The following is a 65,913-nucleotide window of genomic DNA, read 5'->3' as shown; positions in this document are numbered from 1 at the left end:
GTAGAATATGGAACAAAAATTAAAGAAAAAAAAAACAACATTGGTAATTGACAACTATTCAATCCAACACGCTTTTTTGCGTTATCCAGGCACCGGAAGTTTGATATTTTGCATCCTTCTCTTTTTTTTTTCCATGAGGAAAACAAACCCTTAATACATAATTGGATTGAGTGAATGCGGCAGTAGTTGTACAACCCATCATTGAAGTTTGAAGAAAATCTGATTATCTGTTTAAAAATCATAGAATATGTATAATATACATAAAAATATAAAGAGAATTCAACATATTTTCATTTATAGAGCATAACGGAAGAGCATTGACTTATCTCTTTCAAAAAAAGAGAGGGCGATTATGTAATCATCACCCTTTAACCCCTAAACATAATATGTCTGTATCAGGAGCAGGGAATGTGTACTTCTCATAAAGAATGAAATATTGTGGAATTCTCTTCTTTTCTCGTAACATTATTTAAATCCCCTTTTTGGAATCAGTTATCAATTTATCAATCTCGAGGCTCTGGATGATTCTCCAATTGACATAAAGCAATGGTATTTGAAAAGGGGCTCATCTAAAAAAATATATATTTTCCTTCATGAAGTACAACCTAAAATGAATTATACTTATTGTAATGATACGAATGTACCATGGAAGTATACATGCAAATGTGTGTTTGTTTGTCGTTGTTGTTGTTAATTGATGTGTCGAACTTGACACCCATTACATGCATCTATGAAAGGGGTGTAAGGCTGAATTGCCGTGTGCATCCATTTCAACCGACTCACTCCGCCATACAGACAGGACGAATGGCATAGTATACCGCTGATGATACGTCTTCCTTTCTGGCGCCACCGTTAGCATGGTAAGTTGTGTATCCCGTGTGAAGGTGTGCTGTGCTGTTATCACGGTATAAAAAAAAAGTGTATCTGGACGTTTAGGAGTGCGTTGTGACGAGAACCATATGAGAGTACACAAAGTTAGCTTTGTTGTTGTTGTTGTTGTGGTTTTGTTGTTGTTGCTGATGCTGTTGTTGTTGTTGCTACAGTGATATTTTGACTCGGTGTGACAACTCTTGTATCTTTTTTTTGAAATTTGAATATTCAGTTATTTCACTTATATTTATTGTAATAGTAATGCCTAGAATGAATAATTTCCCAAATTGCCAGGATTTCGATCCTATGCAGTTTGTGACTGATCCTCTTTTGATCATACCCAAATTTACAAGCGAAGTGTCAATTTCATTGGAGTATAATATACGTATGGATACATGAAACGAACAAAATAACTATATATACATAGTTAAAAGTGGTAAAAAGATAAATGAGTAAGTATACAGATGAATAAAACTAATAGCCGTTTCAGCTGAAGCTTGCACAATATCAAAGTTTGTAGGTCGCAACAATATGCATGAAATCGGACGGTATATTTTCCCTGTCTGTCGCTTCGTACAGCTAATTGCGTGCTAATGAATATGTCCATCAATTCAATAGAACGCGATAGCGCAAAGCTTTAAGACGAAGAGAGACAAGATGCTTCACCACTTCTTCTTTTTCTCTTTCTTCATTTTCTTGAATATTGTGTAGTTCGAACATTATTTGTCAACAAAAGTTATTGCTTATAAGCGTTGAAATACAAACACTTTGGAAATCCTTATGGGATGCATGTTTTTTCTTTATGAATTGCAGCTTGTTTGTTCGTTTTCGTCATGAAAAGACCCCATATAATCAACATTCCATAGAAAGCTAGGTTTAACCCGTAATTCTAAAGTTTCTAGGAGATTATCTGGCTTGCAGAGCGTTACATCAATTTGTAATTCTCAGCCTTCCTTCATTAATCTGCTGACGGTGTACTCGGGTCAGTTTCTACACTGTCCGCTCCGCCGCGCCGCTTCGCCGCTGCGGTCGGGCTGCCGCGTGCTGCGACAAGTAAAGCTGATTTGGTGCGGTCACGCTAAACGAGCCACGACGCTCGAATTCGGTCAAATCTGGTTTCCCCGCCCGAGGCGCGAGTTGCGATCGAGATGTGACAGAGATTATAGGGTTCCTTTGAATACGGCGTGGTATTCTCGCTTCTGTAGCTCCGTCTTCAGAAAATAGGCTGCGAAGATTGACGGAACTCAGATTTCCTTATCAAAGTGGGTTTTGTGATTGTTGCACTTAAATCATCATTTTCATCAGTTCCTCCTGGCAGTCTCCTTTCAGCCGCTTCTTTTCATATATCACTTTTTTTCTTCACCCATTGGGGTATTTTACAACCGCCAAATGTATGATGCACATAACAGTATTATCAAATACGGACCTATTCATTTCTATTGTCTTCATAAAGGAAATACGATTCCAAATAATTCATGTAAAGCCGGTTCATTGATCGTTATAGGCTTGACGTTACTATTATTATCTTATTTTATTTTATGATAATTTTTATAACATTTTCAGTGACTTTATTTCCTTTCTCACATGCGTGAATTAAACACTTCGTCACCGAGTAGATCTGTTTATGACGCTCATTGGCTTTTCTTTAAAAGTTGTTCGCACTAAAATTAGTAAGATCAATCTACCTAATTCCACAGACACTTTAGTTTCTGTGTCTTTCACCCGCATTATTATGTCATTATGTTGAATCTTCGGCCAAACTTCTATAACTTCAGATTGCATCTACCAGGTTCTATGGGTATTTATTTACTTTGAACTGTGAAAGCTACTTGGAATTGTCTCGCTTACAACGTTCTTAAGGTGTTATGTTATTCATTGCCATTAATATTCAAAAGTAAATGTATTCAGTTTGTATAATTTCCAACTGTGACGGTACATTCGTGCATATGTTGTGTTTCATACTTTATGACTTGTCATTTTTACAATTTGTTATGCGATACTGATATTGCTGCTTTCACTAATTCCACATTTTTCTTTGGGTGTTTGTTTCCTTTAAGAGAACGGAGTAAGAGCTGTATAGAGATAAATGGCGGTAATGATAGTCTGCTACGTTACGAAAGTTACCATAATGATGATTATTGTTTAATTAGACTTAATTGTTAATAGACGAAGGGAACATGGAGGGACGTACAGTAGCTGCAGCAGGAGTATAGACAAAAATGCACCTGCCGTAAATAAAATTTTGTTTTCTTTCGAAAAAAAAAGAATTAAGATAATTTATCTATTTAGTCATTCCGTTTTCCTTTAGCAGGGTAGCCCTTTCAGTTCACTTGGAACTGCACAACGAAGGGGCCTAGCAACACATGCAAAATAAAATTTGAGTAAAAAGCACAAACTTACAGACATGTTAACAACGAGGAAACACAAACACAAAATTATGCAAACGCAAAACAGGACATCGGAAAAGAAAAGAAAAGAAAAATCAAGTCCGGGAAAGACAGAATACACATTCACTTCCACATCAGTACACACAGACCCACCAGGACCAACAAACACACACATACACACACAAACGCACACATACTCATGCACACACACGCACAGACATATACAAACAAACACATCCATGCTTACGAATAATATCTAAAGTCTATCCATAATTATTAAACAAAGCATTTTTAGTTTACTTGTCTCATCCATTATCGGCATCGTTTCATTCTCATCTTTCATAGTAAATTGTATACATTCAAGGACTAAACACCAAAACATTTTCTCTTTCATAGATAGGAACTACACGTTTATTTACACATGCTAATAATGCATTATAAGGAATATATCCTTTCCATTCACATTTGAAAAGAAAACAAAAGAGAAATCTACATGGTTAAAAAAATCTTATCTACACAACAACGTATTTGCATTCACATTTTCAAGAATCATTACAGTCAGAATCTTTAAAATACATTCATTCAACATGATATTCTTTTTTTTTCAACCAGCAGTGATTAGCCTGTACATGGAATATCTTGACCTCCTGATTTCAGCTGATTGTGACGTCATTTCCGTCAAAAGTTATCCACTTACCGCTTCAGGGTTTAAAGGTTCAGAGTCCGTTATAATACTTCATAAACCATAAATACAATTTATGACAAGCATGACATTCTCTGAATAAATAACATTTCAGTTTTTCAGACATCCACACGGAAATGATTCCTACAAAACTGTAAGCCTTTTTTTTTTATGGCGACAAGAAGTGTTGTCAAAGGAACTCTGACCAGAGCTAATTCAGCATACCCAGTGCCATGCTATCTGTGCGTTCATAATATTGTATTGTATTGTATCGTATTGTGTTGTATTGTATTGTATTGTATTTTAGTGTATAATATTGTTTTGTATTGTTGTGTATTGTATTCATTACAGTTATTGTTTACCTCTTTCTTCCACAACGGGCCTAACTCTTACCTTCATTAGTTTTTTTTGTTTTTTTTTGTTTTTTTTTTTTACATCTTCATTAGCTACAAACTTTGTTAGCTGTACCCTAACCATCCCTGACGCGAGTGACATGATTATCTAATTTGCATTTTGATACTGCGATGTTAAAATGCATCCAAAGTTCTGTTAATCTTACAATAATTAAATGAAATAAGAACTGCTAAAAATTTCATTTGTGGTAATAAGATCTTATTACCTCCCTCGAACAATTTGGTTCCCTCTTTCTAAACCCATGCTGTGACGACTCTGCATATAGCTAGCCATATTGCAGCCTATACTACTAAACCTGCCGCAGCGCGTCAATTAATATGAAAAAAAAAACCAACAACATTGTTTGGGTGGCATTCCTCCCAAGAAAAATAGATGTTATTAAACAGATCCATATTCATGTTGTAATAAAGATTAGGAAAAAACAAGTGTCGGCGTAATCCGACAAACATTTATAAAGTTATTAGCAATAAGGTATTCAATATGGGGTCGACTTGGGACCTCGAAATGTGTAAGTTGTGGTGTTCGTTATGATACCTTGACGGCACTTGCGTATAATGTGGTATCTCTGTGTGTACACACGCTACCGCAGACAGGCACACATCATAATTACTCACACTCAAATGCACCCGATACTGTTTCGAAAAACTGTGAAACAACCGCCTTTCACTGTCTGGAAAGATTTAATATGATATATCACATGTATCATCATTGGTAATCTCCGGAGCACAGTCCCTGGGAAAACACATCCTTCGAGATAATATCCAGTGTGCCTTGAAAAACACATACACAAGCACATGCACACAAACTCGTATAACAATGAGGAGCATTCATGCGCAAGTGACGTCACAATCACGTGATCAAAACGACTGTCTCCATTTCAAGTGTCTAGTCTGGGCCAGGGTTGATGACTCATCGAAGTTGAAATGGTGATGATGTTCTTGCAGTCAATCACAGTCATCTTCTTCCCACATGGGTTCGAGTTATAAGGATTTCTTCCATTACTTCGATCAACAATATCAATTTTTGTCTGCCGGAAATTGTTTGTGCGGCAGAAAAGGGTTTCTTTCTCAAACTAAATCAGTAAAAACCTCATCATCGTTAGGAATTAATTCCTAACCTCTACCATCAGTGACATCTGAAGAAGTTTTCATCGTCAGTTTACCAAAATGCCTCTGCTTACGAAATTCTAAAGATCAAATTGTTTTGATAAACCGAATTCATTTTGTTGGTCGATGATTCCATGACCCATGAATCGAATGGTATTAAATGTTACACAGAACTATCCAATATTCCATTTAGCTCAGTATATAATAATAGGGGCTTTTGGGAGCTGCATATCTGGTAATGTTGTATTAGTTAAGCAGTGAAATAATCGGAAGCATAATTTATGATGACTGTAGACATATAAGTTTCTGTGTAAAAAGATAAACAGCCTGAGACTCAAATCTTTACTCTTTTGTGATGAGTAGAAAAATCCTTCTTTTTTATAAAACAAATATACCCTCTCACAATCGAAGCTCATATTCCTTATCAACATGTTGAATATCCAGAGCTGCTGGCATAGAGAGTCTAGCAGTAAATCTTTCAAGATGACTGCAATGAAATGGGTACAAAAGTATCGGAGCATGCGCAATCAGCCATTTCAACATTATCATCTTTTTTTTTTTCTGACATTGTTTCACTAACAAATTTTCATGCATCATAACTTTGTAAACAACATTGTTGTTTTGGAGTATTTCTTTTTAAAATTGAATGGCATCAAAGTGAAAATACGGTGTGACATTATTGCACAAAAGACGTCTGGGATCGTGTAGGGCAAAGGGATTCATCAATTTCACTATTGTTTATCATCATCAGTGTTGTACATTTTTATGTCCATTTATCTACTTGTCAATTATCACATGTACTGACTTATGCAGCTAAAAAGCAATTCATGTTGACAGACGAATGGTAACCATTACACGGAGATTAATATAGATGAGCACGCTCATTCCTTACCGAACAAATATTCATGAATTTCTAGGTTACAGATTAAATCATTTTGACAATGATAATAATCATTAGAATGATAATCAGAAGACTAGAAAAAAAAATCAGAAATTTGCCAACCAGGTTGGAAACGGGCATGACCTTCAGTCGCCTCTTTTTCCAATGGACTGAGAAACTCGTGATCTGCCTTAATGATTTTGTGTAAGAATTCCTTCGACAATAACCATTATTACCAAGTCATCAACTGCCTTGTTGGTGCGATTTCATTATTTTTTTTTCTTTTCTGTGCTCGAGCTCAAATAGACAACAATGTTTAAACACCGAATCTTGTTTCTTGTAGACATCGTCAAGATAACTATTCAGATAACAAATTTGATTTAAGAAAACGTGAAAAAAATGATTTTTGAAAGAGCGCTTATGAACAGAAGCTTTAATAGTAGGAAACATCCCAACAATGGCGATGGTTTCATGATTATGATATGAATGCTATACATAAGCTACCTTTCAAATCACGAAGCATTTTCTCCGTGAAATACAACACATTACAATTGCAAAAGCTCTTAAGAAACATTTGTGCATTGGACTATAGTAGCAACATAACGAATACATTACTTTCAACAAGGAAGGGACTGTTACATTAAGTTTCAAAAAAGTCCAATAACTACCTGATTTTCAGTGAAATATCTGCAATTTTCTTTTAACGAAAATATGATTATAATTATCAACATAGCCCTGAGAGGTTAGAGAGACCTTACCCATTATGAACTATAAAATGCAACCATCTTCTAGGTGCAGTTATGGTCTGCAAAGGACTGTCACCAGATCAGATACCATAGAGAACATGTTTTTAAATATTGGGAGAACATTACCTTTCTCTCATTTGTGGTAAATATAGACATTCCATGAACTGTGAAGTTTTGATAACCACTCATATTTTCAATGCACGTCTGCGATAGATTATAGGGGTGAAGTTCGTTTGTAAGTAAAAAAAGGAAATGGCCTTCTCTTATGAATATGAGTACATGTAGTATATTGTGTGTGTTTTTATATCTTTTTGACAATGAATTGTCATTTTCCACTAACCAATTCAACTCATTAACAATTCTTGTATAAGTGGCATCTTAAGAAGGAAAAGGCCTATGATAGCTTTATCTTTTCGAGTACGCATACCTTTACTACACCGTAAAAAATGCGCTTTTGACGTTTCACAATAGAAAGATATAGCATCAAAGATATGTTTTCAAGTATGTACGCCAAAATGGGTCTCCCAATTAAAAGTGTTATACGCACGTCTCTGCGTATCACACTGCTATTTGTCATAGTAAATGTTTCCCATTCCAACTCTGCAATAACGCTGAATGCTGAATGCCAAATGCCGGAATTAGAAGTTATAATACTCATTCTTAAATTTCTGGACAAGAATGCACAACTCCATACATATCAAGATCGTACATCACCACTCCGTCACCACAGCGAGCCAGACAACGCCGAAGACATGCACGCTTTGAGGCAATGTGGTACATAATTTGTGTGTTTCTGAAATGTGTGTAAACAGTGTTGAAAAAAAAAATACACACACCTCTTGCATCAGAAATTTGATTATAACGCAACTCCGTTACATAGGCGCATTGCTTTATGTAATCAGCAGTACACGTTCGAGCTTTTGCTGCTTATATCCGAGCATTTGATGTTTATATTGCAAGCATTAGAACAGGATGTAAATTAGGATATGAAAAAAAATAACAGTTGAAGAACTCTTTCCAGTGTGGCTGTCATTGACTGAGACTTCTGATATTTTTTTTTTTGGTGTCACATTGACAAGACGAAGTCCCGAATCTTTCTGTCATGAACACAAATCTCTCCTGCTACTTCATGCTTGTCTTTATCCCCTGAATACGAAAGCTTGATTGGTCCACAAAATGCGCTGTTACTCAGATTTCCTGGGTCCTTATAGAATGACTATACGCTTTTTCAAACAAACACATGAAGGTTCTTCATTTTGCATCCAGTGTGACGTCATAAATGTTGCCATTGATACTGCTGCAGTCCTAGATGAGTGGAATTTGTTGCATGCTGTATTCTCTCGCCTTTAATCTTAGATTCGCCCAGCTCGAGCTGAGTCCGCCGGCATTTTCCAGGGCGTTCATGTTCATCATGGACATGTGACCAGCCGCGGCCTGGGACATTACCCCGGCGAGTCGGCCGTATGAGGCGGCGGCGGCTGCGGCTGAGTTCCACGAGGCGCCGAGCTCGGCGGTGGTGGTGCAAGGCCGTGGCGCCACAGGCTGTTCCACATTCACTCCGTTGTACGGACGGCGCCGGGCCGCTGCGGCCTTAGCTGCCTGAAGACTTCGCTCGTTGCGGCGGAACTTGGCTCGTCTGTTCTGGAACCAGACCTACCGAATGAAAACAGAAAAATTGCTTTGGAGAATAAAAAACACGTTTCGCAGTTGCTTTCGGTGTACACAATGTACCAAAAAAAAAAAATTAATTAATATTATTTCATGCATTGATAACTTAATAAAGATTTGATAACTTAATAAAGTTTGAAAAAAAACCCCACCTTAATAAAGATTTGTTTAAAGAGTGAAGATTTCAATTCAATTCAAGATACTGTGTGTAATAGTCTGTGTGTTTCCCCCTTTCATTTCGGAAGTGACCCTTTTTGTATATCCTGTAAGACACTATCATCATGGTAATTGTTATTGTGATCGTGTAATAGATGATTTGCTCAGCCGACCTCTTATAAAGGCTCAATTGTTCATGAAAATACCTCAAATCAAAGCTGTAGGTCCCTCATTATTACTGTCAAACAGATTATGCCACTTATTATATTGTTGAAGATTGAGGTATAGAGTTAAAAAAGACGATAATGGTCTCAGTTCAGTAACTATGCAAAATATTGATATTGCCTTCATTGGTCTAAGCCATTTAGTCACACGTCCCTGGGAAATCCTAATCCCTCATCTCTCGTTACGTCGAGCACGATTACTTTTTGAAGTGGAAATTAATTAAATGTGCCACTTATTTCTGACAAAGTGCATTTCACAGCCTGACCCTCAGCTATGGAACGGATTTCATTTTGCGCGGTTATTCAGAGCGGCTAGCTTTGAGAGCTCATGTAGTATGGAATTAAGTCTGTGTGTTCTCATATAAGAGTAATCGATTATCCTTAACGACCAAAACGGTCAATTTGGCAAGACAAAATTCTGTTTTTTACTTAACACTTTTAGTAATTAAGTTTATTGTGATTAATGTAATGATTATCAATGCACAGGCAGACTGCTGAGTTAAGTGTGTGTATCCTTTTTTTCTTCAGCAGGAAACAGTGATGAAAAATTCTTTTCCCCATCTTTCTGCTTGTCGTTATTGCAGTCGCCATGGCATTAAGCCTTTCTGTTAACCACATATAGAATGTCCTAGGAAAAGCTTTGGTGTGAACGTCACACCAATTAGCTACATGTACAAGAAGAAGTGAATATGTTTCGTTCCATACACTGGGCGTGAAAGTAAACGATTTGTCTGTTCCAACAATTCAGTTAGTCACTCCTTGCGTCAATGCAAAACCGGCGACTTGTCCAATATATATATAAATGTATATATATTAAGAATAGCCCTGGTGCTAACTTCGGATGACATAAGTCTGTCTTCAAAAGGACACAATGGTATCAGAAATTCCCCGTTTCGGTGGAAAAGAATCGGAAAAAAAAATGTTCGCGGATACGACCGGGTCATCGTAAATGAAAAACGGAAGTATCGTCTGCCACACTGTATTCAGTAGAAGCTCACTGTCAAGGACGCTCGCACATTCACCCAATTGGCACTTCACGTATCGCATGTGTCAAAAGGCGTGCAGCGGGAAGAAAGTGTTAGTCAGAACACCTAATAGCATCTGACATTATTTCTGCGCAAGGCGTCTTCGCTGGTAGCATAAGGAGTGAGCCAAGAGATATGATGGGAAAAGAATCGAAGAGAGAGCGCGGGGAAAAAGAAATTGATTTTTATGACGCCTTCGTCCATATGCATGCATTTTCTGAATGATGATAAAATGTATCATTAATAGCACCCATCTGAATGGAATGTTTTTCTTGAGAGAAATGAATGTTGTCATTGTTCCATCAAACGCGTGAACGGTTGAACGTCACACAAGCGACTTCGTCCATTTAAAATGTTGAACAATAACGAAAGCAACAGGTGACGAAGTTTTCGTCATAGTTCAAAGCGGAACGATGACAAACCCTCGAGTACTGGATTTGACAGTTTAAGTCATATTCTTGGCAATGCTTAACGGCCTTTTCGCCCTGACAATCTTCTTCATTGCAGTGTTCTATAATGTTTCTCTCCCCGCCCTGTATACCTCTCTTCTCTGATTAAAGATGAAGGGGCAGTCTGTCACGACACAACATGGAAACTAATTTCGCACAAGTTGAGATGAAGACAACTGCTCTTGGCTGTTAGCTCCAGACCTACTACATAATCATCACCTGTGTACAAACAATGAGGTACTATAAGTCTCGCCTAGTACCTCCTAGTGGTTGCCTGAATGTGTGACAATGTTCTCCTGTGTTGCTCGGCAACAGAGGGGGAAACTAAAAAATCCAGCCCTGCGACACCAGATTAATCTTACAGCAAGAGTTCCGTGGAAGAGGGGACTGTTATCAGAAGTATCAACCAACCTTTTCAGACTATTCATCCCGAAGGATTCCTGTGAGGCTTTGAAGAGTCACATCACACGCAACACTCTCCTGGGTTGCTTATGGGGTAAACACTTATTGCCAAAATACGTCATTGTCATACTGGAAAACAACAACAACAACATCAACAACAACAATAACAACAACCTATACCATGACCAACTTTGGTAACAACAATCACTCTTTGAATTCATTATTATTGCATCTTCTAAAGAAAAACTCATTAATCTTAGGGGAGAAGTATCTGCTGGCAGATTGTACGGTACTCATTCATTTTTCCTGCGTTATTGGCACACTGATCTGTATCATGCTGTATAGAGAATATTTCCTATAGAGATCAGTGTATTAGCATTATAGATCAAGGCAAAAGCTTAGAGCTAAAGAGCCGATAGATGGCGGGATACCAGAACGGATACAGTATGAGAGGGGAAACTTGTCTGAACAGTACTGTCGATTGTTGAATTGAGGTGCTAATTGTACGACTAGTATTACAGGGAAGCACCACAGAACTTTAGTGAACTACCATTACCTATAAATACAGACGCAGATAGACATTCGAATATTCTTCAGCATATTCCTCTTCATTGCTCATGTCATAAGGACGAGTATTATTCCACAAATCTTGTTGAGATTGTGCTTCAAACCGATTTCTTGTCCTTAATCCTCTGCATGCCACGTCAATTTCCAGTCCATAGGTTTATGCGTGAAATTTATGCACATTTTGACTCCCTGGCACAGAAAGTGTTAATAGGCGTTGTCTCACCTTCCAGCGAGAGAATTGAAACTGTGTTATATTTTGCGTTGTTTTCCCAACGCTTTTGAATGTCCCTGAAGGCCGATTGTTACAGCCGATTCCCTTCAGGTATAACGATCACATTTTTTTTTTCGCTGCTCATCCTTCACCGCAAGGGAACACTCGACTTTATACTCGATTCCATCTTAAATAAACTATTCTCTTCTCGGCGGTTTTGCCACGATCAAAGGCCACGCGTCCGTGAACTATCACGGTCTTATAACCGAAAGTTACAACGACACTACGCAACGCATGCGGCGAAACTAAAAAACGCGCTGATCAGTAAATCATAGTTCGCAAGAGATGCGTCATTCTCCAAATATTTGTGTTGGAGCGAACAGGTCCTAAGGTGATCTTCACGGTTCTTTTTTTTTTTTGTGCACCATTTTCACGACTACATCTCAACGAGGAAAACTGTTGGAGAGCTCAAGATAACCAGTAGCGTTGTAAATGCGGCGTTAAAAACAAACTTATTGTTAGGAGTTTTTCTTGTATAATAACGCGGTTACGATACTTCATCTCGCTAGATATGAAAAAGAAGTAACCAGGATATGAAAACGTAAATTTTAATACCAGCAGCACCAACAACAAACAGAAAACTTTATTGGAGATCATTATGACCACATAAAATATTTTTCCAGATATGACCACTTCGAGTGTTACAACTGTCTTAAGAAAATGTTATTTATATCAAATTTCCTAACTGCAGTACTCTTGCGTGTTTTTTTTTTTCTGGTACATTTGTTACATCGCGGAGGTTTTATTTATTCATTCTCTTTTTTTTTTGGGGGGGAGGGGGAGGGAGCTGATCACTTACTTCAAAAAATTGCAGAACTTTTTTATTCTACTTTCGTATGAACGTTAAAGTGCAGATAGCCTTACACATCCTTTGCTGTTTTGCCCAAAAGTTATGACATCTTTAAATCACCTGGTTTTCTGTTCGTGTTGAAGCGCAGATATCCTCTCACATCTTTCCTTTTCTCCCTTAAGTTTAGACACATTTAGATCATGGAATGAGCGCAAAAGTAATCGAAACTTTCTCGAAGTAACCACGTGCTCACTTGATCATTCGTTTTTCTTACAGGACTCTAATATGTTAGCTTACATGATACATTCATTTAGAATGTACGAGACAGAGAGAGAGAGAGAGGGGGGGGGGGGAGGGGAGAGAAAGAAAGAAAGAAAGAAAGAGGGCGGAAGAGATTTAAAATGGATGTGGTATACCTGACACGAGAGAGGCGTAAGTTAACAAGACCTCATATGAACAATTATTTTCCAACTCTTAGAATTTGATCATGGATACAGGATTCGTTAATCTCCTGTCTACTCTGAGGTCATCGTTCAGTAAATGCGCAACGTCTTTGGCAGTGGAAGAAAAATATCATCAAAAACCAGCACACTTTTTCTACTTATCAATATCATCACCCGGAGGTATGATGGCGTAAAGCTGAGTTAGGTAACAGGTGTTCCCCTCCCCCGCCCCCCCCCCCCCAATACACAAACTCCAATCCACATCGGATTGTCCAACAATAAACTGTTTTCGTTACCAAGCGGCTGGCACGCTAAAGGCGTTCACTTGACCTGACCCGTAACGGCCATTTCACCTCCCAGCCACTCGCTCGCTTCGTCGGTGCAAATTTACGACACTTGTTAAAAAGTGTACTTGCTCTGTTCCTCTTCTCTCCCCCCCCCCCCTCTTTTCTGCATTTCTTTAGGAGGTTTTGTCAAGACCTGCGAAGTTGCGATATGTCTCTCTCGTCGAAACGTGGGCTGGTATTCAAACCTTGCCTCTAACATGTACTCGGAGACTGACCATCAGGTTTGACCGCTATACCTTCTCCGCAGGTTCGCTCGGTTGTCCACAGGGGCCCCGTAATTTCTAACCCAATCCACTGCTACGCAGTAATTTCCTTTAGTCATATCAAAGGTATTGTTTACCACTGGGAGCAGTGATTTAAAAAAAAAAAATCCAGTTATCACATTTGATGCATGTGTGTAGGTTAGTTGTATCACAAAACGTCCTGTAGAACCATATAGAAAATTCACAATAAAGCCTAAAATACAAGGAGATATGGTACCTCTTTTTCTCAATAAACGGTTTATTCCAGAAACAATTTTATATCAATCATTGTTCACATTTTGTATATTCAACAATACTTAACATTGATTATGTTGATATGCATTTTAACATTGGTTGTTTCTATCGCTAACTCATATCTTAAAACTACTTTGAAGCACTAAAGCTGGGTTTTTGTTTCATCTGCAAATGGTAAATACACTAGCAATCCTCGCAGTCAAAGTTAGTGGTTATTGAACATCACAACGTATCATCGGCACATCGAAAGTAATTCTCGCCTCCTTCTTCTTCAGATACTAGTAACTGTTCTTGCCGATCATTTGTATAGGCTTCCCTGATACTTTAAATTAGTTATGATTCAATCTATTTTATCATCACTCCACATTGATTCTGAATCCTTCTTATAATATCGTAAGTTTTTCTTTAGATAAGAGTTGATTCGTGTTACTTGTTTACCAATCTGTTTGTCTCTTTTATTTTGATTATATTGTCATGTCCAGTTGAATATATTCCTATAGAAACTGCGCAATATGAATTCCCAATCACGATAATAATGATAATAATAATAATAATAATAATAATAATAATTATTATTATTATTATTATTATTATTATTATCATTATTATTATTATTATCATTATTATTATTATTATTATTATCATTATTATTATTATTATCATTACTATTATTATTATCATTATTACTATTCTTGTTCTTATTATCATTACTACTACTACTACTACTACTACTACTACTATCATCATCATCATCATCATCGTCATCATCATTATTACTATTATTATGATTATTATTCATGTCATGTTTCCTTGGCCAATGCTCTCTTGACTCTTCGTATTGTTTCTCTTAAACTGGCATGAGCAGTAGGAGAGGATTCGCCGAAGGACGATTGGCAATAATAAAAAAAAAAGAAACCATATTTTTCATTTTCAAAGTGGTACTGCGAAACACAAGTGACTGATGATTGATACAAAGCCTCTGGGATTCGGACGTAAAATCAACAGACATCAAACAATGAAATCAAACATCTCAAACTTACATGTATGCTCTCACCTTGCTTTCTTAAAAAAGACACACATTACGATAATTATATTCCATATTGATTCGATTCAATTCAGTCCAATTCAATTTAATTCAGTTCAATTCAGTTCAGTTCAATTCGATTCAATTCAATGAGAGTGCAAGATATACTTATCAAAATAAAGAGCTACTAGTAAATAATGACATAATAGGAGACAAAAATTTGGATGACACTTGCTGCTACGAATAGCTTATTGTTTTTCATGATGTCATGTGGAAATATTTCTCCTAATCAGTATCTAACAAGCTTGATGTTGGAGGTACACACATCGTGATCCACGTTTATACATGTGATTTACATTTATGAAACACTTCATCTAGCATTGATGATACACATCTTCGCCTAATTTGTGTGTTCGTGGGAGATTTCGTAACCTGTCTGCTTATTTTTTCCCCCTTGTCTCTTCTTTGCTCGCCCAAGAAAGACTCTGCTATATGTCACCATCTTCATGGAGCATCGATACTGCGCCTAAATTATGGCCCGTTTCAACCGTTTTAATTTATCCCCAAAGTACACTTCAGCCCGCTTTAATTGTGGCTCAATGCCCCCTCGCTCGGGTGAGCCACACGTATATCTTTCACTCGGGCCCAAGATGAACGGGAGTCGGTATCGTTGTGACACTGAACACGCACGGGTGCAAATAAACACCGCAGAAAAACTATGTGCTCATGTCTCATAATTTCAGCGGGGATTTCTTCTTTGTTTTTGTCGTCCTTTTTTTTTCGGCAGTATCTTCTTTGATGGTGAGGAGGTCGATGCTATCGAAAGATCGCACGAACTGATGTCTGCCTTTCGTCGCTTTTCACGCCAAAAGTGCAGAGTACGCCTTGCCCCCTGCGCTATAGCTTCTGGGGAATATTTTATTTCGGTAATGAGGGAAGGAGGAATTCTAGATGTTTAGACCCGCGACACTATTCCCGATGTGAAGTTATCATTGTATAACAACGCATCTGCACGTTTCTTGCCCACAGTACGCTTGCTAGCCAAGAATCGAAGAATGTTCTCTTCTGATCCGCCCCCCCCCCCTCCGTAAGTCTCCCTCTCTTTCTATCTATGAATCTTTTTCTTTAATGTTTGGAAGGTTTAAGCCTAATATACGTGACATTCTGGAAGTATTATCTCTCCCCCCCCCCCCCCCCCCCCGTAAGGTACATAGGCCCACTTTCCCATTTAGCAACAATGAAATACAATCGACCATACGCTCGTCTGGTGGCAATGTCGCAGTATGCGAGAAAATGACACAAGCCACTCACATGGTTTCTTCATATATCTCAGTAACTGCAAGCTCGCAAAGGCATATGAGTGAGCTTCTCATCTTTACGCCTTGATAAAAGGCAAGTCGCGACAAAAAAATTAAATGAAGCCGTGCGAAATAAAGAAAAAAACAACAACAACAGGAGCATTCGAAAAGAAAAATGTGTTCATACTTTGTCCGAGGTCATTTCTGTTGTGTCACAAAAGAAAAAAAATGACACAAACAGGTTGTTGTTACATTTTTCCCATTGTTGTTGTTTGTTTGGTTTTTGTTTTCCATGAGACACTCCCTTCCCAGATTACAACGCTGTTGTGGAGGAGAGTGATAGACAGAGAGGTGGTCACCATGGCAACCGACTAATGTTGATCGCGGACTTAATTTTTGCCAGGCCTGGCTTTCCACTCTGTGCAAGGTTAGTAAGGTATCATGCATCGTGATCATTTTTTTTTTTTTTTTTTGGAGGGAGGACGGTCGTAACAAACCACATTTTTAAGGGGAGATCGACATTGGTTCTATTAAGTCTGTATATACCACAGTTTCAATCTGAATAGATTTTAGTATGCCGTCGTACGACTTTATTCTATCTGGGTGGATTTATCATTTTGATGATACATGATGATATTGTATAGATTTGTGACTCTAAAATGATTTTTCTTCATTTTCTGTTGATAAAGATGATAATTGTAACAATATTTGCACGTGCCACGAGGAGTATGTAAAGGCGTCACCTCTCGTTTTTTGAACGAAAAGAGCATATTTCTTAACTTTGCATTTGTTCTGTTTTGTTTCTGCTTTTCATACGTGAACACTGTTTTTTCAGGCCTTCAGGTTTCCCGGTCAACCACGTGCTAGTCCAAATATTGGACACAATTTACATCGAATAGACGATGTTTGTGTCCGATGTCCGAGCAGTTCGCCGACGACCTCGAATTGCTGGGTGGCCGAGGGGGAAAAAGACGCGGAGCTTCTTCGTGCGCGGCTTTAATTCACTTTAATTATTCTCCTGAGAAACGTTGGATCCGGGCAGTGTTTTCTTGTGTAGAAAGAAAAACAAATCCCACTAAGTCAGACTATTCCCACGTCATAATTTCGTTATGGTGGGTAGATTGCGAGTGGAGTAAATTTCACGTAACATTGAACCTTCCAGCGCAAGGTGTTTTCCTCGCGTGAATGTGCCTTTTTATGCCGACATTCAAGGCAAACCAGGAAGTGGGCGCTGTTTTGCTGACAGCTCAAGTAAATAAAGTGTAAAGAGCTTTGGGTACCATGAAGGAAAGAAAAAAAAAATCTTTTGTAGATGATTTGCAATGTTATGATGGATCAGTTGTTGAAGGCCTAAAGTTCTGACTCACCCAGGTAACATTCAATCAAGACACAAAATCAAAACTATCAGTTCAGACGAGAAGCATCAATGGACAGGACGTGAAACAGTTCTCCGAATTAAATAGTGAAAGTCGAGATGCAGTGATTTAATTTTGTGTCTTCGTGTAATATAAGAAAATATCAAAGCTTCCTCAGGGCATGCAGACATTAACAATGACGTCATCACAGTACTTTCATTATTGATTCATACGCTTTTTTTTTCAAATTTTATTTGAAATTACACCGTCTCGTTAAGTAAATGTTTTAGACAAATTTCGGCCACAGATTACATGAATCAGAGAAAACACCGTAATACTAGTATTGGGATTCGGAATCTAAGATCTATTTTCTCATGCCTACCGCCTTATACTGCAAAGATTAATTATTGCACGTTGTTTTTGAGCTGGAAGGATTTTTTTTCTTCTAATGATATCAAATGCATTGCCAAATCAACTACTGTATACCAAGACAAGCGGAGAATCAGAACAAACTGATCCACGTGATTTTCATCTCTCCCTCTCTCTCTCTCTCTCTCTCTCTCTCTCTCTGCCTTAAACACATACTCACACCAATTTTATGTACAGCCATCCGGACATAAAGCTTTATAGTCCCAAGTTGATTTTTTTTTTCTAAAGGAAACCAAAGCCAAATAGATTTAAATGTGGATTGAATAAAAACAGCATTACAAGTAAAACACATCAGCTAATATTTGAGGAAAATCGGACGATCGGTTCAAAAGTTGTGAATTGTAAAAGTTTCGGTGCTGTTGTTGCTGGGTGAAAAGACTACTACGGTTCATGACATCATTTTGGACAATCAAATTTAGAAAATATAAGGAGAATTTCACCAAATTTTGCTTTCATGAAAAGTAATAATTCCATCAGTTTGGTACTGACATATGTTGCGGGTTACATCATTCCCTCTGCGCTTTGAAAGAGATAAGTCACGTGCTCTATCCAGCTATCTTAAGAAAAGTGAAAATATGAGTGATATGATTTATCGAATTCCTCTTTTCCGTGTAGAGTTTTAAACTAAGATTGTATTGCTTACTTGTTTATTTGTCCAAACCAGAGCTGATATCATTATAAAAAATTGTATTCATGTTTTGTTGATTCAAAGTTCCTTTAAATATTATGTACTCATGTAAGCGTTATGGATATTACTTTGCATTACTTTATATTGAAATAAAATCATTTTGAATTGAATTGAATTGATTGAAGTAATAGTCCGATTTTCCTCAAACTTTTACTGATGTGTTCTACATTGCTGCTTTCACTCAATCCACATTAAAGGGATGGTACAGTATTGGTGGAGATGAAAATTGGGCTTCAACTTTTTTGCGAGATACCAAGAAAAGACTTACGAAATTGTACAGAGCATATCACTTTAAGAGGAATTCAAAGTTTATTTGATAAAAATCGGGTTTGGATTAGCTGAAACATCCAAAAACAAAGTAAAACAAAACGATCGTAATAAAATGTGGGTCCCACACTTTATTAGGATCGCTCTGTTTTGGATATCTCGGCCATTTAAAAACCAATTTTCATCAAATGAATATTAAATCCCTCTTGGAATTACATGCTCTTTCATATTTCATAGGAGGTTTCTCACTATCTCACCTAAAAATAATAAAAACCTGAAGTTAAGGCTCAACCAAAACTATACGATCCCTTTAAGTCTGGGCCTTGGTTTCCTCTAATAAGTTTTGCACAAAAAAGTCCGTTAGTTATAATAATTGCAGTTGTCATGACAGCAGCCACGGGGACATGTAATCAGCTGTAAGTATACAATTGCACTTTACAATATATCCACACATCTATTTCAAGTAGACCTCGGATCTCACCGATTGTCGTACAAAACGAGTCCATTTTCAAACATTTTTTTTTTTTTTTTTGGGGGGGGGGGGAGGGCAAAAACTAGTTGTTTCCTATACCGACACATGCTTCTTGGTTGCTTGTTTGTGTGTGTGTGTGTGTGTGTGTGTTTGTGTGTTTACTTTTTGTTGTTTCTTTGATACAAGTATCCTAAGACACTATCCGTAAATTGAGTACGCAGAAGTTTTATCTTTCACAAGACATCGAAGAATAAGGTATTTCCATCCCATCAGAGAACATATGTGTGGTAGCCCATTCCCCCCCCCCCGCCTTTCTCTCCTCAAATTCTGTCAATTTCGATTACTTCGCAAGACGTGGCCTTGACACTGACCTTTGACCTTTTGAAAGACAGAGACAGGATGTAACGTGGAACTCCCGGTCACGGTCGGCGTTGCTTTCAAATCGAATTCAGGGAGAAGTACATCACAAAGGAGGACATGGCTAAAATGTTGTTTTCTCGTTCACGCTGCACTAATCAGAAATTATTGTCAATGGTTACAGATGCGACAGGGGCCAACGTCTTAAATCCTATCGCACTGTCTCTTTTCCATTTTTTTGACGAGTATGCAAACCTTAAGGCCCTTAATGTGGGAATTCTTTGGATCATGAAAAAAGCTCTTTCTTTGTATTCTTTTAACCGCAAATTGTAAATTTGTTTGTTGGAGTTCTACCAAGTCATAAACAATAATGAATTTGAATATCACCATCCTCAGATGATGAAATGCATCCTTTACATTAGTAGCACAATTTTACAGCTATTCAATCAACGTTTTTATCATCCATGTTCCGTAGGTTTTAAGGTGTTAACCAGTCAAGTTATGTTCTAGTGATTTTGTATTTGTTTTGTTTATTTGTTTTCTGTCTTGTCTGTTATATTATGCTGGCCTTGTTCAGAATGACTTCATGTTTTTTTTTTCCATTGTAAGCTTTTGAGTGGATTCCATGAGTTGTGCATAATTGACAAGATGTGCTATAGAAAAAAGGTCTTTTTGCAACTGTTAGAATTTAGCCTATAGGTAGATCCAGATTCTGGTTCGAACGAAGTGAATGATTCAAAATTCTTCTCGAAATGTTATAAATGTCGGCTATGTAATTTTAGGAAAGATTATACAATATTGTATAATGCATTCTACTCATATGTTTGTTATAACGATTTTCACGAAATTCTTAGTCCAAAATAACATAAACATGTTGAGTTGAGACAGAAGAATACGGATTTGCTTTCATAATATCACGACCCGCTCTATTTTGGAGACTTTGTACAAGACATCATCAACACACGAATTTGAATATTCATATCGGCTCTTCAAGAACTGTTCTGTGATAACTGGTGAAACCTCACAATTTTATAACTTCCTTAATATTCACGCAATTTTGATCATAACTTTGAACTGGTGCGGCATTCCTCTTTAAGCAACTTCCTAAGCGTGCGTCCTTCTCATCCTGAGCAAGGCGCCTTGGCGAGTTTTTACAAGTAGCCTTCACTCATTCTCGTCCTCAGCATGGCGCCTGCGCGAGCTTCAACGCGTCGCCTTCTTGCCGCAAGATTAGTCTTCCCTATCGAGTTGTTGAGCAAAGCAGTTCAGTATCAAAACTGTGCTTTGAACTCTGGCGCCAATGCAGGTACGTGCAGGAGGATTATTGTCCCTGATGATGTCAGGACGATTATGTCTTTGTATCCTTTTTGTGTCTACAACATCCTTGAAAGATCAACATCACTGCCTTCCAACAGTCCCATCTATCTACTTTCCCGTTAGCACGTCAGCTAGTAGGCCTATCAATGTCAAATCCTCCATACTGATTTGTTTTGTCTATTTGCTAAGCATGTTGTCTTGTTTGTTTGTTCAGGATTTTACTTGTTTGTCTGCAGGTTTTGTTTTACTGACCTGGACGCGTGCCTCCGTGAGGTCGACCTTCTTCGCCAGCTCTTCCCTGAGGAAGGCGTCGGGGTAGTGCGTGCGTTCGAACACCTTCTCCAGGGCGTCCAGCTGCGACGTGGTAAACGTTGTCCGGTTTCGACGTTGTCGCTTCGACTTGGCCGAGATGATGCCGTTACTGTCGGATAGTGACCCACACGAGCCGTCATCGAGCAACCCTGGTTGTTGGAAATGACAATTGGATTGGGGGGGGGGGGGGGGTTGGGAGAGAAGAAGGAATTGGATTGTAAGTATCGGCTATCCACGTAGCAGTCACAATTTTTACACTAGCTATCTTCATTGATACTGTTCATTGTTTCAAATGTCAACTCGGTTAATATATGTTTCTCTGTCAACCGGGTACAATTTTTCTGTCAGGGGTTTCTAATTATTGCTCTTTATCATTATCATCATTAATAGTAGTTTTACATACATTAAGCACTTCCGACAAAAAAACTTCTTACAAGCCTGAACCCTGATGGATACCATTAAACTTTAATATGAAGAACTACAGCTCACCTAGTACATCCTTTGTAAAACTAACAGTAATAGTTATTGCAAACAATCCTAATTGACAGGCAACAACAACTGCATCAAAAAGTTTAACCTTTTAAGCCTTTCAGATTTTATTTTGGGAATCGAAGTGATGATATTCTCACCCACATGCTACATCCGTGACCGCATATTCAGTGAGCTATTCGTGGTTAAATTGCTTAGAAATTTCTTGACAAGCAAAAATAATGAATGATATCACTTTCATCGATTTGAATATCCGATCCCATCTATTCTTGTTCTTGCAAATGAAGAAGTGCGTCATGTGTTCTCTGCTTTCTGACAAATTTGCCTATTACAATTTCCTTTAGCAGAGTATAGGACTACATTTCTCATTTGTCCATCTATTAATTCGGCAAAATAAATATCTTTGGCTTTGACTATATTTGGCGGAAACCACTAGGGGATACACCACGGCCGTGTACAAAATATGTTGCTAAGGTTACTTGGCTGTTCGGTTGATTTGATTAGTCAGACATCTCTTTGCTTATCTATCACAAAAAGTCATGTGGCTGAATCACATGATGTCGAGCCGATAATTTGATGTGTGGTAGTCTATAATGTCAAAAGGGAGAAAAAACCCCAGCAGATATTGTATATCTGACCAGAAATCATCAGTTAACTTCACAAAGACATTTTTGAGAGATCTTTTGTAAAATCACTACTTGTCATAAAAAGGTCTGTCATATCGGACATGGTGAATTGGAGGATGTAACGCGCCATGCGCATTTAAAATGCAAACTCTGTGCCTCTCGGCTTGATTGAAGAAAATTCGGTTAATATTGGTCATCCTTCCCTCCCGAAAGATCTGCGACAAAATCTCAGTGTTCTGCCGCAGATCGGTTCGACACCAGATTCCGGATCAATTCTGCGAATGTCAAACATGATTACTAGCTAGCCCCGAACTCTGCCGGGTGAAATGAGAAAAAAGTTAACTCTTCCTATAACAGGGAGTGGCTATACTGCCGCGATAGAACAGAGAATGTGTAAGAGTGGAAAGAGGGTAAAATGTCTTAGCCTGACCTGTCGGAGCAACGCGATATAGTACATAAAGGAGGTTTAGCCCGAGATATTTACACAGGATGATCGTAAGTTCGAACCCTGGACTGCGCATGATCTCTTCATTAGGAGCAACGTTCAACATTTTTATCAATTATTGATTGTCTCATATTTTCAATTTCAATTACAATAATTTCTGCAACTTTTTTTTTTCAAAATTACAATACACAAACGAATACACGATAATAAGTTTTTTTTTTTGTATGCTAAATTTATACGAAAAAATACTATCATTAAAAAAAATCAGTGAGTTATTGATATACAAGATACAGTAAAATACATTGTATTGCATTTTCTCTTCCATAACGGCTGAAATTTGTAGCAGGGACCGTCACAATGAACATACACAATGATAATGATGCTTGATGAGGTAACAACCTTTTCCTTGTAACAAAACGAACAAGTATCATAATTCCCTCTTATAGGATTTACAAAAACAAAAGAAAAAAAGGTGCCAGTGCAAGATTGGGGAGGAGGATTTACGAATGGCCTCATTTCATTTTACTCTTAAATAAGGAGACAGATTTCTAGTCAATGTGGTTATGCTTAAAACAAGAATAAGGTAACATGACTACACGTTTGTGTGGCATTTGTTAATACATTCTAATATTGATATGTAATCTTTATATCAACTCAAATCGTTGTTGTTCACAGATTTCATGGATGTTATTCAATGTTGAATTCAGATTAGACTGATCAATTTAAATTATCCTATGTTAGACAGCAGTTAACAACTATCTTTTTGAGAATGAATTCAAAGTACCGTAGGTATTTTGTAAAGTACAGAAAACGAGGAAAAGGTTTATCATGATTTAGCCTGGCCGTCTCTGTGTCGACAGACTCGGCAATATTCGAAAAAAAAAATCATCAGAAATATCGGCAAAAACAACAACAACAACAACAACAACAACAACAACAACAACAACAACAACAAGCCACCAATACATCTGAACGATTGTAAAGTTTGTAAAGGCAGCAGCAACAATGAAAACAACAAGAAAGAATTCGATACTGGTCATCGAACAAACTAGATGATCGTGCCTCGCTGACCTACTTTTTCGAGATTACAAATTGCAGCTTCGGCAAAAGCCGCCTGGGTACACGCTTGCCAAAGGCTGACCGCACCGGCACTGTCATCAAATAAGAACTGGGACGAACCCTCTTTCATTTCGCGGGACATTATTGAAAGTCGGGATTGTGTAGTCCGTTTCAAAGGAAACTCGTTAATCTTCATTTCCCGTGCTTCTTGTTACATGGATGAAATACCTTTTATTGACCATTGGCTCTTGCTCTCTGTTGAAAAAAAAAAATAGAGGGGGATTGGGGAGGGGTAAGAATACCGGCACCTTTATGCCACCTGTTTCCAGTATTGCGCAGTATTGACCACTTCTTGTGAGGTTCGTCACCCTTCCCTTGGCGTGGAGTAAAAGTACTTTATGTAGGCCTATACTATTATTTGATGACATGATATGCGCTCCTCTCACACGAGGGATCTCCATAAAACGTCCTCTCCAAAGTCCGGTGCCCATCTACCTGAGTTACCAAAGAAACTTGATCTGACCCACATCTCCTTGGTCTGACAGTCCATCGATTTGCATTGATGTTTTCATATGTGCAGAAGAAATTATGTGATAATTGGGAGTGATTTTTAAATAAATCCATCGAAAAAAAAAAGCTCAGGATCATCAGAATGATGGAGAACAGTGCAAAAAGGGTAAAGACAAGTAAGCCAGAGTAAAATATTGCAAGCATCCAATGATAAGACAGGTTGAATCCTGCAACGGACATCTTATCGATGAAGACTGCGCACAGCACAGGAACACATAGCGCAGAAACACCGAGAGATTGACATGAACTAGAGCATCAACTGACCTGGAATGGGAATGAGGGAATTCATTGTCTGGGGTAGAAACACATACCACGAGTTATGGCGAGTATAATTATTGTTGCTACCGATATTCCCCAATCAAAGACAAACAACCATTGGTTTGTATATGAAAACTAATTGATCTGTGTCAATGCATCCTTATGTGCCTTTTATACATATTATGATATTTTTGTTTCGGTGAACTTCTTCGTAATGTGTTTTGTCACTTCTAGAAACCTAACATGCTTTGTGAAAAATTCTGCATGACTTGTATCCTTAATTTTTACAACGTGACGAGACAACATCAGCGACGTTCACCAATGTTCACAGACATTCTGGAAATTATCAGACGCAGCCAGACTGTGGAAAAGGTCACGTTTATCCAGGGTGAGCATCTTCACCAATTTTTGGCTGCCACTTTACTCTTTGCATTTCTTCTATTTTGGCCGCAAAAGTTCAAGCAGAGTTGAATATTTATCAAGTGTAATTCCACACCTGTCGGGTATGTAATGGTCCCGCAAATTAAGTTAATATGTGGTCAGTGGTCGGTTTGGTAGCCGAAGGAGTTGACCTTTTTCCATTTTGTAAGATTTAAGAAGTCCTGCGATTTTTTCACGTAAGAATTACATCCAATGTATAGGCCTACCCTGGTTGCCCTCGTAAATGTATTATCATTTCTTGTATTGTATATTATGCATATCTAAGTATACACATCCACGCATTGTAGAGAAAGAAACACACACTAACCTTGATTATACTATTGCCAACTTCAGGAATTTTGCGTAAGTGTGGTGTTGACATAACTACATGTATGTTTAGACTGTAGGCCTACACACTGTTGCAAGCAGGAAGTATCATTGTCATTTGGTTCCTTTCTATTCGAATAATAATGTGGACAATTTGTGTTACATAAAGACACACACTGCTAGAAGATGAAATGGCCACAGTGTGCACAAGCTGATTTCGTGTCGGTATACATCTTCTGTACATTTTGCGTTTCTCTTCGCATTCACATCTTTCGCAGCATTCACCGTTTTCATGTTGTAATCCCTCAGGATTGGGTTACATTACGTTGGTTTTATACACACATAGATATGTGTTCTTGATTACTTCCCCATTTTTCACCCCGTTCCAAACACATATCACTAGAATTGTTCGATTTTTTTGTTGTGTTTTTTGTAGCTACTCCCATAAACCTGATTTCTAAATCCCACCTGTCATCGATCACGATCGGTGTTTCTATCGATCGGAGAGCAAGGGGTGGCAGAATGACCTAAATCAGTAATGAGTCCAGGAGCCATGCGATTAAAGTGGATGATGCACTAACGAACAATGCCCGCTTATTGGCGATTAATTCAACGGTTGTCCGCACCAGGCGTTTGTTTTGTCCCCGGACAGGAAATACGGGGGGAAAGTAGAGGGAGGGACAATAAGAATACCACCCACGTCGAATAATATCGTGACATTTGAAATCCGACAATCTATTCTCTTTCAACGTTTTCAAAGAGCAAACGCGACGTTTCCTGATTTTTTGTAGGTCAAGATATAATAGATGTAACAGTCAGATTTCTACCAGTAAACTAATTTGGCACATCACTGAGTGATAGCATTTAGCAAACGTCAAAAGCGAGATTTGGCAACCATAGACTGGTATATCTAGGTCACAAAAATGACACGAAAACATGCACACACAAATGCTGAAACAGGAGGCGACAAAAGACAGTTTACAGATCCAGAATTACGCCCTCACTCAAGTTAAAGGCGACAGTCAGAGCAGAAAATTTACAGGACATGAAAGGATCACCGTCATCCAAAGTTTTCCCCGCCACCACATAATCTCGACATAGCACTCCGATTGGGATATGACTTTTTTTTTCTGTTTCGAATGTATGAATTGTAAATGTCATTCGTCTCTTTGATAAGTATTGCTATCTTTATTAATAAGAGGAAAATCATTTGTAACTCAGTCGCACAAATAAGAGCAATCATTATTTCTTTCTGTGTTTTTGGGTGGATTGAAATGTGAGAACTATTACTCCTTGTGTATTTCTGATACAACTGGTCACAACTAGTTATCTCTATGTATTCATTATTGTACAATAAAAGAAATAAAGGGAGAAGGAAATACAAGACTGATCAATGGTTTCCGTTTGATGAAAATAAATTTAGAAGGTCATTTTATCTTGTCCATCAAAGTATGCTGTCGTACATGGAAAAAATATTAAAAATGTCCGTCCTTGAAGCTCAAAAAAATGATAGAGAACAGTGTCACATTAGAGTTATTTCTCCCTTTTCATAATATCAATCTCTCGCAAGCACGATTGATAACTCTTCAAATTTTTGCGATCAATTTGCGACGAGCACTGAATTCCGTGTTGCAGACGAGAGCATATAATAGGGTACGTAGAGACAGTAAGTAAACGAATCAGGCGGGGAGATTAGCTCCCCAGAGAGAGTGAAAAAAAAATCTGTCTCCATTGGGGAGGGGGAATTGTTGTGAGATCTACTAATTTATCGTGTTTTTCTGGCAGTGAATTGAAGAAATGTCCTCCAATTTTGCGGGCGACGCGACTGCACGGCTACGGAGACCGTCCGCAGCCCGCCAAAACGGCCACTATTACCATCGCTGCCGTTCGTCGCTGGGCCGAACAGTTGTTCCACGCGTGCAGACAGCTACGAATCGAACGCGTGCAGCGGGTTATGGAGCTCTCAACTATAAGGCCGTTAAAAGAAGAAGAAGAAAAAAAAAATCAGGCTGTGGTCGTATTTTTGGGACAAGGTCATCATACTTCCTCCGTGTCTGAATCTCACTCCATCTCACATAAAAAGTTATTGTATAAAGGCCGGGGGGAAAAATAGAGAAAGAATACACTGTCCGCTTCCGTTATGACTTCGGACCACACATTAATGAAAAGGTAAAAGCGCTTTTTTTTTTCATGATCCGAACGTAGCAAACGCTGCCCAGTAGAAAAAAACTTCTTCAAGGAATCGTAAGAGGAACTATGGCTGGAAATGATGTACAGATATCAGTGGATGATTTTTGAAGTGGCAATTATTGTTTTAGGTAAGGAGACAATGCCTGAGATGAGTCCCGATGTTCTTTTGAAGCTTGCTCTCGAACACCCGTCACAAAATTGGAATCAAGGAGGGTATAACTTCCAAAATAGCTCCCACGATAATAACATGTGAGATCGTTAAATACTGTCAAAAACGAAAGTAAAGGAACGAAACCGATGAATCTATTCCACTGGAGAGGTATTAAGTAGGCCTATAATTATACATTTCAGTCTTGGCAATACGTTCTTCGTGAGATATCCACTGTGGCTGCCGTGAAAAAAAAGAGAGACAAAATAACGAAAATTATTTTTTCCTACTGGTCAATTTTCAAAATGGTATCAGTGGTTGTTTCAGCATGGCGCTTATCAATTCGGTGATTGCACCACACACAGCTATCACGTTTTACAATTAATGAATATCCTTTCGGGATGAGAATTCTTTGTGATGCAAGTGATCTATTTCACATACCATAAGCTTTGTACTTTACACAATCACGTGACGCTAGATTATATCAACTAACAGTCGTAGGACGGGTTATGGCAACAGACAACTGGGTTGGATGGGACTCACTCGTTGAATCCATCGCAGTAGACAGTGCAACTACTGATGCACTTCAAGAAGTAAACGACGAGTCATCAAATATGCCACACGCAGAATTTTGTAAAGTTGTTTTGCTGTTTTCTTTAAGTTATGTCGTTTTTCTGGAATCATTTTTGTACAGAATAATCGCAATATTTAAACTCATAATACATGTAACATCTCCCGCCCAGTTATTCTCTCCCTGTGTATACAGTGTATTTCATATACCTGTCTGCATTGGAAATCACTGTGCGTTGTGCCATCAAATGTTGTATCGTTTGACTGGTATCGTTATGTTCGTTAAATGTGTTTGTATATCTACACCTCTGCGAAATACATCTCTTGGCTAACTGGAGCTCTCCAACAATAAGGGGAGAGTGATATCATAAAGGACCCCAAATGAAATGATTTGTAGTATGTGCTCTTTACCTATAACACAACTTCTCTAAAGGCTACATTGATTCATTTACACTAAAAATATATAACGCTTTTTTTAAAACTGAAATTCATTCATGAATTGACTGTGAAGATATATGTATGATAAGTATGTGTGCATATCATCATAATAGGCCCTAAACGTCTCTGTCCGAGAAATTGAAGAGAAGTCATATCCATTTATCGTTTTGTCTACCAAAGTTTCATCCCCGTTTAGTATACCAAGGGTTCATCAGGATATGAAATTCTGGTTGATTCATAGGAAGACAAGTAGCGTGATTTTGATAAAGGTTGGCAATTTCACAGCAGTGAAACTGGTTTGAAAAGTCAAGCCGAGGAAACAAAGGTTGTACGAAGATGATATAATCACTGCCCAGTCTGCAACTCGGCTGCGTTTCGAGCTATGCCGAGCGCTGCCGATGTCTTTACGAATAGCCGACGAGTGAGGACAATGAAAACATTTATCCGTGCAAAAGCGTCTACCTTCTCACATCTGTGAGGACTTACACTTGTCCCTCGCACACACACACACACACACACACACACACACACACACACACAGCGTGATAAAACCGCACACGTCTAAAGTAAAGTAAAGTAAAGTAAAGTCTACGAAATACCTGAGAACGATCAATTGAATTTAAATATCTATAATGATCGGTTTATGTATCATATGAATTGTGTGTCTTCTGTGTGTCATATTTTCATTTTCAATGTATCGTCCACGAGTTTCTAGATTGGCCTTTTATGTAATTAAGCATGTATAATCTTAATAGGAAGATAAACTCAACCAAATTAAATAATGATTTAATGAATAGCCACAAGTAAAGAATGATATCGGGGTCTCCTTAGTAACGGTATAGGCCTACAGTGCACCAAACATATAACACAGTGCATTAGCGGTTGCATACTTTTATTGACAGGTTTAAAGGATTTACCTCAAGCACAATGTTCTGTGAATCAGGATGAAAATAATGAGGGGAATAGCCATTTTTGACAAGATGGTGGGTAAAACGAAAACTTGGCCCCTAGCGCGTGAATGCAATTGACATGCGAACAATGTTGTGCGGTCGCGTTGCGTGTTAAAGATAACCAACCGCGAATCCGTTGTCAACCGACCAGACAGCATCGATTCAACTTTTCATCGGCCAGAATTCCTCAGCGCGTATGTGAGGGGGGAGCAAATGTCGCATTTCAACCAAATAAACTGTTCGAGAGATACAACTGTCGCTCGCTTGTCTACAAATGTCAACATATCCTAGATTTACGGTATGTAGATTTCTAACGTGAAAATGAAGGTAAATGTTTAGAACATCGTGACGATTACCAAGCAGGTACGGAATATTTAGTGAATAAACACCTCGTGTGAATTAGTTTCAACCAGAAGCACAGACTTACAATACAAACCAGTTTCTTTTTCTCCTTCTCCTTTTTTTTTTCTTCCGGTATTGAAGACATAAAATCTGGCCGCTTAAAAATTGAGTACGAAAGTTGTAAGTTAAGCATGAATAGGTGTTTACCACTGTTGTTGCGAAATTCTCATATTGATTCTTTTAACAGGTCATGAAATCGACATATATGTATACTAATAAAAGAGCTTGTCCTTATAGTTTGATATTCCTTGGAAACACCTAACTTACGTGTAGATACTCAGCCTAACTCAACTTATAAAAAACTGAATCGTATCCGTGTACTTTGCCGCTCACTTCATGATAAAGCGAATTCTCAGTACAAACAGAAAATATTTAGATAGTTTAAAAATGCTGGACCATTTGGATTTATATCTTATTCTACCGATGCGTATGGGCTCAAAAACAAAAACAAATAAACTAATAAACTGCCAAGAAAAAAAAAAGTTGAATTATAAAAAAAGAAATGGACCAAACAATGTTACAAATTAATGATAATGACCCTTATATGTAATACTGATGGTAATGGTGAAGATTTATAGTATTATTAATCTTAGTACAGCTACTACAACTTAAACAGCATAATAAAATTTACGATTGTCATAATCATGACGATAAATGAAAGCCATTGATAATTTCATTTCATTTATTTCATTGCCAACAATGTAAAACATTTACTTACACAAAATACCGCAATATCGATAAATTTACTAACAAAGAAAAACGTGAAATTAACAATACTTCGCATCATGTACGCAGATGAAATTGAATTAAAATTTAAGTTGCGGGAAATTGAGGAGACGTGCTTAAAAGCCAAGCTTGTATTTTGCAGTCTCCTCGTGGACAAGATAACTGAATAACATCAAGGAAGCAAGTTGCTTGGATATGTATATATATATATATATATATAAAATAACACGGCCACTCAAAATGATGACTGTCATTCATTGCATGGATGCACACATTAGGAATAAAATAATTAGAAAAGTTAGAAGCTCTTGTAAATACTTGAACGGTTTGATCGCCAAACGTTTTAAAGCCATTTTAAGTATTTTTCCCCAAAACTACCAAAGTCCATCATCAGATAATGCAAATGAAACAAATAAATTTAACTTGAAGTTATGATTTAGAGTACTCCACATTATCATTTTCTTTTCTTTTTTAAGCTTTGATTGACAAAGACCGTAGTTTTTTTTTTTTATGGGGCGCCAAGTGTCGCATGGCCTATTTCAGTCATTTCGTCAGTCATTTCGTGACGAAATACGCCATGCGACACTTGGCGCCCCATAAAAAAAAACTACGGTCGTTGTCCATGGTTTAAACCATGGACAAGATTGTACCACCTTCGTGAATTCAGACCTAAGTCACGGTATCAGTCAACGGTCAGTCAAGAGTCCGTGGTTTGAGACCCCTGCTGCAGCTGCCGTGCCCTTAGAACTCACTTTGTCTACGGTCTGTAATTTGGCTCAGTCGTTTGCCTCCAGATCCAAAGGACCCGGGTTCGATTCTCGAGTCTAACTGAGTAATCTTGTGTGCGATCATGCTCTCCCCTCCGGGCGACCCCTCTAGTAAACTGGCAAAACGCTCTGTCCATCGCATATATGGGACAAAAAATGGAGGTCCCGTGTGTGAGAGATCGATATGTAAAATTTGGACATATTCACATAAATCACACTGTGTAACCGTGTGTTTGTTAAATAAAAGTGTCACACGCGTTTGTCAGCTGAAAAAAACCCGGAAGTGAATTGCACTGAATGCCCTTTTTTCCTTGTTGGCTGATGAAACCCGGAAGTGGCACCAAAATATAAATTGCCCTCGCCCCTCCCCCAACTTAAAAATAAACAAAACAAACAATCAAACGAACAAAAACGCGGCGCGGGCCTAGCAGGGTGCATAACACGGTGAAGTTGTCGTGCACATCACCTCACATCTCTGGACCACGTGGTAAGACCGGTTAGCTCGGCTGAATATGGGCTATCTTGCCATCGTTCTCAGATGGAGAAAAATTAATTAAACAAACAATGGAACAAACAATAGTCTATCGGAGGAGACTTAAAGGTCCTGTCTACCTTTTGGAGCAGTGATTTAAAAGTTGTTCAAGCTATCACTTTCGATGCCTATGTGTAGGTCAGTTGTATCTCAAAATATCCTGCCATATAAAGTTTTTGCAATAAAGCCTAACCTTTCCTCGGGCTACAGTGGATAATTTTGTAAAACAAAGGTGGTACTTACTCGACATAGGTCTCACATCGGTGATCTGGCTGGAAAAGAGCTACATGCAGTTTGAACATACAAAAAAAAAACATAAATGTCAACTTGTGCTATACGTCAGACGGAGAAAATCATGGGGCATATATCAGCACTATTTACCTAAGCGAGCAGAGATGGAAAGCTGACTAAAAAAACAAAAAATCTATTATAAATGGTGACGTGATGAGTAACGCTGTTTTCATGTTAGCTGCCTCGTATAGCCTCGGTATAATTCTTTTTGTAATGAGACAAATAGTTTAGGAATCATATGGTAGCTACAAAAATTTTCTCTGAGAAACCACTTAGTTCTTAGAGATAATAAGCCAACTATGACGGGTGCACGTCACGAGACAGACACCCACGAGTCATACAGCCCATGAGTTATAGAGCTCACGAGTCATACAGCCCATTAGTTCAACACCAAGCTAACAAGGCCCATCAGACCGACAACATTAAGCCCCGTGTTGTATCTGTCGAAGTCGTGGGCTGTTTTTATACCTATAGTGTCGAACTTTGGGTCGAGAGGGACATAGTGGGTAAAAACATCTTGTCCAGGGACGTAAGCACTGGGCGTGGGCGGGAATCGAACTCGGATCCTCCGATTGGAAGTCGGGCCGGAGTCGTATATCCAACGTGCACAGCGTCCCCGCATCATAATCTCCTAAAGTCCTGGTGTTGTCGATGTAAGGGAAATTCACAAAATGTACCTTCCTTGATCTATGAGAATTGAGCAAAGAAAATGAGATTCCCTCGGGGTTACCGATGGAATCCCATTTTCTTTGCTCAATTTTCCAATGATAAATTATATTCATTTCTGGTCAGTTTTCCTCTGTTTACGTTTGATCTATGAGATGTACACGAAGAATAGTGATTACTTAATAGTTCTAAACTCATCAACTATCGCAATTTACTTCATCCAGATTGGGACTTTGGTCTTTAAGTTAATCATTTAATTTGATATTCACATTGCGACATCACAACATGTCTCTTGGTAGCTGCATAGGGAACGTAGGAGGGGTCAAGGCAGTAAGCGAGTTTCGCATGGGCTGTTGGTTAACATCTTTTCAAACTGCGGAAGTTTGATTCTTTGATGGATGGCTTGGTTGCAGTCTCTTCCTGGATACTAAAACTTCGTGGAACTCGTAAAGCCAACGCCTTCTTATCTTCGCGATGTCATAGAGGAAATCGAGAGAATGAATACCCAAGTCAGAAGGAAGCACGAGTATTGTATACCAATCACGGGCCGACAATGAGAAGGTCAATCAATGAAAAAAGGAGCGGTGGACAGTCAGTCTTCCCATTTGCCGATGTAACGAATGGCGTCCACCGAGAGTGGCGGACTCGCCGCTCGCGGCCGTGTACTGTGTGAGCGTGCGATGCTCGTCAAAATAGCTGCGGCAAATGGAAATGCATTTAATGAGTGGGGATTTCTGACAGTAGTACAAACGTGTCCATAATACATCAGAGCTTGATTATATCCACAGCAGCCCGCCGGGTTCGGATAGTGCAATTTAAAGGGAATCATCTCCCACACCGCTCCCTCTTTCTCTCGCTCTCTCTCTATATATATAAATATGCTCCTCTTTGAACGTGCAAAGCTGTGATTACGTGTGGTGTGCTTTTGGCGTGTTTGGGGGAATTGCACTATAACTATTTGCTCACCGATGAATCAGCATGTTATGATTTGCCTACAAGCCTACCAAGTTGTCTATGTTTTCAGTAGGCTCTACTTATAAGAATAATTCAATCGACAACAACAACAACAACAGAGTAGTAAAAAGCAGAAAAACCCTCGTATTTCATTGTGTGAATTCCGCGAAGAAAAAAAAAGAGAGAGAATAGAACGCCATGAGAAAGCAAATCATTGTCGTGAATTCAACGCATATCAACATGTATAAATCAGATTGTTTGCATGATATACAATGACGATAACTTACTTTTGGCATGCGGAGATGAGAACAAACGTATAGTATTATACTTTATAAAAGAACGAGGGCAAACACACACACACACACACACACACACACACACACACATCGGTACGACGACGATGCTGCGACAGAGATACGCACAAACCTATATCATCTAAAACACCGGAAATTATTCACGAACTCCAATTCAGAGATATATTTTCGTGTTTACATTCTTACAGCTATACAAGGAAACACTTTTTAATATGCTAGGGCACATACCCTATACCATGTGTCACAGAACGTTGGCCAAGTGCAAGAAAAAAAAAACAACAGACAAACAAACAAACAAATACAAGACATTGATTTGTTGCAGAGAACTCAAAGTGCAAAGGCACGTAAAAATCCTCAAAAAATAATTTGGCAACAATGCGTAAAACACAAGAGCTCACGAGTACCAGGTAATACGATGCAACTGGCAACGAAATACAACACGTCAAAAATTGAAAAATTTTCCCGCGCATTCTTGTACGCCATCCGTTTCCACTGGAGACCAACTTCTAGAAGTCATTTCCTGCATACACTGACACACACAAAACACACTTACACACTTATGAAGGCACATAATGAACATGCGCGCGGACACTCAAACACGCACACACACTCACACACATACACATAACACACACACACACATATGCTCAGAACTCGAAAGGAGAGTTAGCGGAAGGCAATTTCCTCACGTAACACTCCACACACTTCCCATCTCTTATATTATATCAACAGTTATATTGTCCATTCTCTTATGTTATATGTCTCTTATATTGCCCTTTCTCTTATGTTATATGTCTCTACCCTCTCTTACATCATATTCTCCCTTATATCATTCCTTTTCTTATATTACATGTATCATATTGTCCCTTGTATTATTGCCCCTTTTCGCTCTTTCATTCAGACATGCCTTCATCAGGTTACTGTCTTTGACTTACGCATCTAGTCACACAAATCTCTCTCCTTCTCTCTCTTTCGCCTTCTTTTTGGAAAATATGTTGCGCGTACATGGGTATGCCGATGTGTGTTGTTTCCTATACTAGTATTTTAGGTGAAAGCAGTAGCAATTTACACTAATTATTAAAGGCATGATTTACCATGTGCCAATGAAACAAAAAGGCAGCATTAGAGTTTTAAAATAGTTCTAAAATGTAAGTTAGGGATAGAAACAACAACACATTTGAATTGGCAAAATCGATATTAAGTATTGTTAAATTCTACAGTTACAGTTGATTGAGAAAAAAATACAGATATCTCTTCGCATTTTAGGATTTATGGCGAAATTTTGATATAAATATTTTATGATAGGATGTTTTGTAGTACAACAGACCTACACAAATGCATTAAATATGGTATCTGGAAAATTCTTACACCACTGTTCCCAAATATAATCAGGACCTTTAACTTGAGGGCAAATCAGAAATTTGCTCTTGACTGTTAAACTTCATCATTGTTCACTAAGCGTTATTGATTGTACGATATACGAAGACAGCACAAATTCAAACCAATGAATGTATTCAATAGTTTGTCAATAATTATTCATGTCATTACGACAAGGTATGGCAAGACTGCGAAACAGCAAGTTCCTAACCTTATTTAAATGCTAACACCTTCCAAATGCATACACGAGCGGCTGTATATCATACTAGGCGTTTTCACATCAGCCCGATGTTTCGAATTAGCGCGCTATTTTGCTGACTATTTTCTGCGAAAAATATCTCGAGCTTGGATTTTTATCGGGCTGATGTGAAAACGCCTAGTGACAGAATTATGATCTAGGTTTGCACCATATTTTACTTTGACCTTTGAACCTTACTGCCTAAAGGAGGAAAGCTGAACCATTTTTGTTCCAAACCAAATCTGAACCACTGGGCCATATATCACCCGTCAGCTAAGATAGAATTAGTTCGATAGTTACATGATAATTAGAAGCAGTGCAAAGGGAAGAAATACCTATGTAAATATAACTATATATTTCTGATTGTTTATGCATTTTACATAATGAGCTCACGTAGAATATTATGACAAAATACAATTTTTTCACAAATTGCACAGCTGTATCACATGGCATCATCAAAGCCTCGCACAATTTGTAACAGAACTGATGCGGTAGTGATGCCTTTCAGAATTGTCGGGATGAGATTAACCCAGTAACGCAAATGCTTGTTAGAAGTGAAGAGTAAAAGACTTTGTTGAGGACTTCAGGTAGCAAAAATGACCCACATTTTGAAATTTGCCAACAACAGCACCCCTGCAGCGGTATCAATCACATATCATGTTCCTGATCCGCAGACATCACGGAAAACATGTCGTTTTCCAGCGCTATAAGCATTTAGGCAGGTCACAGTGCAACGAATGGGACACCTATACGGGTATAGCTGGGGAAGAAGGGGGAGATTTTTCTTTCCCTCATCATTTTGAAAGAAATTGAGATGAAAAAGCCGAGTTGAAGGTGAACCGTCTAATTAGATTACAATCCAATAATGCATCGACAAATAGAGAAAACATAGCTAGCGTTCGCCGTAGCCATGATCAGAACGCTCAATTGTGAAGTGAGGAGTTTTCAACACGTGGTTAATGAGTTGCTGACACTGGCACAGTCTGTGAGGTTTGCCGACGGACGGCTCGGGGAGCTGGTTAATGGTAATCCAGCCTCTCCGCCCCTCGGCCCGTTCACTGAGCAGCCGCCGCCGCGCACGACAAAAACGGGTCGGGATAGGGCGGCGAGAAAAGAACTCCCGCCGCAGAAAGTACACGTGTGATTACGTAGACAGAAAACTGCACTTCTCGGAGGGTGGCTGTACACTCTGCCATTCATGAGATTTTTCCACCCGTTTTTTCGTCTCTGACAGGGAACTTTTGAATAATGTCAAGGGCACTCGTCTGAGCTGATTCATTGTATTTTTTCTCTCTCATGGTTATACTCACAAAGAGAACACAGATTTGTCATAAAAAAGTTTGTCTGTATCTTTAAGGCTGAAATAGGCTTCATAATGTCAAATTGGTTGCAAAAGGCAGTTAAGTGTCAAATTGCCCATTTTATTTATATATGTTTTTACTTTCTCTCTGCGGTTGCCATCACTATCAAATACTTGCTCAAGATGGGACGCTTCTACATTTTTTTTTCCTTTTTGCCTCGAAATAAGTGTATTGATTTCTTTGATTTCATAGCATCATGTCTAAATACTTAAAAGATTGTCATGATTCCCATTGAACGTGATATATTTGTCTTTAATTTGTTGTCAGATAGGCGTGTTGTCTTTTTCATTTACCGTGGAAAAAATACAAAATTGAAATCAAATTGAAACTGAGACTTAACTTTTGCTGACTGATTGCATGCAATGCAGGCAATAGTCAAACACACTGTCATTACAGCTTCTCTTAAATCAACGCTAACACTGACCTTTGTGTAAATATAATTCCTTTGAAATTCATTACGATATGAAAAAGAAAAAAAAAAGAAATGATCCGTACGTGTTGTTGAATAATTGCAGCTACCAACGGGAAACTAACGTTTTCAATGACTGATGATTTCAAGCTGCTGATTGTAAATGAAAGTCTTGTATACAGTGTCTTAAAAATGTGGTCTAAATCTTAGCCATCCATCATTTAATTAACACATGTTTTTTAAATCAATAATTCGTGACAAGTTTTACATAGTAAAATTTCTGTGTAAAGAGAGTTTTAAGATACCAAAAGTTGTATGTAACTTCAGACACGCGTCAATCCATGAACGCACTTCAAACTAATGATTCTTAAAAAATGTCATGTTATAGGGCCTATATATTTTCTTTCTTTTTCCCTCTTCATAAGCCTATGATGATTTACACTTTCTACATTCTTAACATCCATCCGAATTCGGGACCATATAGAGAGATAACTACTCTATTGCACGATCTTCTTTCAGACCGATAATATCTTCACATCCTCTTCTCTCTCTTTCTGCGTTCTGTCCGGAGTGTCCTCTTTGCCCTTCTGGTAGTCACCCATCATTCAAGGTGTGATGAGTCCGACAGATAACCGTCCTTCATCACGGTTTCATTCCTGCTTCTCTCAACACGACAAGCGCTTATCTCTTTTCACCCCCCCCCCCCCCCCCCCCCGGTCTCTCTCTCTCCTAGGCCTAGTCCTAGTACAGGGCCACTCATCCCCGTGGAATCAAGCTAGGCCACTCTTTGTCCGCGTCACCATTCTCCGGTGTTGATACCATCATAACCTCTCTGCAGCTCTCTATACGTATTTAGCTGCTCTAACATCGAAATGCAAGTGCAGTGTTGCATGATATTATTGGAGCTTTAACTTCTTAAGCGTTTATCAACCAGACTATAAAATGCCCTTAATGAATATCCTGAAACGTCAACGATATCATAATTAGCACATTTTTCGGTTCACCATAATGCTGTACTCTTCCTCCCTAAATCTTTAGAAAGGACATACATCTATATCCGTTTTAAGCGTTTATAAACATGAGTAGAGAATCTTCGAATGAATATCATGAAATCTCAGTAACATTACAATTCCCACGTTCTTCTGTTCACTTTCTATGTCATTGTTGTACTTATCTTTCTCCCTACACTTCTTTTTAAGACGTACATGAGAGCTACTTGCTATCCTGTAAAGCCAGCCCGGTATATCGCCGGTCATTCTTTCACTTTGTTCCTCAATGTCAGTTTACTACACCAACGTCAAGAAACATAATAATATGCTGATTACTATCTTATCTCTATAGCATCATCATTCCATTGTGATTGTATCATGTCTTACAGGAGATGCTCAAGTGAAATGACGAAGAGCATAGATCATTAAAACAAAGTGATAATAATAACTTAGCACCGTGATGCAATATACCAGACATATCACCGCAGTGCAATTATTTGTACCATAAACGTGCAAATCAGTCTGCTAATATTGCCATTGAAATTATATGGATTCCTTTGACTAAAAATTGGAAATCGATAACAACAAGAGGAGAAACCACAGCTGACGAAATGGGTTGTCATTTGGTTATTTTAGATTTTAAGGTGTTTTAAATTCCAAATATTCAAAGGGATACGCGTAACACTTTGCCGGAGTTTGTATCGACGCTGTTATATGATAGCTGATCACCCCATCAGCAAGACACACCAAGATATTCAAATTCATCGGTAGAATATGAAAATGGAAATTCAAACATTAAACAACAACACACGAAAAACAACATCTATGTTAGAATTCGCTTCATTTTCACATTTTCCTTTGATGGCTGCTGTCCAAGTTTAGAAAGAGACGTTCCTGGGCCAATGGCTGTCATAATGCACATTCCTCACTGCCTCGGACACGGAATTACATTATCAATGAGGTTGCATCCACGCGCAGAATATTTCGGTATATCTAATGAGCCAAACATCTGCTCTTTCTATCTTTCTATCTTTTTTTTATTGGTAAATATGGAAAGCTTCCAAGGGGGCATGTCGTAAGGGGGGACTCAACTCGGGTAATGACGAACTTTGAAAAGTTTCCAAAATAGAAAGCTGATAACTTCCACAGGCGCCGTCGATATTCAAAAAAGCCTTGGTCGTAATACACATAAAGTATGAGGGATGGTGCGGCAGCACGGATCTAACGCCATATTGCCTCTGATTCTGGCGTATTTCCTGTCTAATTCAGGAAAGTCTAGACGAGGATAGTGAAGGACATCTACAGTGCAGTCATAAGATAAAAATGTGAGAGAGCAGAATAACACGGCAGACAGTCACTAACACAAAAAGGTAAATATGTTTGGCGTAATATATGGCTCGGCGCCATCACGTAAGGACATGCATTCGTCTTCATCGTATAAAATTAATTTACACCTGAACAACCAGACTTGCTGCATAACCAGTTATTCAAACTCCACAATTGTCTACTCTTAAGAAGACAAGACGGAAAATATTAAGACGACAAAGTACAGTGAATTTACAAATAGTGTGCATCTAAAACAGTAGGTAGTTCAAACTGTTAATATTTAGAACCTTTCCTTGAAATCTCAATGCAATCATCTGTCGCACATTGGATGTAATCGTTAATGAGAAAGCTACTAAAGGTAATAATGCTAAATGAGATTATATTCCTGACATGTCCATGGCGAATTTCTCTACTTTAATAAAAAAAAAATAATTAGTCACATTAGATACAAATATGGAGGTACGGTGATTCAACTTTAAGCCCCGTAGTTGAGAAGTCGTTGAAACAATCGTTTGATGTCTCTATTGTATTTCACTCAGCGTGATATTACTTTAGATGGTTTTCGAGGTTCGCTTTTGAAATACCAAGTGACTCCTTATATTAGTGGAACTTCCTTGGTAGAATTATCATCAAACAAAAAGATATGGACTTAGTCAAGATGCAAATGTAAATTGCCCGGTCACATGATCCTTAAGAAATATGAAGAGAAGAAGGGTACGTTTTGTAGTCTCTGTTTTTCAAAACTTGAGTTGAGATTCCCTATGTGCCCGTCCATGTTATCCTAGATTCTGCCCATGGTAAAAACTATCAAACGCAGAATATTTACTCAATCAAGTTCAAACCTTACATTACTCAGTTCAGAAGAAACATGATCATTAAGAAATATGAAAAGATAGAAAAGGGTATCTTCTCTACCCTTTGCTTTTAAAGACTCGGATTAGTGATCCCGGATGAATCTATCTTATATCATAATTTTTGATCCCCCTCTGGGTTTACCGGTTGAGTAATCGACGGCATTTCCTGTTTTGGTATTACTTAACCGCTCACACCAGTCACGAATGATTCATTCATTCATTCATTTCATTTTATTTCATTTCCTACAAAAGTATAAATTACAATATGACATTTGCATATATGCAAGCGAAATCAATGCAGCTCTAGAAGACTTGAATATCCGTAGTCATTTTGCTCTTCACATGTTGAAAAGATAAAAAAATCTTCCAATAATATATATATATATATATATTATATATATATATATATATATATTACACACATTTTAGGTTTTTATCACATAGGTTACACACATACACACACACACACACACATGAGTAGATTAAAGTACTTCCATAGCACTCAACTTGAGAGCCAAATGTGATGTTAGTGTCATACACACACACACACACACACACACACACAAACACATATATGACAGACACTAAAACCACTATCTGTCTTATCTAGGTTCCTATATATCCCCAAATAAACTACGACTCGTGTGTTCTCCATCCCATCCCCCCGAGTTCAGACGTTTCCCGATCTGCAGCGGCACCGCGCAGAGAAAGACAACGCGACGAAGCTGATTTAACAAGTTGTGAACGATTGTTTGAGAAAATCGACATTCCAAACGCTACTCGGTGATAGCATTTCCACATTTTCACTCGCCCAGATGCTGACGTGTCTGTTTCGACGAATACATCCAGCAAAGGCCGAATGGAAGAATGATGAAAAAAAGGAGATGAAGAAGATAAGAAAAAGAAGAAAAAACGTAAAACCAAAATAGGGAACCAATGTGAGAAATCAAGAAGGGAGTAAAATGTCACGTTAGCTAGGAGTAGCTCATTTCATACCAACTTGACAACACCGAATCATTTCTTGGAAGTGCCAGGGGGAAGATAACTTGCCTGTGAATTGCAATTCGCTTTCTTGAATTTGACAAAACGACGACTCTCATCTGTACGAGTATACAGCTTTATCCCCCAAACTGCTGACGGAATCATCACAACAAGTGAAGATATTTGATCGGGAAAACGGTTTAAGCGCCATTTCTAGATATGAACTGAGGATATCATAGGATAGGGCGATATAAAACTTTCTTATCATTTAACCTTATTTGTTATGTTAACAGGAAATATCTTTGAAGTTATGATTTAGAATATTCCACATTTTCTTATCGTTTTCTTTTATAGTTTTATTCCAGCTTTAATCGAAAATATTTAATCCAAGATATGCCACCACTTACACAATAAAAGAGGACAAATCTATTTCAAATAAATAACACTGAATTTGTCATGCATGATATTGAGCATTTAAAGGGATCGTATAGTTTTAGTTGAGACTTAACTTCAGGTTTTTATCATTTTTTTTTTTGGTGAAATAGTTAGAAACCTCTTATGAAATATGAAAGAGCATGTAATTTCACGAGGATTTCAATGTTTATTTGATGAAAATTGATTTAGAAATGGCTGAGATATCCAAAACAGAGTGATCCTAATAGAGTGTGGGACGCACATTTCATTACGATCGTGTTGTTTTACTTTGTTTTTGGATGTTTCAGCTATTCCAAATCTGATTTTCATCAAATAAACTTTGAATTCCTCTTAAAATGGTATGCGCTGTACTATTTCATAAGTGTTTTCTTGGTATCTCGCGAAAAGGTTAAAGCCCAATTTTCATCTCCACCAATACTGTACCATCCCTTTAATGTGACATTTATAAGTTGAAAATGAAAAAAAAAAGTTGTAGTGCATCTCAACCAAATTAGCATGGGAATCGCAAACTCACAAGTAGATAATAGCGGCAAGGAAAAAGGCGAGGACAATCTTACTTAAAAAAAGAATATATATATATATATATATAGCAAACCTGTATTTAAACATCTTAAGGCCAACACTGTCTGTAGGTGTACTTCTAATAAAGTTGAAAATCGTTTCAAAATGCGCATAATAAACAGTCTAACACTGTCTAAGGAAAATGTTAGAACGTCTGTCAACGTGTACTGACGTCATGGGCCCTATGTATCATTTTCATAACTATACGACATCAGATTATTATGTACTCATGCAGAAAATAACACCTGCTCATTTTCATTTTGCGATATCATGTCGTATAAATGAATTAATCACTTACCTGTTCTATCAGATTCAAACAATATTGTTTAAAAAAATAGACGATTAAAATCTTGCAGCGTATAATTGTTGCCAAATGTACTTATCATTTTGAATGGCTGAATTATCTGTAGATTTCTTACGGCGTATAGCTCTAAAAAAAAGAAAAAAAAAGAAGAAGCAATATCTAGGTTTGTATATTGTAACATACAAATGATCTCAAATATTTCATGTTTTAATCATTTTGTGTTCAAAGACACAGTTTATTATTTATATGCAAACTGACAAACACATTTATTCCTGTTTGTTTCGGTTGTGCAAAGGTTGAAATCGAATAGTGAGGTCATGAAAAAAAAATACTTATCATTTTTTTTTCAATTTTTCAATGTATCAAGGCCTCAGTTAAAAATCCATCATTTTCTACAATACAAAACACTTTTTTTTGAATGAGTTTGTTTCTGTTTTTTATATGTGGGGCCATTAAACCATCCACAACTTACATATAATTCGAAACCCACTGGAGTGTGAAGATGCAGCATCCAAAGCGCTCATTTTTTTTTAAACTTGAATTGAATTGAATTGAATGTTTTATTGTCCACAATGCGAATGTGGAAATGTGCCTTCCACCAGCGTTACATACAAGAGATACACACAGATAGCAATTGTTCAAAGAACAACATATGCTTGACAAATTACAAATAACATCACACAAAAATATTTTGCAATGATTGTTTCAGAAAATAGAAATAATAACCGTTATATGCATAATACGTCTGACGTATATCTCATTTAATTTAAAGATTTGAATACATTCCATAATCTTAATGATTATCGTAAAAAATTCAACATTCAAAAAAATCTTCCTCTTCAATCAACATCTTTATCTTCTGCATTATTTTCCTTCATTTAAAACTCACCAAGCCTGATACCCAGCATACATCACTGTACATTGTTTGCTTGAGATGCGATAATGCGGTAGCAATATCCCATACTGATACAACTGCAAAAAAAAAAAAAAAAAAAAAATGAAATGAAATGTCTTTTAAAATGTGTGGCAGAATCAAAATCTCTCTCTTCCATATTATTTTGTGTTATTGTTTATTGCATCCGCTGGTAATTACAATCACACATTATTTCTTCTAAAGCCGTAGGTCTATATCATTTCCATTATCCTGTAAGAAACATAAATAATACGAACACATATACAAAGCAGAAAATTCATCGCTATACCGGCTCTATACAAGCCCGTACGGGATGCTATTCTATAGTTCTCTGGCGATGTTTATTCTTAGCTCTATCCAGTGTTGATTGGTAGAATCTCGTCTGATTAATATAGAGCGTACAACAGGATATTAATCCTGTATGCTCTGTTAGAATTGCATGTAGCCTATACTAGATTATGAACAAATTCATACTGCTAATATTTCTCAAAGATGGACTTTTCTGTTCCCTTTTAACTCCAGTTACACTACAGCAGGTTTATGCAAGAACTACATAAAGTTTTATCATAACATCATAATCATATTGTATGGTATTTATCGAAAATAACGTCAAAATGGCGAAGCAAGGTTGTTTATGATTTGTTCTGTCATGTTTTAGAGATATATGCAAGAAAAATTCTTGACACTCTCTTCTTGGGAGTGTGTTAGATAAAAAAAGGTCTGCTATTGATTCACCGTGAAAGCAGGGCATGTCAGTGCAAAACCTTTTTAAACCGTGGCTGGAAGTCAGCCGAATAATTATGTGTTGCTTCGTATGGTGGCTTTAGAGCGATCAAAACGACTTTTTCTTTCAGTAGCTATTCTCTGTCTTTGCGTAATTTCCTTATAATATGGATTTTTTTTTCCCTTTCGCTCATCTTTCCGAATCAGAGTCGGATTGTCAGTTGATTATGGAAATGTATAAAGCACGCCGTCACGCGCAATCAAAAACAACACAAAACTATCATGATAGAGCTATGCTTTTCTTGAGAATTCCTCTTTTCCATATAGAATTACAAAATGAGATTGTATTGCTTACTTGTTTAATTATCTAAAACCCAAATTTGATATCATTATAATATTGTATCCATGTTTTGTTGAAACTTAGTGATTCAAAGTTCCTTAAAATATTATGTACTCGTGTAAGCGTTAGGTATATTGCTTTGTTTTACTTTATAATTATGGGAAAAAATCATTTGAATTGAATTGAATTGAATTGAAATGAATTGAATTGAATATAGTCACATAATTTTGGTTGATGTGATCTGCAGACGTTTGTGATGTCTAAGCAATGGCAAGTTAGTGACAGCTGTAGAAGGTGATGCTATGATGAAAACTCAAGATTACAAAGGCTATTAGAGCGATTGCCCTTACTTGACTGTGATCGGTGATTGGTCAGTCTATAATGAATAAAACGTCAAAATTAGTAATCCGGATCAACTGAGTCCTTTGACAGTGCCTTTCTTTTGTTAATATTATGTATTTCTAATATTAGAAAGGATATAAGCATTCCCATGAATACTTAAAAAGCGTTGAAAACCCATTATTTTCATGAATTGCAAAACAAATTTGTATCAGCCTTTTCCAAGTGATCCCTCATTATGCACCACTGCATAAATATAACTGAAGTAAAAAAAAAGTAGAAGTAGAAGATTTCACACCGTTGATGGTTTTAAGCATTAAAATAAGAGAGAGTGAGAGAGGGAAAGAGAGGGAGAAAGAGAACAACCAACAAGCGTTATAAAATACTAGTTTGGTTCAAATGATTTAAAAGTCTTGTTAAACATAATTATCAAAAAGGCCAAATGTATATAATTTTGATTGGAATTGTGGGGTTTTTTTAGTCTCTCATTTCTTGAGCGCATAAGGACATGATTATACACGTTGTGATGTGTATATATGTACATATGTCCAAGTGTTGCTGGTGATGATTATGATGATTATGATGATGATGATGATGATGACTATCACTTTGCACTCACCACAATCGCTCCTTAATTATGAAATAATGTACTTCATCGAATTTATTCTGCTTCTTTTAGCAGAACATCAAAATAACTATCTCAAGAGTCAATGGTATGACACTAGGAGTATAAACGTTTCGTCAAGAAAACGTTTGGAGTATATCATAATGTACTCCTCGGGCGAACTCGTCTTCTTTTTAAAGGTAGCCTACATAGATGAGCCCTATAGACTGCCCAAGATTTCCGCATCATGGAAGTTGGTAAAATATGGCAAATAAAGAGAATTTTCCAAACGCACTATGCAGCGTTTCAAAATTATGTTTCCGACATTCATGTTATGTAGAAAGGCCTTGATCAAACAATCATCATTTCATGAAATCATCGATTTATCGAAGTAATACCAACCAAATGCGGCCGAAAAAAAATAAGTCGACAATAAATAATCCAACCAATCGACCAAATAAAACCTATAACAATGTTAAAACAAAGAGCATTTTGTGTGTGTGTGTGTGTGTGTGTGTGTGTGTGTGTGGCAGGTATTACTCTCGAATTGTTTTCTGGTTGAGTTTGCATTTGACGAAAATCACATTATAATAGGAAAAAAATAATTAAAAAAATCCCTTGATACATATTTAGTGAGTGATTTCAGATGTAGATATGCTTGCCAATTAAATATGAAATGACCATCATGGACGTTTACAGCACAATAATTATTATTACCAGCACAACTTCTTGGTACGTCAGTTATCTTTGCGAAGAGCGCTATATCGATTACCGTACATCAGCACATTATATACCGTATAGTCTATAGTTGCGCTTGAGCATTTTGTTTATTGTATGTGTGTGTATTTTGTGCATGTGCTGTCAGCATTAATAGATATCCCATTTGAAATCAAATGCAACATTACTTTTTTTTTTTAAATCGTTGTTTATCTTACATTGGGTTCAGGCACATTTCGATTGTACGCTTTGTTGAAAAAGCTGGATCAACAATTTGGAAAGATTTAATATCTCTTTCTTCTAAGTTTGAATCAAGTAGAGAGTTATGTGAATGTTTATGTAACAGTAAAACTACCGTTGCTCTTGTATGATAAAAATACAATGGATCAACATGATAAGCTAATTCACACTAAATTTTTGATTGACCAAACTTTAATAGCAATCGTTATCAGCAGAACTAAAAAAGGTGATTTTTTTAATCATAGCAGTTGATCATTCCCTTTTCTCTCGCAAACATTTAAGTCGAAAACTATTATGCATTAAAACTTAATCAGCTTAATAAAATAAGAAACTTGATTTTGTTCTATAGGAAGCGTGATGGATACTACTTTTGTGGAAACCTGACCAACGTCTGTCTATAAGTTAGTGTATAGAGATATTGTTTATGTGTGTGTCGTCAAAACATGATATAAATCACCTACATTAGTACAAAATACAATGCCAGCAATCGATTCATATTCATGTGTGTTTGAGATGCGTATATGTATCTGTCACTGGGCCATCGTAAGTATGTTCCCGGTTACACCGACTAGTGAGTGACCTAATGCTCAAGGCACGTCGAGGGGCCAAGCCGCATGGCCCTTCTGTTCTCACACCCTCTTCCTCGGCAGTAAATATTCCAGCGTGTTTAAGACACCCGTAGGAGCAGGACCCGTCAGGCAAGCATGATTTTAAGACTGACAAACTACAGAACTGTATGGGCATGAAGCCTTAGCAAGGACAGTGATGTCCACTCTTATCAGGGTGATGATGATAATAACAGTAGAATGACAGCACTACTTTGTAGCACTGCGAAAGCGAAGGAAGTAGTAGTCATGATGATGATAATGCGATGTTCATTCACGGAGCTACAACCCACTGTACTTCCATGGTATATCTTTCCACTAGATAGCCTCTTCAGGGTAAACACACTTTTTCCATCCAAGGTCCCGGTTACCATCATTCTATACTCTGCTTCATACCCATTTCATTTTCTTGGAAATCATCTCGTTCAAAGGTATTGTCGACTGGCTAACTTTACGAACAATGCTGTAGTATACTTCCACCGGAACTTCATGAACTATTCATCTAGGCCTACTGGTGTGCTCACAAAATGCCAACTGGTCATATGCTTGACACACGTCATTTTATGGAAACATGACATTGAGAACGCGGAGGGCAGAAGTTTATTCCTTTGAATCAAACTTTTCTATCCCTTGAATTTGAAGGGTAAATCATGGATATAGTCAAGTTTCTCTCTCTCCCTAAAAACAAACAAACAAGCAAAAAAAAAAACCGCAAACAAAAGCAAAGTGATAAAACATACCTCCCTCTCTGGTTGAAATATACGTCATAGAATGCGAGGGAAACATCCGCATCACATAATCAGTTGTTTGGAATGCGGACCTCTCACGAAGCTCGAATACACTGCGTGAAAATATGGCTGACTTGTTGCTCTTTCGTAAGGTTTGGAGTGATACAAGATTCCTTCAGGGAAAGTTCTCTATAAAATGATCTGTCTACCCAAATAAAATCGATGGACATTAACATTTTGACAGTGGGACATCAGTGGAATCAAACCGTGATGTTAATATTTTCACAATTAACAAATTCTTCTACCAAGTAATAGCATTTGATTTGGAACCCTTTACAGTCCATTTCAATGTTTGGTCATAATCTTATGATCATAAATCAACCAACTATTTTAAGTGTAATCACCCCTTGCGAAGAACGAGAGGTGATCGACATGTACATACAGCGATCATCGGGCGACAGAATAATGCAGAAATCACGTACTACGAGATCGATTGTAAGGTCAATACCACGGTAAGATTATACCGATAAAATGCAGGAACTTACTATTAATATTATGGCGTACTCGTATCTTAACAAATTGAAAAGGATGGACCTGTATTGTGCGTTGTACTTACCGTCTGCGCACATGACGGCTCCCGGTGAGCCTTCCCTTACACCCATCCCTCCCTGACCTTCGCCGAGACCGTGATCCGCAAACCCGCTAACATCTTGTAGATTCAGCAAGTGTGAGACTGAGAACCCTCTTCCGTGGTGGTGCCCCAAGCCCGCGCCAGCTGCACCGAGTCCAGACGCATCGGGCATTCCGTTAGCGTCCAGGCCGCCGTGCCCGGCGGTGAGACCACCGTCAGTCCGCTGGTGGTGAACGAGGTGCGGGTGCTGGTGTAAATTTTGGTGGGGATGTTGTTGTGGCTGCCCTTGATGTGGGGCGCCGGCGGTCTGGTGCGCCTGTGTCTGGGAGGTCGGCGCGCCGAACGCCTCGGCGCCGTGCATGGACGTATCCATCATCATATTGACTTCCGCAGGGAAACGTTGACGTGAAATGACGAGATAAGACGAATGTCTTCCACTACAACTTTGTCGGTGGTATACAATATTCGATCTCCAGCCTCTTTTTCAGACTCTAGATTAATGTTTCATCCAAGATAAGACAATGCAAACTTGGGAAATCCAGCAATAGCCGTATAAATCCAATTCAGGCAGAATTTTCTTCAAGACGAAAATATCTATCCTCTGCATCAATTTTTTCCCTAAATAGTGAAACTCTAGATACCAACTGCAAGCATTATACTGAAGACATCATCTCTATTTTTGCTAAAAGAAAACAAAAGTTTCCCAAGCAACCGGGCCGAGATAGGTTGCCGAAACGTAGACGGGCAGAAATGGCGAGGTTGTAAACACGAAAGTAACTAAACACAGCTCTCCGCTTGAAGAGATGGATCTGCAACTCTTCCAACAACGCTAAAACGGTTGAAATAATTAAAAATGTCGGAACGGTTGTATGAAGTTTATCCAATCTTTTGATGTTATGAAAAATGCAAGAAGATATATATCTGCAGGTCACAGATCCCAATCCTAGTTATTTCTAGGCATGAAACATTGTGATCAGCCAGTGGTACAAGTTATGTAATCATTTGTCAGTACTTGCGAATGCATCAACAGAACGAGCGAGTGGTTTGCCGGCAAAGGTGTGAGATCGGATGAGAGAAGGCGTGAGTCAGAACAGTAAGAGCTGCCTTTGTTTTCATCTACGAGCGGCGACCCTGAAAATTTGATAGAACAGAGTTTTGATTGAATTTAGGACCAATTTGCCGGAAGCGTCGCGAGGCAAGACGCGGAGTTCGACGATCAGCCGCGAGTACGCAAAACCCGCCGCATCCGCAAGCCAGTGGCAAAAGAGGACACCATTCAACTTCTGGCCTCACTCGCGAGGTAGTAGCAGGAGCAGCGTCAGAGTGGAGTCTACGCTTGGTCTCTTTCGCGTTCGGACAATATCTTTGACAACCCGGTTGCCATGGAAGATAAGCAGTGGGCTTTGGGCTCTGTAAAGAGGAGGAGGAGAATCCTTTATGATGAGATGCCACTTGAATCGAGACTAGATCGTGGCGGAAACAATTTTGCTCGCGTCGCTTGGGGAGACGAGAGTTATTACATATCCAAGTATGTGCTGATAGCTTTGCTCAACAAGGAAAAGCCGGGGTGGGGGGAAGACGGATCCCAAAGTTTCTAGTGTGCCCAGTGTGCGCACGCACGCCACGTCACTACTCTGGGTTTGTTAATCGTGTAATGACTGACGGCAGATCCGAAGATCCTCGTAACACCAAGGCTGTGTGCTTCTTGGAGCAATTCACAGGGGTCAGTGTAAAGGTCACTAAATACCAAGGTCTTGTAGCAACTTTACATAACTGACCAGTAATAACACACTGCACATAAAGGGAAGTATCAGCTGTAACAATCGATAGAGTTACCCGAATCCCCCCCCCCCCCAATTTATGATGCCCCCTTTCCCTGCCTGGTCTGTCATTCAGTGCAAGGCTTGTTGCTATTGGTTAACACATCTGCTCAAACTACGTGACGTAGATAGACGTCAACGTGACAATGATCCAATGAGAAGTCGATACATCCATCCCCACCCTGTCCGCCAGCAGCCAGCAAGTAAAACTGATAGCTAGGTCGTCAGCGAACACGAGAGGGCGTGAAGAGACATTTTAAGTGGATGCCACCGGAATTGTCTGTCGATAGACACACTGCATGGCTGGCAGTGTGTAAGCGTGTGCGTTGTGTGTGTCTGTTGCAGTGATGAGATCGTGTATAGGCGACGAGATAGGCAACCAAGTGAAGTGACCGCTTGCCTGAAGACAACTAAGAGTTTCTTAAATCATTACATAATTTCTAATATTGCTCATGATCTGTTGAATGCTCTGTTGTTGTCATAGAATAAAAATCAAAATGTATGGGGTCTTATTGAGAAACAATTTGCCCCAGGCAATACTGGGATCAAATCAAGCGATACTATAAGCAAATCTGTTTAAACTTATGCAAATTAAGTGATTCTAAGAGGGGAGCTCATAAAACGTCTCCGTACGGAGCTCATAGGAGAAAGAAAAAAAAAGGGAAAAGGAAAAAATATCTCCACGTGGGAGCTCATATAACAATTCAAAACAAACACGATTATCAGTCTCCACAAAATGTGTCGGATGAGATGATAAGTAGCAGTGTAGTTAGCTAACATTGCACAATTACGTTTCATACTGTCCACGCATAAGTTATACGTAGAATGACTGATGTTTAGTTGATCGGTACTGGGAGAAATCAGTAGTGCCTTCCTTATTATTTTCCTCTGTATCTGTCAGGAACGGTTGGAACTATCCCGTGAAACTATCCCTTGAAACTGTGGACACTGTACATTAATATTCTCGTACGTTTGCACACCATAGGTCTGTATAGGATGGTACAACACATCCTATTTAACTGTTATTTCTAAGGATTGTTGTCACCTTTTTCTAGTTTAAATTTTCAAGTTCGAATAAAGTTCAAGTTCAAGTTCATGTTCCCTATATTCCTTTTGAAGTGCGCATCTTGTTTTGTTTGGTTTTAAAATCAATGAGAGGCAAAATGGCAAATGTTTCATTAAAATCAAACCCCAAACGTGTCTCTTCACTTTGCAATGATGTTGGTTGAAACACACCTCACTACTCTCCTTTTGTTTTGTTTTTTTTTTGTTTTTTTACACAAAATATGGCAAATGAGAAACAACCCCTTTCTCCCTAGTCTTCCTTGCAAAGTCATTACAGACTACTATGATTTGTTATTTTGATCTGTTTAATGTCATTAGAAAAAAAAAATCAATGAAGAATTATGTACAAGTCAATGGATGAGTTGTGAGATGTGGGGGCGCTATGACACCCAAGCGGAGAACCCGAGTTCGATTCGCGCCCAGTGCTTACGCTCTTGGACAAGATGATTTTACCCACTATGTGTCTCTCGACCCAGTGTGTATAAATGGGTACCTGGCTACGCTGGGATAATAATAATGGCAGGGCCCTCTGAACAGTGGCAACACTGAAGAGGCTACCCTGGATAAAGAAAATATTATTGTTATTATCATCATCACTATTATTTTTTTTTGTTATTATATTCATATTCATATCATTCTTCTTCTTCTTCTTCTTCTTATTATTATTATTATTATTATTGTTATCATTATCATTATAATTATTACTATCATTAGCCATGTAATCTTCTTACTCTTACAGAATACACTGTGGTTATTGTTATGTATCATTATTTCCGATGGAAGATGTGAAGTATCCATGAAATTCCATCACTTCATTTTTTAATGTGATTACTTACTTTAAATAGGTCCAATTTTCATTGAACCTCTGCAACCTGTTTGTTTAGTTTTTACCCCGTCAAGATAAAACCAGCATGAACGTGCAAATAGTGTAATACAAGTACTTTGCCAATGTCGTACTTCAGCATTCATACTGCGTCAGTCCTCACTCTGGTAGGGTCAAAGACAGTGATAAAACTAGCGAAGCTCCGTCCTACATATCAGGGCCCTGTTTTATCAACGCATTTAATTGATTATATGTTCCATAAATCAATTATAACTCCCTCAAATCGAACATAAGTCCCAAAAATATTCATTTTTTGTTTGTGTTTTGAAGAATATTTTGTTCTTCATCAATGGAAACAATATTGTACAGATACTTGTATACAATATCTTTACATCAATTTCATAATCCCTACACTATGATGAACTATTTCACATAGATCACAATCCATATACCGTATAACTTCACAATCGATTATAAGTCTCTTCATTCAAATGGAGACTTATAGTTGATCACAATAATTTACTTTAAGTGGGTAAGAATTGCCATTTATTTCAGTATCAATCATAACTCTCATTTGATAAAGCCAGAAATAGCAGGGTCCTGACATCATCTACGTCATTACAGCTCTCTTCATGTGCACCCCGACCACAGCACAAACACCTTTTATCAAGTTCCTCGCTTCAACACTCAGAACTATAATGGCTCAAGTCCCTTTCCCGTCATGGCGCCCACTCACTGGAACACGTTACCCATTCTGAATTCCAGAAACCTTAAGACTCAAAACCCCAAAAGGGTGGTATAGTATTGGTGGAGATGAGAATTGAGATTTTAACTTCTTGCGAGATACCAAGAAACCAATTATGAAATAGTACGGAACATTCGATTATTGTCAAAGGGTTCTCGGAGGACGACCACAATGATAAACTGAACACAGTGAATTCTTGTTTCAAATCAATTGTGTCATCCGACTCTTTTATTTTAAACAAAGTCGGTGCAATGTGGGATGTTGTCTCCCGAATGTCAATACAGAGTCACCGAAAGAAAAATGTTCTTCGGGAAGAAAAAGGCAAGACAAAATTACCTGTGTAAAAACAAATCGTTTCCTAATATCCTAATTTCTGATAAGCCCCTATATGAACACGTGCATTTCTACGTATGAAAACCCCCCTATGAATAGAGTCCCTACATATATCAAAGGCACTTTCCCGTTGTCGACACCCGCGCGATGACTGTACAGTATTGCTCAGGCGAAGCCGGATCCTGGCGTCAGATACGCGAGGTGGCTGACGCCTGTTCCTGCAGTCCGTCGCGGCGTGAAGTGTATACGGGTGTGGCAGCACGGCGTGGCCGGATACACACGGTCGAGTGTCGTGGGTATTGTCCGGTTTGCGGGTGTCTGCCTGTTTCTGTCCACAGCTGGGCGTGGGATTACTCGAAGACTCCAAGACTGGGCGGTATCCGCCTCCGGATACGTCCTCCGGACAAGTCCGGATACTCAGTGCCTGGATACGGACGGCTAGAAATATAACAAATCCCTTGTCAAAATACATTTCGACCCAACTATTAATCCTCAACTCCTATAATATAACATTTGTGCTCACCCTTGCAGCAATGTGTTAAGGTACAAATATATCTGAACATCCTCAACTTATCACATCAACGTTTTCCTTTCATGTTCATTTTGACCTTTCTTTCGAGAGAAAGCAAAACTTTATGTCACATTTCGGTTCCGTGCAATAAATTGCCATACAATGAAATGCATAAACGTAGCCATGACATCTTATGAAACCTGCGATGAATAAAAGAATCACCCAATTAAGGGGACAGTTATCACAATCGAGCGATAGAATTAATCTACCAAACAATGCAAATCTCCCCCGTAAAAGCTCGCTTTTTGCTAACCTCCGTTTCTAACTTCACATGTATGCTCTTTACACTGTATCTCTCGTGGTTCTAACATTCACATCCGAATTCCACGGAAAGCATACTTTCTCTGAACATTTTTTGTTTTTGTTTTAAAGAATATTTTATTCTTCATCAATGGAAACATAACATACAAACAAATTTTAAAAAATTCTCCAGACCAAGTTTATAATCCTTTACATCAATGAATACAAAACTGATACCAAAACTTTACATCAGTTTAACATGTTTTGATACACTCTGGTACATTTTTTTCACAATCAATATACACAATCCATATATAAACATCTCTTCTTTTCTAGTTTTACATTGCTAATTCCTCAATCTCTTAACAATTTTATTCTTTCATTACATAATAAATTCTATTAACTGAATCACTTACCCCCCCCCAAAAAAAAATAATTTCTTTTCAGCTTTCATTCAATCCAACCTAAAATATCAGTATCCATTGATTGAAGTTTATTGTTTAAAAAAACACGTAACAACCCCCCTCGCAACCCCCCCGACCACTCTATACCCCCGTCCATTCTCCCTCTTACTACCCCACCCCATCCCCCTCCCCCTCCTAAAACCCCCAACACGAACAAAACCTCAAAGACAACTGAAACCTGTGTGTCCTGACTTACATTATAACACATAATACGAGTGCGTGGAAAAGGCATTTCCTGGTGGATGTGCAGCAGACCCTACTCTATTAAATAAACGCAAAAACAAATTCTCAATTCTTTTTCCAGTTCTCCCACTTTTGTAAATGTATTGACAACGTATTACGTATAACTGCTATTTTTTCTTCTTCTAACATATCCTGCTCTATAGACCTTTTAATGAAATATTCCGTTGGGGGTGTCTTATTTTTCCTTCCTAAAAAAGCAATTTCTTCACCAAAATTATAACATGGTTAACTAACTGAGCTTTTCCTTTATCTGGTAGCTCTATACCAAAAAAGATCTCTTCCCAACTCAACTGTTGCAAATCAACATATTCAAAAAAAGTACTACATTTTCCCCAAACTTTCCTAGCAAAATCACATGTATAAAATATATGTTTATACGTCTCTTCCTCTTTATGACAAAAAGAATATAAATTATCATTTACGAACTGAAACTGAAATAATTGATGATTTGTGTACACTATTCCATGCAATAATCTATATTGAAAATCCCTCAAAGCAGAACTCAAAGTGCTACTTCTTATCCTACTAAAAATACATTTTATATCTCTATTAGAAAAATCACAAAAATATAAATTTCTCAATTTTTTCTATCACCAAAGAATCATCATTTACTTTCTTCACTAATTCAACATAAATGTCTTTAGAGGTAATCTTTTCCAGAGGAATTTCCTTCCCATTTCTTATAAAAATCATTTCATCTACACTTGTATCCTTCTCTACCTCTGTGTTCTCTGTATTCCTTTTCCAACCAACTGGAAGCGCTTCATATATCTTTTGAATACTCAAAATGTTCAAATAATTAAATCCTTTATTATAAACATATTCAACAGAAAATAATTTACCATTCCTATCCATTATATGTTCCAATCTAAAACATTTTTTCAAAAACAAATTCTCATCAAAACTGCATTTTCCTTCAATACGAATCATTTTATTATTAAACAAAACTTCCTTCCTTATTTGATTATAATTACCCCTGAAATCCCTTGTTTTCACCCATGTTTTCAACAGATCCCTGTAAAATTCCGGTATAGACAAATTCAAAAGACAAATAAAATAGTTACAATAAAATATAAATTTACCTCCAATATGTTTAGTAACAAACTGAAAATATTGTTTCCATTTCATTTCTTGTTTACCATAAAATAACCTTTTAACCCACATTACTCTTTGAGCGTCTATCAAAGATGGAAAATGCATAAATTTTGCTCCCCCGTATTCATAATCTAATACCAACACAGTTTTTTTAATTTTTGGTTTCCCTTGCCAAATAAATTCCCAAACAACCAATTCCAATTCATTATGTACCCATTCTGGCAAAGGGGTAAGAGACTCCACATATATCAACTTAGAATAAATAAAAGTCTCCAATAACTGAATTTTACCAACTAATGTCAAATCTCGTTGCTTCCACCATATCAATAATTTCTTTATTTTACTAAGTATTTCTTTATAATTCAATTTTTCTTTCACCTCTGGATCCAAAGTAAAATATACCCCTAAAATCTTTAACTCATTTTTTTTTAGTCCAAAAGAAAAATCATAAGCATTTTCTTTACTACATTAATTTCTGAATCGATTCACAGCTACGCTTTATCGACCCTCGTACCTATCGTACTTAGCGTCTAATTATGTGTATCAATAAATATAAATCGATATTATTAATAATATCATAATTCTCACAATTATCCCCCAAAAAATCATCGTAGCAATTAGCCCAGCAACAAAACTCATCGTTTAGGATTAAAATCTCAATGTTATTTCTTTTACTCAAACGGTCTCACTTTTGGCGTAACACAAACAACCTAACCCTCTCACTGCCAGACTAATTCTCCCTCTGGCTTAAATATCTTGGCTCATTACGTACATAATAGTAGAGGCTACTATGTAATCCCGTGAGATTTTTGTGCCAAAATTGATTTTCTTTACTACATTAATTTCTGAATCGATTCACAGCTACGCTTTATCGACCCTCGTACCTATCGTACTTAGCGTCTAATTATGTGTATCAATAAATATAAATCGATATTATTAATAATATCATAATTCTCACAATTATCCCCCAAAAAATCATCGTAGCAATTAGCCCAGCAACAAAACTCATCGTTTAGGATTAAAATCTCAATGCTATTTCTTTTACTCAAACGGTCTCACTTTTGGCGTAACACAAACAACCTAACCCTCTCACTGCCAGACTAATTCTCCCTCTGGCTTAAATATCTTGGCTCATTACGTACATAATAGTAGAGGCTACTATGTAATCCCGTGAGATTTTTGTGCCAAAATTGATTTTTTTTTTTTGGCTAACTTAGTCAATTTGGGGGTGCTGAATCCAAAAAACTTTGGTTCCATTTTTTCCGACCACGTCTTCAGCCGCCATTTTGAATTTCAAAATGGCCGCCATAGCAAACTGTATTTTTATCCATATCTCATTAAGTGAGCATTGTAGAAGCTTTAAATTTGGTGCAAAATGCATGGTTGAGATGTCAAACACACTGGTATATCTTTTTTCTGATAATGTAGATTGTTTTGATACATTATGTAGGCTGCCATCTTGAATTTCAAAATGGCCGCCATAGCAAACAATATTTTGAACCATATCTCATACAGTGAGCATTGTAGAAGCTACAAATTTGGTGCAAAATGCATGGTTGTGATGTCAAACACTCTGATATATCATTTTCTGATATTGTGGATTGTTTTGATACAATTCATAGGCTGCCATCTTGAAATTCAAAATGGCCGCCATAGCGTTTTTACCTATACCTCATGTTGCAATTATTGAAGGAGCATCAAATTTTCAGTAATGTACATGCTTGTGGTGTCCAACGTTCCAGTACAGCTGTTTCCTATTGTGGATCATTAGATACGCCACCATCTTGAGATTCAAGATGGTGGCCATATAAAAACATATAAGACTGTGGTAAGCGCCTTAGATAAATTTGCCAAAATTGTCCTAGTTTTCATTTTTCATGAAAACATTCATTTTCATTCGAATTCATTTTCAGGTCACACAGAACGACAGCCAGCTCTTAATTCAAAATGGCCACCATAAATTCAGACTGTAAGGACGAGGTTCCAATGACGTCATCAAGCCATCCTGAGGGGCAAAAACTGCATATGGTGGGGGGGGGGGGGTACGGGAGGGGTCCTATACCACTTCCCATAGGTGTGGGCAAGCGTGTAAGCATTACATCCCACGTCCCATAATAGCCAGGTATATGTGGTTTGCGTACTGTGTGCTACAGCTATGCGCTTAATACACACGTGATTTGTTTTTGCCTCTCAGGCAATACACTATTTGGTGTCGTGGAACCTCGTTAAAAGTTACATTCAATCCCAGTTATTAAATATCTGTACAAAAGCAAGCATTGATACGATTAAAGGTGATCTTCAAAAACTTGATGCTGCCTCGAGAGAATGAAGACAAACTAGGAAAAGTCTCGCAATGGCAAGAAATGCCATGGTCACCCTACCAGGCATCCCATTCACAAGCTTGTTTGTTGACCACAAAATGAAACAACTCATCAGGAAGCTCATAATTGCTGGATGTGTTTCTGGAATAACATAGAATGAATAAGGAATGTCAATGAGTAGGTTTTTTCCTGATTGCCCTGTGTGGGTCATCCTCAATTATCAAGACTTCCAAGATGCTTACTGCTTTACCGCCAATGATTCTAAAACTACAAAGGAGCAATAATAGCTCAGTTCTGTGGCACTTTCGATGCATCAAAATTCCTCAATGATTTAGAACACCATCACACAAGGGTAATCTCAAAAATTGTCACTGCATTGAAACTGATGAATATGGTGTTTGGCAATCAGGTTCAAGGAGGATATTCTAGAAAGAGATGAAAAGGGAAGTTTTCATGTTCTGTACGAAGAATTTGTATCTGAAAGAATTAAAAAAAAATCTATCTGGGCTAATATGAGAAAGGCCCAGTTTATGCCCGAAATGTGAACTTTCTGTATTGGTTACAACATGAAATATGGGTCAAAATATACATTCTGGTATGGCGGCCATTTTGAATTTCAAGATGGCCACCTATAATATCAAAATGGACCATCATTTCAGATAAAGATGTTTCAGAAAGTTTGATAGCATATGCATGCTGTTTTCCCCAAATTAGAACCTATACACAATGCATATGATATGAGATATAGGCCCAATTACACTTGCTATGGTGGCCATTTTGAATTTCAAGATGGCCGCCAACCAAAATGATCCATCATTTAAAACAAAAATGTATATATTAACATGTCTGACATCATAAGTATGCTTTTTGCCCCAAATTTATACTTTTCATGGTGCTTACAAGCTGAGACACAGGTAAAAATACATTTAGCTACGGTGGCCATTTTGAATTTCAAGATGGCAGCCCTCAAATTGTATTAAAACAATATACAACATCAGGAAATGGTGTATCAGAATGTCTGACATCATAAACATGATTTTTGCATCAAATTTGAACCTTCTATGGTGCTCACATTATGAGAATTGGGTCAAAATACAGTTTGCTATGGCGGCCATTTTGAAATCCAAAATGGCGGCTGAAGACGTGGTCGAAAAAAATGGAACCAAAGTTTTTTGGATTCAGCACCCCCAAATTGACAAAGTTAGCTAAAAAAAAATCAATTTTGGCACGATAATCTCACGGGGTCCAATATTTCGACATAGCAGACCGTACTATAAAGACAAACATCATTTCAAGGTATATTTCAAGAACCTCACGTGGTTAATTTGCTTTATACTCTTTAACCCGTTCCATACTGAATTCTGAAATCCCCATAGACTTAATACACAAACCACCAGGTTCCCGAAGTGAATGGGTTAACATTAAAATGTCTTTACTACTATTCTAATCGAAAAAAAGTTCTTTTCTACCGTGCGCTAAAATGAGTAATAATACCAAATTCTGCAAAACTTACAGCTTCTCGGTCCCTTTTCCTTTTTGAGTGACGGCAAGCGGTGTCTACGGGGAATGCACCAAGCGACGCAGCAGAATTAAATGCGATGATGCTCAGGCCCTGTTCTTGGCTTGTCAACCCGTCTGCGCACCTTCTCGCCAGCAAGCCTCAAATGCAACTCTTCGCTCTCGCTGCTCACTCACTTCACACCCACACCCTAACCATACATTCCTGTCACATACCATTCAAATCATATTTAAATTCTTGTTCCAAAATATTTGTCTACATCTCACCAGCTCCCTCTATTGACACCAAAACAAAATATACTCTATCACCAATGTCAGATTCATTTTGACTGATTATAAGAGGAATTCAAAGTTTATTTGATGAAAATCGGTTGTACATTAAAAAATAAAGTAAAAACAAAGCAATCGTAATGAAAGGTGGGACCCATCTTTTGTAAGGATGCTCTGTTTTGGATATCTCAGCTATTTCAAAATCAATTTTCATCAAATAAAGGTTTAATTCCTTTTTGAATTATATGCTCTTTCATATTTCATAATCAAATTAAGAGGTTTCTCATTATGTCACCAACATGTTAGAAACCTGGAGTTAGGTCTCAACCAAAACTGTACGATCCCTTTAAACATTATTTTTGTAGCTTATCGTAAAGTCATGTTCATTTTATAAATTTATTGTGTAACAGTCCTTTTTTTAATAATCTTTATGATAAGTTATACATGGCTTAGATTATCTGAATAATAATAATAACAATAACAACAACAACAATAATAATAATAATAATAATAATAATGATAATAATAAGAAACAATACTACTACTAATAATTATTATTATAATTATTATCGTTATTATTGTTATCATTATCATTATAATTGTCACAATCATCATTATTGAAGAAGATGTCCATTGACATGTTTAAGTTAACCTCTTTACATTGAGTAAAATATAAGAACAATAAAAGAAAAATATAAGAAGAATACAGGAAATGAAAAAAGATGAAATGAATAGATCGCATTTAACTCAGAGATGTGGAATTCTTACGTTTTACATGATTTTCCACATTAGTAACATCGACCACTGTCACGAAATTATGTTCAGCATTGTGAACTAGCTGACAAGTGATGACATACTTGTACACAGTCATATCGTCACGAATTAGTTTTACATGAATTCATGTCCATTAACATAAAAATGTGTAAAGGCGTAACAATTTGATGCTCATGATTTTGCTATGGAAAGATGGATTATAATTCTTGAATAATTAATGGTGATTGCCTAAATAGCTTAACGTTTTACTACTGGGGGAGTTATGCATGCCGCAATAACTATATCACCTTGTTTGATTAGCAGTGATTTAAATAGTTTGTTCATTATTTCATTGAAACAATGTCACATGGGCTGCCGAACACTGCAGTTCCCCTCCCCACACACTCACACTTTATGCTTTTCCAAAAAGAAACACTAGTTTTTTTTTTTAGCTTATCGTAAAGTTAGGTTTATTCTATAATATTTCTGTTTTGTAGTAATCCTTTCTTTTTAATCGTTATTATAACTTATACATGACTTTGATTATCTGAGAATATGCCCTATAATATACTTGAGAAAAAAACAAGAAAGATCGAAAAAGAAACGAAACAAAAGCAAACATAAAATCAGAACAAAATTCACAACTTTTCCCAACAACAGTCCACAAGACAGGGCGTCATATAAATGTATCTTTATTGCACGGTGACACTAGTTGTACATGTACTTATATAGCTGACGTTGTCACCGACAACTGGACAATCAATATCGAGGGCGTCATCTACGCCGAAATGCGAGATAAGCCTGATGACTTCGGAACTTGTGTGATTTTTCGTTGAATCTCTCCGTGGATGGACCGGTATTGGCATTCACTCAGTATTATAGACTTTGTTCTTTAGTCACAGTCTAACAAACTAAAGCTATAAATGGGTATTTTGCAATTGGGCTAAAGTCCCTTGCAGATCGTGGCGTTGAAATCCTGACACGATTTGCTAAATCGCTCTTAGGATTTGTACAACACAGCCATCTCTTGCCACAGTCGCGCCATGTTTAAACTGGTCGTATTCTAAATGATCATCATTTAGCTTTGCCACGCTGTAGAACACAGCGCTAACAGCAATTCGAAGTTCCCTCTCGTTCGTTTGCTTAATTCAATCCATTAGAATTGTTTTGTAAAGTTCAAATATGGAATGTTTTCTTTCTTTCTCTGTTCGTTCGTCTGTCTGTCTCCCGCTATCAGTTTCACCCTAGGTTTCTTCTTCTCTTTCGCCATTTGTTTTTGTGTTCTTCTGTCAGTATTGAGTTTAATTAATAGTAATGATGATAATAATAGTAGTAATAATGATGATGATGATAATAATAATAATGAGAATGATAATAATAATAATAATAATAATAATAATAATAATAATGATTATTATTATCATTATTATTATCATCTATTATCATTATCATTTATCCAGGGTAGCCTCTTCTGTGTTACAACTGCTCTACCAGAGGGCCCTGCCATTATCATTACCCCAGCTTTGGAAGGTACCCATTTATACACCTGGGTCGAGAGGGACATAGTGAATAAAAGCTGAGCTTGTGGAAGGACGTAAGCACTTGGCGGAAATCGAACTCGGGTCCTCCGATTGGGAGTCGGGAGTCTTATCCACTATGCCACAGCGCCCCCACTTAATTATTATCGGAATGAATTGGTGACAATGATTTAATTTTAATCCAGCAAACCAGAATGGTACATTGTTGTAGGTAATTGTTGCAGCATTCACTCCATTAACATCTCTCATGTACGTCTGCTTTGTGATTACCTCCCCGGTTATGCTTTACCTCTTTTCTTTCTCCGTTTTGTTTTTATTTTGTTAATGTTGTATTTTGTATGGGTTGTTAGTTGATGTTGTTGATGATACTTTTTTTTTCTGAAATATTTTAACTGACTTTTGATTGTTTTTCCTCTCTGCTCCCTTTTGTTTTACCCCTTTTCATTCATTCCTCTGTTTCCCTCTCCTCTCTCTATCCTCTCCTCATCTTATTCCCTTTCACACCTGTTCGCAAATACTTATTCTCATCAATCAGCACTTGGTTGAAATAAATTGAAATACAATTGTGTACTTGTATATTATTGCATTCACTTTCAATTGTTGGTATTTACTGCAGTGCTTTTAATATTCGACGAGCTTGCTTCCAAAAGGCGCAAAATCCATTGAAAAAATGATGGATTTAGCGCCTATTGTAAGCAAGCTCTTCATTTATTTATCTGAAAATATTTAGAGAGTTTTAATGTATGGATCATATACATTTTATTACATGTAAATGAGGGTATGTTGACAATGACAATGACAATGACAATGTTTTTTTTTTATTGTCTTATGTTACCCAAAGTCAGGATATTGAAGAAAATTTGAACAAACAGATAAAATCAGTTAATACATTATGAATTATATATAAACCCTTCAAAAAAGTTGGGAAATCTGAGTTTGATCAATCATTTCTCATCTTTCATTTGAAATGATTCATTTGTGCTAAGTAACACAGAAAGATTGTTTAATTTTCTTTAAAATGATGCCATACTTGTTATGCTTATCGTATACATGGAGGTGTAGTGCTTACAAATATGAGGTAAAGTCAGAATTGAAAAGCTGCAAAATGGCCAATTTTTGACGTCCGTAATGCAGTTTCCTCGTGATGAGTGAATTCTCCATTTTTTCTTTGGTGTTAATTTACTGTAACATCAGCATTTTTATGGAGTGAAAAATGTATGCGTTCAACCAAACAGATAAATACACAAACACTCATACACAACATTACACACACATGCACACACACACACACACACACACACACACACACACACACACACAAACGATCTTGACTCAAACCATTTCATCTCACAGAACCTCGCCACATTAACCGCAACAAATACATAAAGAGGTGGAATGGCACGGTATTGATTTTATTGGAATTTCATCTTCATTTTGTGTTCATTTTGTCGTTATTTTGTGTTTACTTTATGTTTACTTTGTCTATATTGATTATTGTCAATGAACATGATCGGGGCTCAGCATCTGGTGGACGAGCCAAGTCCTTGCACCACTACCTGGCACCGTGTCCTTATGCTGTTGATTGGCGTCAACCAGTATCTGACGGAGTCCTGCCAGATGTCGTTGCATTTGTGACCCTCTTCCCCACAGCTCGACCAAGTTGATCCCAAAAATGTTCTGTGGGCTTGAGGTCGGGGCTATACATGCAGGCCAGTCCATTTCTCTCTCGAGAAAGTTGCGCACATGTCTCGCTCTCTGGGGTTTTGCGTTGTCATCTTTTTGAAGCATCTCAGCTTAAATTTGCCCTATGGCGCGGGGTTTTTGAACATTGCTTACAAGTGGCATGATGTACAACCATAAAACTTGATGAGCCATCAAAATTGCCTGGCATGCCACAACTGAAAACTTGAATGTGAAGTTAAGATGTCTATTGAAATTTGACTTCATGGCTGACCAGTTGAGAACAAAAGACATAACACAGTAGAACATGTTCTTTATGTACTCCTCACGACCATTCTCATTCATAAGGACAGTTCTTGTTCGTTTTGCAACTTTTCAATGCAGACCTTATTAGAAACTTTTGAGAAAAGTTCTTTACTTGATAGGATAATCATAATGAGTAGGATATCATTTTAAAGAGAACCTAATAATCTTTCCACTGATATCAAACATGTATTGTATAGTGCTTACAAACTGGAGAAATTAACAACTGAAGTCAGATTTCCAAACTTTTTTTGAAGGGTTTATATATATATATATATATATATATATATATATATATACATATATGTATATATTATATACAGAACATTGCACGTTATTTACAAAATATACAGAATGTACAGAATGATGCAGGATCCAGGAGAGAGAAAGAGAACGAGAGAGAGTAAGAGAGAGAAGCAAGACAAACAAAACAGTTAAAAAAGAAGGGCAACAATAACGCAGATAAAAGCAAATTTCAATAGTATAAACAGGGAGGTGCTAGAGAAGGAGAGACAACTACTGCTCTCCTTTGAAGTCATGCGCGGCACCGCCGAGAAGTTATGCGTTCAACTACAGGTGTTACCCATGTGCTTTGACAAAAGAGAGCATCAATAATCGGGACTATCGCTCTCACATCTAGAAATACTTGCTCCTAACTGCAATTCGCTCTCTCTTTCAATGTGATGGCAACAATGAATTTGTGTACCTTGAATTGGAGCAGCGAATCAAAATGCAGTGTAAAACTGACAATTTTAACAGCAAATAGTTTAAAAGCACGCTGGAACACGCTTTAGCGGAGTACTTTATTTGAAAGATCAAAATATCCCAGATTTAAAAAATGTGCACATTATAGAAAAATATTAGGATTTTA

The 65,913-nt window shown here is 37.6% G+C and overlaps 1 protein-coding gene across 1 annotated transcript; it reads right to left on the bottom strand.

Annotated features, from left to right (window-relative positions):
* Nucleotides 1-8,390: 8,390 nt before the first annotated feature.
* LOC139735063 (paired mesoderm homeobox protein 1-like) lies at nucleotides 8,391-49,639 on the bottom strand. The gene is made up of 3 exons (XM_071645835.1): nucleotides 49,246-49,639; nucleotides 21,384-21,592; nucleotides 8,391-8,738 (listed from the first exon to the last, which is right to left on the bottom strand). Exons 1-3 carry the CDS (start codon nucleotides 49,637-49,639, stop codon nucleotides 8,391-8,393), a joined length of 951 nt encoding a protein of 316 aa, XP_071501936.1.
* Between the last annotated feature and the right edge of the window lie 16,274 nt (nucleotides 49,640-65,913).

This window comes from Diadema antillarum, unplaced genomic scaffold (assembly GCF_040938485.1).
Source record: "Diadema antillarum isolate AM-2024a unplaced genomic scaffold, OU_Dant_1.0 seq00000563_RagTag, whole genome shotgun sequence".
Lineage (NCBI taxonomy): Eukaryota > Metazoa > Echinodermata > Echinoidea > Diadematoida > Diadematidae > Diadema > Diadema antillarum.
Note: the sequence above shows the minus strand (reverse complement) of the source record. Positions and strands in the feature narration are given on the sequence as shown.

Excerpts from the sequence above, each read along its gene's own strand:
- LOC139735063 (XM_071645835.1), bottom strand. The coding sequence starts at position 49,639 with ATGATGATGGATACGTCCATGCACGGCGCCGAGGCGTTCGGCGCGCCG. Across the intron at positions 21,593-49,245 it reads AGCCGTCATGTGCGCAGACG|GGTTGCTCGATGACGGCTCG; the intron begins GTAAGTACAACG and ends TCCAACAACCAG. Across the intron at positions 8,739-21,383 it reads TCACGGAGGCACGCGTCCAG|GTCTGGTTCCAGAACAGACG; the intron begins GTCAGTAAAACA and ends TTCATTCGGTAG.